The 72,089-nt window shown below is 34.8% G+C and overlaps 1 protein-coding gene across 1 annotated transcript; it reads left to right on the plus strand.

Moving 5' to 3' along the window:
- The first annotated feature begins 26,464 nt into the window (after positions 1–26,464).
- Positions 26,465–27,815, plus strand: LOC146993771 (uncharacterized). The gene is made up of 3 exons (XM_085826530.1): positions 26,465–26,583; positions 26,686–26,814; positions 26,951–27,815. The coding sequence occupies exons 1-3, from the start codon at positions 26,551–26,553 to the stop codon at positions 27,632–27,634; spliced, it is 846 nt and encodes a 281-aa protein (XP_085682656.1). The 5' UTR covers positions 26,465–26,550; the 3' UTR covers positions 27,635–27,815.
- The last annotated feature ends 44,274 nt before the right edge of the window (positions 27,816–72,089 follow it).

Consider the following 72,089-nt stretch of genomic DNA (forward strand, 5'->3'; position numbering starts at 1 on the left):
GAAGGTAACGTTTATCCAGTTCGAACTTCCGACACTATTGTTTTTGCCATTCAATCAACGTAAATTAATTTACCGATCAAACTGCGATATGGATCAATCGACAGCAAGTGCAAGCAGTTCGGTTAATTTTTATTCCTAATTTCAATTTAAATTTTTATAAGTATTTATGAACCGAATTTTCACTGTACACTAATTTAATTTTTTTTTTTGTAATAAAACTGATTTGTTTTTATTTTATAAATATATAATATGGCTTTCATTATTACTTTTTTGCACGGTTTTTGGGGAAAATATTTTTTTCATCTTGCACGATTTATTAAAGTTGTGGAATATATTCCCAAATTTACTATGTGACTCATATATTTTTTACACGATTTGTTTTGCACGGTTTTCTTAGGAACGTATCTACCGTGTAAAAAAAGCGTTGGGTGTATTTTAATTGCCGAACAAAAATGAAAGAACATAATTCTGTTTGAAGTCTTCTTCCATTTTTGTTTTCAGTTTTATTTTTTTGATTAACATAAATGGCTCGTATACAGCCTTTTATGTTCAATTCAGTATCTTTTCCTACATAATTTGATGAAAGCAAAATGTGGATTTTGTTGTTGAATTAATATAAAAACAAACAGGAAGAATTTCAAAATTATTTTAATATTCCTCTATATGCATGTGAATGTATAAGTCAGAAATGAAATTAAAATACAAGTACATTCACTTATATTATTTTATTTTATAATGTTATTCCCTTTATTATGCCTCTCGAAATTGTTTCAATAGCGTTTAAAACGGCTGATTTGAGAAGCACAAAAAGCGATATATGCATTTAATATGTTTGTAAGGTAATGATTATAAATACATTAATTATATATGATATATATATGATTATATAACATAATTTTATTGCTATTGATATTAAAACAGATGATGAAATATTATTTGGCTAAGCATAATATATTCGTCACATAATTATTATTTATACACATAAAGGTGCTCTAATAGGCAGACGATATAACCTTATCAACAGTATCGGGTGCTCCTGCCCTATACTCTGAACTTGCTAAGCCATCCTAAACCATTAACATAGAAATAGTCAATGGCTTAAATTTATTATGTCAGTCAAGGTAGTATAGGATATTTCCAAAAATCACTTCAATTAATGCAATGATTCCACGAAAGACTGCTAAAGACTGTGCGGTAAATACTGCTTTCAGTCTGCCCAATAGTATAACATGTTAGTTCCGCATATAACATGTTAGTTACTAATATGAATAAAACTATAGGATGTAAGCTCCAAAATGTGGAGATGAGGATTAAAAAGAGGATAGAAAATATCGTGTTACGGCAAGAATTGTTAACATATAAATTAGGAACATAGAATTCTAAACTATTATTATATGTATTGATTTTTATTGTAGGTGCAACAAATTAAAATAAGATTTGATTAAAAAATTACCTATAAAACACAATAATTATGTATTTTTGTGAAAACATTCCTGCTAATCTATTTGTCAATTAATCAACTCACATCTAGGTGGAAGAACGCAGGAGTGGGAACTTTGATCTAAACACTACATCAACTTAGAGAACTAAATAAGAAATTACATTTAATGTTATTAATACTTTGCGTCATAACACAAAAGGGAAAGGGACATCTTAAAACGTCAAGTGAGTGCTTCACACAAGTTCATTAAGAAATTGTATAACGGTTTATGACATCATAATTAACTATCCGTATCATGCGAGTACGTATAATTTACGTCAGAAATTTAAAGATTAATAAAAGATATTAAAATTCAATGTATCAATCTGATAATTAATAAGTCTTACAAATGACGCGCTGCATCTTCATACTTTCATAACTAATTCCTTTACATTACATCCCCTTATACAAGTAATGCATAATATTCGATGATTACCATTTACGAAATAAAGTATTTAGCTCTGATAACTTTAAAATGCGTCTATGATAGTTTATAACAAACTTCTAAAGGATGAGAATTTAGGTTACACACTGGAACAACTGGGAAATTTATAGTTTTATTCGCAATCAAAATATGCACTTCCGCTTGGGTTCTCTATTTTGGGTAATAGGCATAAAATTAAAGGCCACTGCATCTTGTGTGTGTGTGTATTTAATTATGGCAAAGCACACGATGGCTATCTGCCTATGGAGAGGGATGCCTTCGTGGAGAACTTTCTAAGGGAAACTTGCTCGTATACACGTTACACATGGGGAAAAGCCACGAAAACGCCCATGCAGCCAGCCCGTTCGCGGGATTCGAACCTCGGACCGAACTACCAGTGTTCAGCGACTTTACCGCTCGGCCGCTGGTGGGCCCACTGCATCTTGAAACTATCCAATATTAATGTGTATTATGAAAAACAAATTGTCGAATCTTTGTCTACCACTTTCTTCATGCAAGATTGTGATATAGAGATTTTCAATAAGCATTTATTGAGCTACTCGTCCCAATGAAAAGCACGCCTTTTAAAAAAACTACTTTGCTACTTTCAGGCAAAAGTGGTGGATTTGAAATATTTTGTAGATCACTTTTCACTGCTTTTAGTGTACACCTGCAACATTAAGTTTTAGAGTTTTGAAATATGTGCCATCAATATTTAGAACGTATGATTCTGGTATATGCTATTCTTCCTCCGTCTCATTAGTTGCGACATTTAAAGTGAAATTTTGTGTCAAATTTTGCTACATTTCAAGTAGGTGGAGTCATAAATAGCTTTCGATTCAATTCGTAGATCGACAGTAGTAAAATTATACTGTGTACTACAATGAATATAACACTGTAACTAGATTTTCATTCTCAGTTTTTACTTTCCACTGATGTAGCACTTATTGTGGGACATTTTTTTCGAAGCAAATTAACAGGGTTCGTGCGTTCTTAAAAGCCATGCCCCATTATGTAAGGACTTCACTGCCAGGATATTCGAAAGATCATGTTTATGTGATTAAGATAAAGCCTCGAAGGTTATCTGCCTAAAGAAAGTTATGCCCTCTTGAAGAACGTTCTAAGGGAAGTGGCTCGTATACACGGGACAGATCATTGAATTCACAATTCATTAGCTAAAGGATAGTTTTACGCGATTACTGATGGTAAAGGCTTTACAAAATAGGGCGCGCCTTAAGGGTTTAAGACACCCTGGATTTTATAAACTAATTTGGTACTTATTTAAAGAGGGACTGCTTGGGAAGTAAATAGTGTTGATTGATAACGTAGCACTGTGAAATTTCTGAAAAATGTTCAAACGAAATCATAAAATCTTCGGTATTAATAATCAGGACAAACGTATTCAAATGTAGAAACTAATTTGGGACAGAGGGAGCATGTGTATTTTCCTCTATTGTACTCGAAAGGTTTTGTTTCTTCATATGTTAGAAATGTTTATTGACCGACTAATGCTCATGGTACATAAAATGAGACTCTATAATCGCCTTAACCGTTTCGCAAAACTGCTATCATGGAATGCTTTTTTACATGTTTCTGCAACATCGCACATTGCACAAATAAACTATAGTGCTTAGAAATGTTTTCAAAATTGATAAACTCCGAAGATTTTCGTTCTTACCTCTTCTCTTTCATGGATACTCTTTATGATGAAACTCTCTATCGCTGATATTGTCTGAACAATTTTCCCCGTCTACACAATAGTCGCATTAATTTATTCGCATTCTATATTTTACAAGTAGAGAAAGCCGCATTTTTTTATAATTGTCATCTTTCAAGGGATCCTTTTGTTCCATTGTGACTAACTATCCATGCCTAAAATTGAGAGCTCTGCTTTAGATCACTGTTTAGATACCTTTGTTATAGATTTTGTGTTTAGTTAGCTAATTTTAGTAGAATTATAATTTAAATTATTTTATATCCCCGTGCAGTGGAACATGAGACAAAACTACGCCGGAAAAGTAAAAATGTAGGAACACGCGCGTTTAACAGTTAACAGATAGGTACAGGGAAGTACGTTCAACTCGAAAACGCTTAAGACGGAATATCGGTTAAGACGAAATAATATTACGGCGCATTCCTATAAATGTTAAACTGAGAAAAATAATTATTTTTCACACTGTCATGTAATAAAATCCTTATCAAGTACTTTTAATCTTCAGTTGTTCACTGATCACGGTACAAGAGATAAGTCTTTAGTTACTCTTAAAAGCCAGGTATTCAAAGCGAAAAGAGTTGCGAGGAATTACTTTTTATATCTTTCTACCCATTCCTCATGGTAAAATGTTTGTGCATACTGAATATCATCAGCATTTAGGCAATGAAATATTTAAAATGGATCAGACCGAACGTCTCTCTTCCCCCACTATGCGACGAACTGGAAAATTTTCACTTTTTACCATGCTGGCGCATCATAGCTATAAGACGAGAATATTCCATAGTTCAAAATTGAATTTAAAGCAATTTATTACTGTTTTAGTACGTTAGAGCCAAGTGTTGTGTCTTGAGATTTGCATTTAATTTATAACTGATTTATTACTCCTTTCAAAGTTCTATATAATAAGACGGCAAGATTAAGGGAAATAATTTTTCTAGAAATCTGAAACAATGTAAATAACTAAAAAATTTAGCCATTTATATTATAGAAAAGTTTTCTTTTTAATTGTTTGGTAGTGACAAGACAAATGCTTAATGCTGAAATACCCAAATTCCCCGCATTAATAACGAGGTAATTTAACACATTCTAAATACTACGAGGGCAATTTTTCCTCGAGGGCCTTGTCCCTTTTTAGCAAGAATTAGTATGGTGTTGCCTGGAGAACAACAAAGTCTGAAAATTTCACCGCGGGCTGCGTTTCACGAGCACTTCAATCTTTGAAATTGGGGAGTCGAAACGAATTGATAAAAACATTATCAAGCAGAAGATTATAATTTTGAATCACATGTATGCCCTAGGTCCGCAGTTGCAGATAAGACAGTGATGGAGATTTTTATCCATTAAATGCAAATTATCGTTGCGTTTTAATTGCTTTGGTCACATTTATTTGGCTTAAAGAGTGTATATTGGCAAGTAATTATACATCCAAATGACCCACAATAGAGCTAAAGTTACGTTCCGCTAAATGTACGCTACTCAGACAGGCAATGACGTACCTTTGACATGCCCTCTCTGACATAGATAGGAGTATAAATCCAGAAAAAGTGTCAACAGTTAAAGATTGGAGACGGCTGGAAAATGTCCATTAACAGAGAAGTTTCTTGGGACTATGCACGTAATATAGGAGATTTCTATAGGAGTTTCCTTCCATCGCAAGGAGCTCTCAGAATCTAACAGAAAGCAAGCAAATTTTGTTCTGGAAAATGAAAGTCAGGATGCATTTCACAAACTAAAGAAAGCATTATCTGTGTCAATCTTGACGCATCATCATCGCGACAAATCATTCTTCACACAGATGTGAGGAACGAGAGAATCGGAGCTATTTTTCTTAAGAAATAAACGGTCAAGAAAATGTCGTACAATACTGGAATAAATGCTGGTCTAAGCCGGAGAGGAATTGCCGCGTCAAAGGGAACGATTTGCTCGCCATAATTAAAGCCGTAGAATATTTCCATCATTATCTCAGCGGCTGAAAATTCCTGCTCCGGAACAGATCGTTCATCGTTGACCTGGTTCTTAAATTTCTAGAATCTGGAATCTAATATCCAGGTGGCAAGCAGCCGTGTGCATGTGGAGAGTCCAAGACTATGGCATAAATATCCGTCACCGGAATGGATCATCACATTGAATCACCGTCGCTTTGTCTGAAAACCTAAAACAACCCTGCCCAGAAAACTGCCGGTATTATTCCAGGATCGAAGCGAAATACGAGCTGCTTAATCCGGTTGTACGTCAAGTTACAAATTTAACATCGTGTGGTTCCGCTACCTTCAGCTTGAGAGACCGTCTACCGGAATTTTTAAAGATATGCTGTTTGTAAATATTTTTTCCCAAAGGGACATTAGCCGAAATACTCTCGAAAGTTGTATGTGTGCGTAAAGGAAAAAAAAACGTACATTTAGCGTAGTATAAAATCAGAAAAACTTTCACATTAAATTTTTTTTTTTTTTTTTTTTTTTTTTTTTTTTTTTTTTTTTTTTTTACTTTTGTTATAAATTTTTGGTGCTCAAAATATCAAGTGGAACGAAATGTTAGGAACTCCACTCAACTTCAATGTTTTAAATTATTATCTCTTGACGAGTCGATTTGAAGCAATAAAGTATGAATAATTAATTTGCTTCTTCATAGTTTTAAATTAAAATGTTTTAAAAAATTTCATTATTTTCTAAACTTTCAATTTACATTTTACTTCTTTCTAAAGATTACTAGTCCTAATGTTTAACTTTTAAATTCCTTTTAAAAACGTTTTCTCGGATACCGTATTCATTTATCTTTTATTTTTTTCTGATTTTCTAATTTTAAATTGCAGCTTATAAGACGTACGAACTATTAAAATTTAGTGAAAGAGTTTGGTGAATGCAAAACTGAAAAAAAATTATTCTTTGAGTTTTATGTCGAGAGCATTTTCAGGTAAGCTGAAAAATTTTAAATCGAAATTTATGAAACAAGCTTTGTTTCCGAGAAGTAATGAATTTCAATTCAAATATAGTCCAATCAAATACCAAGAAATATGGCTGACCACCAGCTGTTTCATTCCTTCCTGTGGTATAAATTATTGAAAATTATTAAAATGTAAGACACTTCAATGGCTCCGCAGTCATTTCTTAAATAAAACTGCGCTGTCTCTTTGAGGCAAAGCGGTGGTTATTAACATAATATACGATCACTGTTTGCCATTGTGTTCCCGATGTGTTTCGCAAGTTAGACTTGTAATGCGACTGAAGTTAATGTAAAATATCTACTCAGTTTGATCGGTGTGTAGAAGATAACGAACTATAGTGGGCATTTTCAAATGACATTGTAAAACATGGAATTGGAGTTATAATACAGAACCCCGCGAATAGTAAAGGTTTCATAATTAGGTTGTGCATTTTCCTATTTTAAATAATGAAGATCTTTCAACTATGTTTTTAGCACTGAAATAAATTTAGGACCTTATTAAAAGTGGTTATTATTTTAAGTAGCTTGCTGCTGTATATCGCCTATTGTCTTAAAAGTAGTCAATCTTTTATAAACTGTGGGATGAATATTGCACCCATTAAGATGTCTGAATCAAATATTGCATATTCAGAATTTCTTTATCCAACAATAAAATTATGTTGACCTCTGCCACGTCTGTTTAGAAGTCCATCATATCATCTACGCAATAAAGCCTTCACAGTTCAATGGAACGAACCATCACCAAAGCATTCCAGCTATTCCCAAATTATTTCGAAACGGATATTTTCTCACATACCTATTCACAAAAGGGTATTTTATCAAATATCCGTTTATTAAATTCAAGAACGGGTTCCGCTTCGAATTCAGAAAGAAGCATTGAAATTATATTATAGACATTTTATTTATGTTTGAAATGAAATAATTTCCATTATAATTAAATTCAATTATTCTATTTCTCGTCGACAGCTACAAACCACGATAAAATAATACCACACATGTCATAGAAACAATGAAATCTAACTTTCAATACATTTATTTTACATAACGACACTCTGGCGCTAGGTTTCTTTCTTACAGCGTAACATACGAATCGCAACTCCGAATGTGCAACAAAAATCAAATTTCTCACAGACTATAATTCAGCGCCGATTCTGGTGGCGCATTCGCTATTAGACAAGATTTCCTCTGTCGCCAAGTATTTCTCAGCTAATATAAAACAATAGTGATGATTTCAGAGTATTTCAGCGGGCTCATATATTTTCGTGTTTAGAATAAAGGGCTGAATTGCGATGCAATATAATTACCATTTCTCGACTTAATAATCTTACTCGGTTCAGAATAAACACTTCCTATCATCAACGAAAAAATGCTAAGATATTTTGTGGTTTTAGAAAATTATGTTTCTTATTACGGTTTCCTCTGAAAAGATTTTGATATTTATGATTAAATATTTCAAAATTCCTAATGCATTTAAGGAGAAATATTAAGCGGAATTAAAATTTCAGTTCACAAAGAGATGTAGACTGTGATCGTATTACAGAGGTGCTAAGCAAGACAATTACTACTTAAATATAAATTACTGAACGTTAAAGTACTACTATAAAATTACTAAAGTACTAAAGAAAATAAATGAGTACCTAATTAGGATTACTACTTAAAAGCGAATTTTAAAGCTTTTTTAATTACTTAATTATTTTTGAATTTTCAAGATCTTTATTGCTTAAATAAAAATCTCAAGCGAATAAAGGTTTTAGAAGTGTTCTTATTGCACGAAATAGATCAATCAAAATCAAGAATCATTCAATTACAAAGAAAATGATAATTTTGTATTTGGAGATTAAAATAAATATCCGCATGAGTTTCGAAGGCAGGTACATATAGCAACGGTTTAATCAATGCGTATAAGACTTTAGATTTTTGGCTTAAACCTAAAAATTTGTTCTTAGGTGCAAGTCGAGAATTTTAAAAAAAAAAAAAAAAAAAAAAAAAAAAAAAAAAAAAAAAAAAAACGTTTTCAGGTCACACATTTTGTTACCTCCGAGCGCTCGAAGGCAGCGGTTGTGTAGCAGAGGCTTCGTAAACAGCCTTCGAGTAGACAGTGTCGTGTCTAAGTTATATGCCGCTAAATTCACAAAGATGCGTTTATAACCATGTAAACTATCGGAACTGATTGGAGTTTATTAAGAATTTTTATAGCCTTGTACTTTGATTGGTTATTCTGTCACGCAGCTGTAGATGCACTATTTCCGCTCTTTACAGATTGCAGAACATACGTGAAAGTCCGAAAATGAAGCTTTTCCAGTTGAAATAGCCTTGTAAGATTAATAGAGAAATGAAGCTGTGAACTTTGGTGATCAGCAAGCCATGTCTCATGCCCGTGCAGAACAAACTCTTACCAAAAGAATTAAATATATTATTTGAATGAAATTATATAAATAGTGCTAAACATTAGTTGAAAATATTTTTCACACTGTGAACAACAAGTTTAATAAATGACAGACATTTTATTTTTTAGTTGATAAGGCAATAACTGGAGTCCTTGTTTTGTTACTGCATTTGGGAAAGGAACTGAATATATAACTAGCATACGAAAAAAAAAAAAAAAAAAAAAAAAAAAAAACTTGTTTCCATGCCTGTATATAAGAACTTCCCACACCACATGCTCCATAATATGCATAGCAGGTTCCTTGAAAGCGCTTGTTGAAATTTCTCCGGCAGGATCATAGAAAATGAATCAAATATCCAAATATATAATAGATTTTAAAATTATTCAATTGCTCGATACATAAAACATACGAAACAGATTGTATAACCACATGCTTTTGTGCTACATTATCTTAACTTAAAAAGATCTTAATTTAGTTCAAGATTTTAAGACAAACATATTCCGCCGGTATAGTGGTTAGGCATTCTGACTGCCGTAACGATGCGCCCGAGATCGAAGGCATGATTGTATCAGCCCATCCCTTCAAAGGAGACAACGGTTCCGTCCCTTGGAGTGGTCAATACTAAAGGCTATTAAATAAAGCTCCCGGCGATTAAAAAATACTCGTGTAAAATTAAATCAGGTTTCAAAATCAGGTTGTAATGTTACCTCATGCTATGAGCTATTACCTCAGATTAAAAATTATAAAGTTAATGTGAATTTCAGGTTGTGAGTCTTTTTAGTTTGGGCGTAGAGTGTAGGAATAGTTGACAGAACACTCCGATACTTTGCAAAGTCAGACCAACAATATAAAATTTTGGACGATAACAATTTATGACCCATGACGCTCGTTATGACGACCTATCTCGTAAAAAATTAATTATTTAATTAAAATATACGTGAAAGGTTTGATGTTTCAACGTTAGCTCAAAAGGGTTTGTTAAGCTTTTTTACGCTCTCGTTGAGCTCGCACTCTACCAGTCTATTGTTACGGTCACTCCTTGCTAACCCATATTTCCGGGGCCCTTTTAGCTATATTATTATAGCTAAAATGCTATTAAGCATTATTTTCTTTGTGCTTACGCCATATACAATTTAACTGCAAAATTAAAAAAAAACATAAAAGCAAAATTGCGGTATATGTTTACAAATCCTGATGCAGCGTTAAATGCTGGCATGCATTTTTCTACTTCAGGGCTATTAAATTACGGCAAAGTACACTAGGGCTATCTGCCTAAGGGGAGGGATGCCTTCGTGGAGGAATTCTAAATGAAACTGGCTCGTATAAACGTTACACATGGGGAAACCACGAAAACACCTATGCAGCCAGCCCGTTCGCAGGATTCGAACCTCGGACCGAACTACCAGTGTTCAGCGAATTGCCCACCGCCAGTTAGTTTGACAGGCCCACCAGTGCTCGGCCGCTGGTTTAATGCGTAACACATTTTAAACAGGTTTTTAACATTTGAAACTTTAGCAGAAAGCCTTTACTGACTTTTAAATACTTTAATTGTTAAAAACTTCCTTTAGACATGTAGTCCTGAATGAAATATTATTCAAAGCTTTAAAGCCTAAGTCAGTATTTTTCAAAAATTTTTAAATCTTCAAACTATTAATTGTTTTTCTCTTGAAGAATGTGCATTTTTGTATATATGTGTATTGTATATGTATTTTGTTCATATATAAGGATTTTAGAATTTCTTTAAAATTCTGTCAGTTTTCCATTAAGCGTTGAATCATCGCCACACACGCTGTAATCCAAACTTCCGAAGAACGTTCTCAAATGTCCTTGCAGTGAGCAACAGAAAAAACTATAATTTATTCCATAGCCACTGCTCTGCCTACAAACAGCAACGCAATTTATTAAAAAAAAAATCATCAAATCTTACTTATATTGTAAATCTTTCCAATTTAAATTATATATAGCAAAAGACTATACGAAGAAAGTAGTGAGTAATAAACAGTAAACGTTATTTTAAATGTCTATAGCATCATCAAATTAAAACTTGTTTCCATGTCAGATGTATTTCACGAAGAAATCTCAAACTTTTAGAAATTTCAATAACTAAATTCCCGAAGAATTTGGTAGTCCAATATGTATAAGCTGCATTCGTTTCTTTACATGCTAGGAAACGGTTATCGCAGATTTTTCTCACAGAGTTATCAAAGATAAAATGCAGTTCGAGAATATCATGCTTTTGTTTAGAAACCGAAACGAAGGATTTGTGAGATTTCCTGCTCGACCAAGTCTCAAATTTAATGTTCTTATATTAACCTCCATAAGTCTGACATTACTTATGCGACTCAACTACGTACGGAAAATCGATTTGATTGTGAAAAAAAATGATCTGCATTTAGTCAGATTTCTTTTTAGTTTATTGTTTTTAATCAACATGTCTGTAATCAATGTGTGCACTGATTTTTTCATGCCGGAAGTTGCCTCAGATTTCAGCCTTCATTATACAAGTTGCAATGAAAGTAAAACATAATCATTAAAATAAAATATTTTAACAACGATTGCAATGTCATGTGATATATGTATTCAAACATCGATCTTCAAATCTTTGAATAAGATATATATCACAGTTCGTTGATTTTCTCAGGCGTCACTCATGTTCCTTAAATGATAATCAAAGTAATATAAAAACTGAGCTCGAAACTATTGAATACCTAAAATTTCTCCAAATTCTTGCTATAAAAATTAATGTCATAATAATGCAAATTAACTGAAAAGCAGAGTAAGATTGCTTCGACGTCGTCTTATTTCAAAGAATTGGCTTATGGATTATTTTTTTCGTACTATAGATTTAAAATGGTAGAATCGGGAACATGGTTTCTACTGCCAGACATACTTACGATGGTGTGCCACAGGGCTCCGGTCTTTCTCCTCGTTTGTGCGATATATATATTTAGACCAATGATATTCCAAATGATTGATAGACGATGATTGCTCTTTATGACCAAGCATCTATAATTACAATAATCCTGCTTCTAGGACAGCATTACCTCAATCTTATGGGAAACTGGTTGACGCTCTGGAGGATCGCAGTCAGTATTAAAAAATCCAAAGCAATTATTTTTCGAAAAGGTCACTTGAACTTAACTCCACTATTTTAGAAAGAAACAAACTGAGTTGAAGAAATTAAAAGTCTAGGAGTTATCCTAGATAAAATTAAAAGTTTCGCAAAGACCTAAGGGAAACTGTTCAAAAATCAACATCACACTTGCAACAATCTGACTGTTTGTGGATATGCAAATTGTACTTCTGTCGTTCAACTGAAGAGTGGGGCAAACGCAAATTGGTTAAGGTTTTAAAGCCCATGTTTGGAGCTTCAAGGAATTAATGGAGCTCCAACGATGCAGAGCGTCTTAGTTGCGTTTCTGAAGCTAGAGTTTTGCCATATTCTGCGCTGATCCGCAGCCAACTTGATGAATGAAGGCCAATAGAGAGATTCGGTCAACATTATGAGTATGAAGTTAGTGGAGTGTTACATTGAGGTAAACGCCACTCATCTCACAGTCCACTAAACATGAAGAACGAGAGGTGCAATGATCATTAATTAAAAGAATGCATCACATGGCAATTCCTAAAAACACATCTTGTATAAATTTGTTCTTAGTCCTGCTTCTATGTTATGCTAGGCTAGTCTGGGGTCATTCTCTCAAAACCCACATTCGACAACTCCAAGTTTTGCAAAACAGAGCTCTTAGAGGAATTTTCAAACTCGCTAGTTCCTCCCGAAATGGTATATCCACAGAGACCATAAAAGAGACGCTATTCGGCTAAGTATGATTAAGTATATATTTGTTTACTGGTATAATACACAGCTTATCAAACGTTCACACTGAATGCAAAATCTGAAGTAAAAACGTGTGCTTGAATTTCATTCTTCGAAACTCAACTGCCGTTCCAGATTGAAATATCATACGATATGATAAACTCAACTGCATTATTGTCCACAAAAACTGAGCAATAGAATTCCGGCAAAGATAAAGATTAGTCGCATATTGGTTACATCTTGAAATTTCACACCACTAATGAGTACGTCCCTGGTACGTGCAAAATAGGATAAAAATATTGTTTTAAAGCTAAAAGTTGGAAACAGAAAGAAAGTGTATATAGCATTTTAACACATTAAGAAACTCCTATTTTGATAAAATAACGTGAGACTATGCATAAGAGGACAAATTGGCATCACCTTATGGGGTCATATCAATGCTAATGAGGAAAGAAGTGCTCAATTTCAAAAGTGTAGCCAGCGCTCGTATCACACATACGGTTTTCCTTTGCGGTCATGCAAGACCTTTTAAAGATCGATGATAGTTGCCGATTAGAAAGATTATTCCACAGAAATATAAATGAAAAATTGATAAACATTTCATTCCAGAAATATCAGCGACAATTACTATATACAGGCGCGCCACTAGGCTATGTGACTATTGGACAAGCGATAGGCATTTTGTCATGAGCCTCTCCTGTTGCGGGTTTCTGTGAGTCGCTTCCAAATCGCTTAATTTCTTCTTATGGGTAACTTCAAAGATTAAATAGTATGCTGTTTAAGACATATTTTGGATTTGTTAATAATAGATTTGTGTGAATGGATTTGTGGTATAAATAAAATACTTGATGTTTTCTAGCGTTACTTTATTTGTAGCTTGTAATATGTTGCGTATCTAGATAATGCATGAATTTAAAACGCTTACAACGCAAGTTTAGTCATAAATTTTTTAATACAATTTTATGACAAAAAATGTTAGGAAAGGGAGTACTAATGAATTTCATTTCTGTTTTTGCCTTGTTTCGTTAGGAAGCTATTTTGTCAAACATTATCCAAAGTTGTTTATATTCCACATAATTCATTTGGGGTTAATTGATTTAGCTATCTTTGCAGTGCTGCCTAATCTATAATTTAATGTTCGACAAAAATCAACGATATCTGATTTCCTCCAATAGACACCTTTAATATACAGGGTGTTTATAAAGTCCCGCTCCCAATTTGATGTTTAATAACTCATAAAATAATAAAGATAGATTAAAATTAATAACATAAATGATTAGATAGACTCAAAAAGTTTCATGAAGCTTTCCAGTGAACTGCTACGTGTGCCCCCTTCGTCGCACGGAGAATATCAAGTCGATATTCAATTTCACGCCGGGTACCGGCAAGCATGTCTGTATCCACAGAGGCTATTGTGGTTGTAATTCTGGCTTTTAGGTCATCAATGTTCAACACTCTCCTCCTGTAAATGTTGTACTTTACAAATCCTCAAAGGAAAAAGTGTGCACTTTGGTGTAAAATATAATTTTCCATATCAGAGTAACTTCAGTGCTTAATCTACAAGCACATAAAACACTAAGGTAATTTATATTTACAGCATTAAATTATGTATGTGTAATAACAAAATCAGTTTAAAATGCAGCCGCATCTTTGTAAAATAAATACAATCGTATCAGTTTATCCTCAATTTCTAAACTTATGTGCTCATAAACTAGGGTATTTTATGTCTATATATTGCCAAAGAGTATACCACAGTATTTCGTACGTATATTACACTATAATCAAGCTAAGGTTACCTAAGCTGAACTATTAGTGTACAATATTTATGTAAAATCTAGTGTAAAATAGAAAAATTTGTCTATTCTCAATAGCTGACCTATCCGCGCCTAATGCGCACCAGCGGTAAAGCGCCTAATGCGCACCAGCGGCACCGAGCGGTAAAGTCGCTGAACACTGGTAGTTCGGTCCGAGGTTCGAATCCCGCGAACGGGCTGGCTGCATGGGTGTTTTCGTGGTTTTTCCCATGTGTAACGTGTATACGAGCCAGTTTCCCTTAGAAAGTCCTCCACGAAGGCATCCCTCCCCTTAGGCAGATAGCCCTCGAGGCTTTGCCGTAATTAAATAACCTAACCTAATACGCACCAGGTTTAAAATGCGCATCAGAGGGGAATTTATATGTTTCAGGGTAAAATCCAAAAGAAATGTCTAAATAACAGTGTAAAATGTTTAAATGTATGTGTAAATGTATCAGTGCAAAATTAGCGACTATCGGGTACGTCAGTATAATAGAATTATTAATGTACAATATCAATGTAACAACATCTTTTATCTCATATGAAACTATTGTCTTATACCTTGCCCTGATATAGCCGTTTACAATAAAAAAATCCTATTAAACCACCGACGCCGAGCTCCTGGGCCTTGTACAGTTGCCAATTTCGGAAATCTTGCCTTGTACAGTTGCCAATTTCGGAAGATACACGAAAAGTACTCGTAAGACGCCCGTGTGTCCGGACTCGCTCTTTCCTGTCTTCTGTATAGTAATATTGTAAATACATTATATAAATACTGTGTTGTACTGCTTTAATTTGCTGCGGGCAGGCGCGCATTAGTTTGTCCACGCCTGCTTTAGGGGAGGGTTAATACTGAGAGGAAGAAAATCTCACATAATATTAATTTAGAGAAAAAAATTGCCTTCAACTATTTTGCAAAACATATTTCTTGAATTTTTCCAGAAACTAAGTTTGCTCCTGAAAATAGGCTAGGGCATCAAACTCTAGCTAAATCCTCTTTTATTTCTAAACCCTGCCTATTAGGATGGGATTTTAAATTGGAATAGGTTTTAAATGAAATATAATCCAATACGATGAATTATTATTACATGCCTAGCCACCGGTTTTTCCGCACCTTGTTGTGGTAAATAATCTTGCAAATTTTTGTTTGCAATTCCTGATTCTCTGTCCATTATTTTTAATAATACTGCGTTGTCTCCTTAAGGCGAAGCGGTGGTTTTGGTACTCATTTTAGATTAATACATGCCTTGAAGCTAAGTAGCCGATAAATGATGTTCGTTGTCCAATGTGTTTCTGGTATATCTGGTTGTAACGAAAGTTTTCCGCTGAATAAAGGTCTTAATAAAGTTAGAAAGAAAAACGAGGAAGGACTATCTTTAGTGCGAATACAAATCACCATCCAAATCTAAGATTTTCTGCCAACATCTAAGTACTTTTTCAAAGATTTCGACCGAGAAACTGTTGGACGTGAGTTCAAAAACAGATCCACCACATTTCGGAGGCCCTCTGTAGAATGGAAGAGACCATCAGCAAGATGTAGCCGCAGGTGTGAAAAAAGTTAAAATTCCGAAGGAGCGATCTCGCGACTGCATGGTGGGTGCAGCAAAAGTTCCCACTCGAGAACGTACGTAGTCCAGCCAGTGATTAATGGAAAAGAAGTTGCTTCCTGTTACAATGATATAATTCAACCCACTCGTTCAATTATTTTGTTACCGAAACTTCTCTATGCTATTAAAATTTATGCCCGTCAGCCTGTTTGTTTGTGGCATTTTCTCTTCCGGAACTGTGGAGAGTTGAATTTTATGAGAGGTATCCAGAATTCCAAAAACTCGTGGGAAGCCCTTTTAAAAATTCTCCTCCCCGTATGTCCTCATTTGTACAAGTGGCATTCCAGCGCTCGCTTTCAAATCGTAGAGTTTGTTAGTAAAAAAATTTCTACATTATATGAAATTAAAATAGCATTGCCAAATTTCAAAGGTTCACACTTTGAAGAAGAAAATATTTTAAATAGGCTATCTCAGAAAACTTAATGAACCAATAAGTTTTCAATATATATTCAAACATAATGTATAAGTCAGCGTAAACGAAGAAAATTTAAAAATAGTTATGAATATATCTAAAATTCGTGAATTTGCTTTCTAACCTCGAAAAAAACTGAATTCGAGCAAACACAGACATTCTCCTTAAATTTGGAAATACTCCGAAGCACTTTCTTCATAAAATTGCCTCGGAGACAATTTTCGAGATTTTTTCTTGATAAAATTGCTGTCTTATGTCTTACAATTATTCTATGGCTTAACATATTTAAAGAATGTATAGCTAGACCTTTACCTCAACCAACGCGATTTCAAAAATGCTACTGGTATAATTCTTTCTTGTATTTGTTATACCACAGCAGAAACTCTTTCATGTATTTCCCCAACGTCATCGTATACCGTGTCTATTCTGCCTCCAATACACTAACGTTTCTTTTCTATAATCGCAGAAATTTCTCTCTTCATTTCTTAATGATTTGCTGTAATCCTTTCCTGGCCCGAATTAATTTTCTTTGGCTGTTTTCATCATTTCTTGTCCCTCTTCCGTTTCCTATTTTCCAGCGTTTACCTCTTTTTAAGGGATTTTTTGTCCGCTTTCATTTCTTTTTTAAATGCAGCAAAGGCCAGCACCAACTCCGTAAGCTTTCCTCTTTGAACTCTGTGTCCTCTCCTCTTTAATTGCTCCTCCATCGCTCTTGTCACCACCCTTCAAACCGACGTCTTTCTTTTTTCTTTTTTTTTTTTATTACGTGCTCCGCCCTTTGGCACTACCCGGAACGGGAGGGATGCCCCATAGAGGTCTTTTTAAGGGAAACTGGCTCGTATCCACGTTACACATGCCCATGCAGCCACGTTATACATGCCTAGCAGAAAAACACGAAAATGCCCATGCAGCCAGCCCGTTCGCCGGAACTCGAACCCCGGATCCAACTACCAGTGTTCAGCGGCTTTTACCGCTCGGCTGCTGGTGAGCCTTAACCCAACTTCTGATACCAAAACTTGTTGCGTTCCTACAGGCTCGTAATGGATTGAATGCAAATAGAACTAATGATAGCTTGATCGAATTTCATTTTCTACAAGGAAAACTTTACAGTTTTGGAACATTCCACAAAAGTACTTGTAAATATCTTATCAGTATAACAGAACACAATGATGAAACTAGGTAAAACATTATAAGCAAGACAATATAAAAGGCATTCAAAGAGGAAAGCACATGGAGTTTTCTGAGTAATTCAAAGTCGGCTGGGAATTTATAACTACTAATACTATCATTCAATTAACTTGAGTTATCGCATGATACGCGATGATACCAGTTTTGCTCATCTCCTGCTGGTAATCGGCTCATGATTCTAAAACTTTCATAACATAGAAAATTTAAAAAATGATGATCTCTGCGGGCTTATATAGTTATACACCGGCCGCCGAGAAATCTCTCTAGTACCTTCCATTTCTCGAAATTACTGTAAGTTTTGGTTTGGTTTAGTTTATTTTATTACGGTTAAGGAGACGAGGCGTATCTGTCTAATGGGAGGCATGCCTTTGCGGAGGACACTTTAAATGAAATTGGCTCATATACATATTGCACACGGAGAAAGCCACGAAAAGGCCCAGTGTTCAGCGATTTTAGCGCTCATATTAGTAGAAGGCATATGAGGGCTGGATGCGGTTATATAGCGATCAATTACAGTTATTCCGTTACCAGTTATACAGCGACCGGATCAAAATGTGGTTAAAAGATCGCGAAGTTTTCCGACTTTGGAGAGCTCTCGCCAAATCTCGCAGCAAAAATTAGTTGCCAAAATCATCGTCAACCCGGTAATATCTCGACAATGTAGCGATGATTTAGCATATTTATTAAATTTATATGTAGCATTTTCTCTAATATAGAAAACACACTAAGACAAAATCGGATTTATACTGAGAGCACACCACAATGTTTTTCCATATTTGGATTCTACGACTCAAATGCCTAAATATTAAATTTTGTGAAATTTGGGGAGCAATTTACGTGGATATTTCGAAATTTATCTTGGCTCATTTTTTTCTGTTTGCGCCAAGAATAATTAACTTGACAAATTTCTTAATTTATAGCAACCTATTTTTCTTTCCGTTATTTTTCATTGTGCACGAACCTGAAAAAGGCCACTTTCCTAACAAAGTGCGTAAACCACATTTGACGTTATTATTGCTTGTAACGAATATGCCAAATTTTAAAATACGTATATCTTAGGTAAATTTGAATATAACGCAAATTCACGTATATCTTAGGTAATTTTGAATAAAAAACTCTAATTTTTTGCAGGTGGGCCTAGAAATATATCTAATTTAAGATGATAAAAATGTTACAGGTTATGATAAAAACGATTTTCGAAAAATTTATAAAAAATATTTAAAAATACAAATTTTAAAAGTAATTCATAAAAAAGGGGCGAATTATTCGGAATGAACCTAAATTTCGAAATGTGAAAGGAAGAATCAAATAAGTGTAATAAAAAGCAGATATTAATAAATACATACTAAATTCAATTAACTTAGAGGAGCTAAAATTTTGAGAACTAAGTTTTCAAAAACTACTTGTACGATTTCTACAAAACTTGGCAGTTTGGCATAATTTGAGTAGTAGTATCGAAATAAGGAAAAAAATTGGTATATCGTTTCAGAAAAAGTCCGATTTTTGTGTCAACATACCTGTATTAGAAAAATGCCAAATAGAAATCTAATACATATGCTAGGTCTCGCTTTCGAAACATGAAAAACGCAAATTGAAGTTCGTCAATCGGCCCAGTAGAACGGGAGATATAGAACTGCGCCATTTTTTGCGCAGTTTACATACAGTGTCTCAAAAAAGTGATGGGACACTTGTGCTTTACAAAAGGAAACTGCAATAAAATAAATTTAAAAAACATGTAAAATTTTTTGTGGGTGTGTTTCATACTTAAATTTAGTAACAATTATTAAATAACATACATTTTCTCAAAATATTAAAATATTAATTTAATAAAAATACAATTGTTTAGAACGGAGCAGAAAATGGCTCACTTAAGTGATTGGACACTACGTACTATGAAACAAAAATTGTCTGAAGTAAGCAATAAAAATATCTTTTGGGGTATTTATTTTTACTCAAAAGCAATTGCCAATAATTTATAAAATCGTTTGCAGTATTTCTCTCCAGTTTGTTTTGGAATTTTTGTGTTTTTTAGCTCTGTGCAGCCATGAATGCTAAACGAAAAGAAACTTTGTCTGGAATTCGAAAATTTATTATTAATTTGCATATTGAACATAAAAAATCTATTAGAGAAACTACTGAAACAGTTAACTTCAGTCATTCAACAGTTTTCAATATCATTAAACGATATAAAACGTATCATACGATTCAGGATAAAAGAAGACCTGGCGGACCATCAAAGCCATTGAATGGAATAAGGCGAATTATCGTTCGAAATACTTAAAAAGAATCCAATAATGAGTGCTCCTAAAGTTACTGCTGATTTACAAGCATTATATGGAGTAATTGTTAATTCTGAGACTATTAGAAGAGTAATTCGATCTACTGGATATCACGGTAGAGCATCAGGAAAAAATTCTTCGTAAGTGAAAAGAATAGAAAACTCACACTGGCTTTCGCAAAATCCAACATTAAGAATTCTGATTACTGGAATGAAGTTATATTTGCTGATGAGAGTAAATTTAATATATTTGGTTCTGACGGTAGAATCTTGGTGTGGAGAAAACCCAGGGAAGAATTTCGCAAACAGAACTTGGTGCCAACAGTAAAACATGGTGGAGGAGGAATTATGGTATGGGGGTGTATGTCGTCCGCTGGAGTTGGTAATCTTGTTTTTATTGAGTATATTGACATTTTAAATTAAAATTTGAAATCTTCAGCACGAAAATTGAACCTTCATAACGATTTTAAATTCTACCAGGACAATGACCTGAAGCACAGTGCTTTGAACGTTAGACTCTGGCTGCTGTATAACTGTCCTGAAATAATAAAAACACCCCCACAATCTCTACAATTAAATCTCATTGAGAATATTTGGCAAGATTTGGAATCAAGAATTCTCAAACAACAATCATTTCTTCAAAACAACAATTAAAATCGGTGCTTCAAGAAGAATGGGGTAAAATCACTCCAGAAATCACAAAAAAATTAGTCGAATCCATCCCAAGAAGATTAAATCATGTTTTAAAAGTAAAAGGAAATCCAAAAAAATATTAAAACCTTTTAAAAATTAAAAGTTTTGGATAAATATTTGATGGAAAAGTAAGTGTCCCATCACTTAAGTGAGCCATTTTCTGCTCCGTTCTAAACAATTGTGTTTTTATTAAATTAATATTTTAATATTTTGAGAAAATGTATGTTATGTAATAATTGTTACTAAATTTCAGTATGAAACACACCCACAAAAAATTTTACATGTTTTTTAAATTTATTTTATTGCAGTTTCCTTTTGTAAAGCGCAAGTGTCCCATCACTTTTTTGAGACACTGTATATGCAACCTAATTAATCTAATATTTTTTATGTCTAACTTTAACAATATATAACTTTTTGTACATAATCTTTTTCTGATATAGTTCTTTTTTCTTTTTTTACAACATCTATAAAAGGGCTCCAACATTCGTTCCAGGTGAAGCATTCTAAACTGCAGTTCTTTGTCCAGATGTTGACAGGTACAATGTTTCGACTATTTATAGAACTAATATTAGTTATTTACCTAAAAATTAGTCCATAATCAAACATGAATAAAGTTATGGGTTTGCTTGAGAGACGTTGCTTGAGAGCGTTTTTCAAATGCAATCCGGAGGCAGTTTCTCTTAGAAAGTTCTCCATAAGAACACGTTTACCTTACGCAGATACCTCTCGTCCGTTTTCCAGTTCTGAAGTAAATCAAGCGAAACGTAACGGAAACAATCCATAGAAATTAGCGATGTGCAATGTATTCCAAAACCACATTTTTGGGGTTTTGGACACAAACAAAATTTGGGGTAAAAAACAAAACATTTTTTTTTTTATTCAAAACTTTCTTCATGGATATGATTCGTTTTCTGAGTGCCACAGATCTTCTTTCAGAATACTGACTCGTTACATTCGAGTACCACGCATTTTCATCTGTTGCAATGCTCATGTATGTGACAAAATAACATTTTCTCCCCTATTTTCCACAGAAGAATTCTTAAAATGTATAATATGTATATTAACACTTCTTAAAACCAGAGGTATTTTTCCATATTTAGAAGGGATGGTTATAAATGCACCAGAAAGGTTTTATATTCCAGTCATTTAAGGCAATTTAACTAATTAAAGATATAAATATATTCCAGAGCCCGCAGCTCAAACTTAACTGTTTGCCATAGCACTTCTGTATTAGTCAGAAGTTTGACTTCCCTCCCATCGTCCCTTGTCACTTGTCAACTGGTAAACCCTTCAATGTCGAACTTCTCCAAAACCACATGTCAGGCAAACAATATTATTGGTATGGCTAGAATATAATTCGTCGAGGACAACATGCAGCAAATACATAACGCGTAATTTTCATAATTTTACCTTCGATGTTCTGTTTGAGGATTGTTGATGTCATGTAAAAGCAAACAAGTTTTGAGTGCATGAAATTATGTTATATCCCGAAATTTTATATTTGAAACTTTAAATTCTATCTTACTATGAAAAAGACAGACACTTGGTTATGAGAGCAATGGATTAAATGGCAATTTTTTTCGAATTTTCTATTTTGAAAGGGTGACTAAAGATTTTTGCCGAATATTATTTGAATTAGTAATGGCGTCTCTACAGTGAGTTTGCTAAATTAGCCAATTATCTGAATACTATTTTTAATGAGATTGCAGATGAAGCCTTTGCATCCTAATTAAGTTTCCCATTTTTTTACCTGTGACTAAAATCCTTTATCGCCCAGTTTTTTTTTTTACTTTAATTAAAAACATGTTTGCAATTTTTAATTTTTATGTTACATCAGAATGCGAATAAAATAACTTCATTAAGAAACTACTTTATTAATCTGCGGGTTCACTTTTGTCGAAGTCGGAATTACAAATTATTTAAAACACTGGTACTGAGACTAAAGGTCGCGACGACATGTGGAATTAAATTTACTTCCATTCGAAAAATTACAGTGGAATCGCAAAGTAAATAAAATTTCTGAATGATCTTAACTAGGGGTATGTAACTAATCGTTGACTCTCTGACCTTGTGGGCGGCCCAAGCGGCCCAGGAAAGAACGAAGATTGGATTGGATTGGATTATTTAATTATGGCAAAGCACAAGAGGGCTATCTGCCTAAAGGGAGGGATGCCTTCGTGGAGGACGTTCTAACGGAAACTGGGTGGTATACACGTTACACATGGGGAAAACCACGAAAACGCCCATGCAGTCAGCCCGTTTCCGGGATTCGAACCTCGGACCGAACTACCAGTGTTCAGCGTCTTTACCGCTCGGCCGCTGGTGGGCAGAAAGAACGAAGAAGCGTAAGAGAAATAACAAGAAAACGCTCTCGGTGACGTATGTTACGTTTGCGATGGGGATTCAAGCAAGATCATCTTAATGGGAGATCATCAAGATGGCCTTAATTCAAGGCTGGCCTGCAACATGGACGAAAAATCTATTTGACGCTCCGAACTGGATTGAAATAAAATGCGTGCTGAATGGTGAGATAAAGCCAGCCCAAATAAATTCATGCATTTAAAAAAATTTACATTTCAGATAATAATTCATAATAATGAACACATTAGACAAACTTAATCCTTAAATTTGTAAAAAAAGTAGGCAGCCTTACGTTTTCATCTGATACAAGAATATGAACATAAATTTCAAGAAATTTGGGAAAGAAATATTTTTTGGGCATTTTTGCGTGTCTACAGTCGATATAGTATTACCAAAAAGTTTTCAAAAGAATATACAAAGTTGCTACGTTACATTCAGCTCAAAGAAAACTGATGAAGTCTTTTAGTTGGAATTTTATAAATCATGCCTAACGAGAAATAAGTATGCCTCATAGTCATATGTTATTTATTGTCATCATTTTTGGAAGCTAGTATATTTGAAAAAAACGTATTTTATATATTAAAGCCTTCTAAAAGTGAAATGACAACCAGAGCATAGGACGAACATCTTGAGAACTCCATAAAAATTGCAAATATTTTAATCAAATCAGATATTCTCAAATTTAAAAGGAAAATTACATTAATTTTATTTCTTACAACGACAAACAAAATTTTCAATTGAATTTTACGTATACAATATAAAATAAAATGTCAAAATAATTACATTAAAAGAAATTAATAAAGTTTTAAAATTATTTTAATATAATTTTACGCTATTTTTTGTCAGCGCCCATTTTTAGAGTAAGGCAGTGACGTCTTGCCAGATAAGTCAAGTATTTTACTGATTCACTTAAATTTTCTATATATGTAATTTCTTATATATAGTACACATTTTGCAAATTTTAAATAACGCAGTCGACCCCGTAAATTTACCTTTTATAGAGGAATTAAAAAAATTCTTTCAGCAGTCAAACCTGGACAAATACGAGAATTTTCAATTAAACCTATGCTGATATGTGATTTTCTTATTTCGAAGGACATGAGTAGCTACTGACATTAGAAATTATTTGTATAGCCCAAACTATCTCTTCTTCCAGTGTGGCCCGGGGAACCTGAAACGTCGCACTTCTCTGAATGAAGGCGAGTGTTAGTTTATGAGAATTTCTGCCTCTTTAATTATTTGACAGATTAATATGCAGCTTTGTCTATTATTGGAGCACGTGAAAAATTGAGGATTATCTCCGTCTTGCTTCTAGTGGGGGGCCCACCATCAGGCAAGGAATGAAATTGCTGAATACTAAAAGTTTGATCAGCTCGGGAAAAAAAAAAAAAAATGAATCAGGCAGATTTTAGTGAAATTAAAAAAATCTAGAAATTTTCCTGAGGAAACTACACATTAAGTATATGGTTCTTGAGGAAATATATATGCTTTATTATTTGAAAATTTAGCAGAAAGGATTTATGGTTATTTAAAACTTTAATTGATAAATCCTTCTTCTGAAGATTTTTAAAAGCTCTCCTGAATGAAATATAATTCAGCTTTTTAAAGTGTTAATCGATTTTTTAAATATTTCAATATTTTTAATATTTTAAAATCCTGAAACTGCTAATTTCGTAATTTTGTTTTGCTTGAAGTACATGTGCATTTGCACTTTGAGAATGCATTCTTAGAGAATAATTTTTAGAAATTCTTTAAGAATCCCTCGATTTGATAGCAAGAGCAGAAATACTGTTGCACGCGTTCTAAGTCAGATATTTGAACTATCTTCCTGCGAGCTTTTGTGAAAATAGCGAACCGAAGAAACAATTTAAGAACAAAACAAAGCAGTAGATCTAATAGAAGTACATATTATTCCAAAGCCACCTCTCTGCCTCAAATAGGCAAAGCAGTTTCATTAAAGAAAACTATTTATTGCTAAACATTTCGCACCCACCTGTAATTTTAAAATACATAAATCGCAAGAGTATATAAGAAAACTAGTGAGTAACAATTTGCTTGCATTTTTACTATAATAATTTTAAACTGAAACTGTAAATGCATTTTTAAATAACGATTGCATCATCAAATAGAAACCTGTTTCAATGTCAGACGCATTTCATGAAGAGATATCAAATATTTTAATAATTGAAAAAAAAATTAATTAATATCCGAAGTATTTGAGACCCAACTACAACTTGTACATTCATTTGTTTAAAAGCTAGTAAAAGGTTATCACATATTTTCTTAAAAAGTAATCAGAGATAACTGCTGATACTGATTAAAAGCAATGAACGACAATATAATAAATTTTTTAGAAACAGAGGCGACATTATTTGTGAGATTTCCTGCCAGACCAATTCTCTGTTTTAATACTTTAATATTAATCGCTACAAGTCTGGCATAATTTACGTGACTCAAACAGACATGAAAAATGGAGTGAACTTGTGAAAAAGTTGATCTGCATTTTCTTACACGGTTTTCTTTCCTTAAATTTAATTCTTTTAAACAACATGCCTGCATTCAATGTGCGCACGAATTTAAGACTAGTAAAAGACTGCAACTTTAATCAACATTATACAATCTAACGAAAATTAAAATATTCTTGTGGAAATAAAGTATTTTAAAAACGACTATGATGATAAGTCATATAAATAATCAAACCGGTAGTTTTATACCTTTAAATAAGTTTTATAGCTCTGATTGTAATCAGTAGTAAGCGCAGGTACTCGTGCGGTCAAAGGATGCCGCCATGACGAAATAGAACAATGGGTGACGCAACGGGGGCATGGCCTCCGCCATCTTGGATTTCCCCGGAAGTGACGACACCAGCGCCATCTTGGATCACGTGACAACCGGAAGTGACGTCGCTGGATGGGGTGACGTAGACGGAATGACGTCATGCATCGTTTTGTTTTTGATTCTGTGACAACGATCTTTTCAAAGTTTTAATTTTTGTGGCAACGACACTATTTTTCAAAGTTTTTATTTTTTGTGGCATCGAATATATATTTTTAGGTTTTGTGGCAACGAACTCTTACACCACGTGTTTGGAATGACATCATCAGTTTAGGCGTGCTTTTACAAAATGGCATCGGGAGGATGACATCACCTATTCCTGTTTGGGCATGTTATTTTTCAAAATGGCGTCTGCCTTATTACATTTTTATGTGCTTCCGCTTAGGCGAACGAATACATTTTTCTGTGGACCAATCAGATTCTCTGAATAATGGACCAACCGCCTCTTAGCCAATCAGCATTCAGATGAAATAAAGAGTTCCTACCTGATATAGAGTTGTCACGAGAAACGTTCAGCATTTCTTTCCCTGCTCTCGCCTTGAGTGTACGCACATTTTTTGCTTGGACGATCCTTGTTATTTTCTTCATCGGACTTTTATCTGTTTCTTCTCCGCTTCGAATATGGATCAGCTAGGAAACAACAACGCTGCAGAGGTAAGTTACTTTTCGAAAACATACTATTTTTTAGAGTGTTAATCTTTTAAAAATTTATTTGTGAAAGTGCAATGTGGGCTTAATTTGCCTTTTATTTTTCAGATGGAAAATCTATTGGAGAAAGAATCCATGCCTTTGAATGATAAAGTGTTGAGCCATGATGTTCCAAGGGAATCAGATAGCTCTTGTGCCAAAAGAAAAGCAGTAGAAACATCCCATTTCGAGAAAAAAGTACGTATTTACGAAAAGCTTATAAACTTTTTTTTTTTTTTTTTTTTTTTTTTTTTTTTTTTTTTTTTATGTTACCTCATTTTTATGTATGTTCTTTTATTTGCCAACCGACTTACCATTTTTCTTTCCTTTTCAGCGCAAAGGACTCTTTACCGAAGAGGCTATTCCAAAGGAACTCACTCACATGGGAAACAATGTCTTTGTGGGACCCAGCATTTACAAGGGAAAAGTGACTGTGCACATCCGAGAGTATGCCAAATATGGTAAAGCTTACTATCCGACAAGACGAGGAGTAAACTTTGAGCCATGGTGTTTGAATGTTCTCGTAACCATCATGACAGTGGAGGAACCAGACCTGCTGACACTCAATCTGGAGTTACCCAAGAACTTTCTAGTTACATATAAAGATGACCACTTCACTTTGACTCAACTCTGCCCTGGAGGAGAGGAAAAATGTAGCCTCAGCATTACGACTACGCAGTGGGAAGAACTGCTAACAAACTTTAGCCGTATCAGTGACATTGTCACCAACCTCGTTTATCAAAACATGAACTTTTGTGAGGCTTATGAAAGCGTATCCGACGAACCTATTAGTGAGGAAACTCTTCAAGAATCCTTCGATCTTTCTATGGGAAAAGCATGCCTTCAAACTATTCTAAAAACATCGCTTGAAGAGCTCCTTCAGCAGCAAGGAGAACTAAAACATCCCAAGCTCATAGACTGTGAAGAACTCGCTGTTCATAAAACAGAAACTGTGAATTCACTTGCTGTGAGATTACATCCTATAGACATTGCCAGACAATTTTATGGAAATATTTAAGGTGAAGAACCCTATTTAATGTTATTGAAACCTGCTCACTATATCACCAAGGACTTTTTAAAATCTGTATGTTTAACTGATGTATTAAACGAAGTAAGAGAAACTTTTAACAAACTTAGAACAGTATGGTGCCTTTGGTACTGAATATTATGAATATTTGTAAAAATAGATGCTCAATAAAATGTTATTTTATTTTACAGTGGCCTCATTCTTTGATTCAGACAATCTTTAAATGAAAAAAAAAAGGTATAGTATTGTATTTGGTACATATAGTTTTTATTTAGTACGAACTTATCGATTAGAGAGAATATAAATATGGTTGTTCGTAAACATATATATCATTACTTGTTCAACCTTTAAGTTGTTATGTTCATTTTCTTTCTTGTTTATGTCATATTTATAAAATCTTTATATAGGCGAGTTATTATTTTCCTGTCAAACATATATAAATGAATATCAATGCACGTTTTGATCATAATAATTGTTGCAATGAACTCAGCTCTAGCGCAGACCTATCGGGATCCTCAGGTCCCCGCGAGTTTCGGGGGTGTTGCTGCTTTACATCGTGCTTTAAAAGGTCTTGTGAAAACAAAAGACATACAGAAATGGTTGCAAACCAAAGATTCTTATACTTTACACAAACCCGTGCGACGCAAATTTCCCAGAAACAGAGTCATCGTCGGAGGCTTAAACGAGCAATTTCAATCTGATTTAGTAGATATGCAATCGTTAGCCTCATTTAATAATGGGTACAAATATTTACTGACTTGTATAGATATCCTTTCTAAATATGCCTGGGCTATTCCTCTCAAAGATAAAACATCGGTGTCTATCAAATCTGCTTTCGAAAAGATATTTTCGCTAAACTGATGACGCCTAAACTGATGATGTCATTCCAAACACGTGGTGTAAGAGTTCGTTGCCACAAAACCTAAAAATATATATTCGATGCCCCATCCAGCTACGTCACTTCCGGTTGTCACGTGCTCCAAGATGGCGCTGGTGTCGTCACTTCCGGGAAAATCCAAGATGGCGGAGGCCACGCCCCCGTTGCGTCACCCATTGTTCTATTACGTCATGGCGGCATCCTTTGACCGCACGAGTACCTGCGCTTACTACTGAAATCTTATTCAAAGATTTGTAATCTCTGAATAAGGTGTATATTTCCAGGAGCGTTACTCGTGTTCATTTTAATGGTAATCAATGTAATGTGAAATTCGACTCAAATGCATTAAAATTTTAAAATTTCCACAAATCATTGTCATTATCATAATAATGCGAATTAACTGAACGGAAAATGTATTCGCTGGTGGTTAAAATTTCACCAACGGCCTCTAGATTAACACCACTAGCTTTTAGGCTTCGTGTGTTTTCGTCCTATTAAATGCTAAATTTTAAGGAAGTTTCAGTCTAATATGTTGTATTATCAGCTCGGAAATCACATTCTAATTTTTAACCTCAGATAGCAGAAAATGTAAGGGAACCTAACTGCAAACAATGTTCGCTTGTGTTGGGTAAACTTTTTATAGTTCCAAAACACATGTGAAACTTTAAAAACACAAAATAATGGGTTAAAATTCAAAATTAACCTAACCTTTTGAAATATTAGTCAAATTAACAACTACTACATGTAGTCACAAAGTGAGTTTGGTGAAAATCCAAATAAAAAATAATTAAGACATTCCTGTGGTATATAACCGAACGTATAACACAAATCAAAAACAATGACTGGTAATAAAAGTGTTATGAAACGGATGAGGTTGTTTTCGTTTGTACTTAAGGCTCAAATATAGGGTGGCCCAGAAGTCACTTTACATTTTGAAAATTAAATAACTTTTTTCTATTAATATATTTCTTTTTCTCTTTTCAGAATTAAAAAATATAATCCTTGGAAATTTTTGGCATTGATAAGTTTACAACAGAACAACGAGTGAAGATAATTGAATTTTAATTTTAATAATTGAATTTTTCTGCTGAGAAATATCGAGACATGCTAGCGAATTTTGTTCAACCTCAGTTAGTAAACATGGCAGGGTATTGGTGGCAACAAGATGGAGCAACTGCACATACTGCTAGAGCCACAATGCAGTTGTTAACTGCAATGTTTCAGGATCGGATAATCTCTCTTAAATCCGATTTTGAATGGCCTCCACGTTCTCCTGATTTGACAGCTCCGGACTTTTGGCTTTCTGGATATCTTAAAGACAAAGTGTATGCAAATAAGCCCCGAACTATTCAAGAACTTAAGGCAAACAACCTCAGATGTTAAGAAGTGTCATGGAGAATAGCTTAGAAAGAGCCCGACTTTGTGAAGACGAGAATGGAGGCTATTTAAGAGACATTATCTTTCGTCACTAAGTCACAACTAACTTACACACTCTAAGCTTTGTAATAAAAAAGAATTAATTAAATACACTCATTTAAGAAAAAGTTATTGAATTTTCAAAATGTAAAGTGACTTCTGGGCCACCCGAAAACGCAAAGTTTAACTGAAAGTTTAATATATTACAGCTGGATACTACACTTAACTCTTGCGCAACTTACCAGTAGCAGAGCAGCTATCTTTTTTGGCCCTCAAATGGAACTACCTTTTACTGAGTAAGTGGCGAACGCTTCATTACCGAACTAAATTCTAACGTTTGAGCTCTGCCGCACTTAGTTTAAATATTTTAAACTTTCCGATCTGAGGAAAAATCGTTGTGTGATAAAAGAATTGCCTATATCAAAATATAAGTGTTAGTAAAACATATAAATAGTTGTCGCAAATTTCCTAAATCCGAAATTCTTTCATCCGCTTCAAAAACTCAAAAATATTTTAAGTTTTTAATTGCAAGGTTTCAGCTGAAAATAAATGAATGTAAAAAATCTCAAGGACTTAAATGTCACGATATGCTTCGAAGAAATTTTTATCTACATGACAAGAATACCTTTAATTTGCTAAAAGTATGCTTAGTTTTTATTCTTCGACAAATGAACAGGCAACTCGCAGGCAATCGAAGTAAACTTTCTACTTAGACTCCAGTTCTTTGAAAAAGCAATGGATCGCACAATATAGACTAGACAAATGTCTAAGTACGTATAAAATTATGGAGTTCGTTTAACTATTCAACACAATTTCTGTTATCCAAAATTAAAATGGAGGTTGATCAGAGTTAAGGTAAGTAGAGTTTAATTTCTGGTAAAATTTTATCACATTTAAGGCTCAGACTGGAGTAAAAACACATTGAAATATATTTTCCCTGTAAATTTAGTTAACATAACTTATAAATATATTAAAATATGAATGATTAGTTGCCATGTGTAGCGGAAATTAAAAAATAAGTAAAAATATATCTGAAATTTATTAATTCACTGGGTAGCCGCTGACAAAATTCAGTTTGCGAAACGTTAGGAATTCTCCTGACATTTCAAATTGCTTCGGAGAAAATTTGGAAATTTTTTACCCATAAAAAATTTCCAAATTTTGTTAGATTATCCTCTAGTTCAACATATTTTAACGATTATATTAGAATTTCATGTAGCTAGAATTTAAAATAAAGGCATATCGGCCTCATATGGACATGGTCCAATAAGGGGGGCATAGGTTTCCACTTCAAAAACAGTGTTAACAGCGAAGAACAAACACAAAGGCTTCCGAGTGGTCGACTAAAGCAAGTATGAATGAGATCTAAAACAAGCGGAAGGGAAATATCAAAGACCCATCCCCCCGATGACGTACTTCACAACTGCGATCGGGATTTAAGACTGGCCTTTAACTCGAAAGATAGGCTCTTTCGAGTTAAAGGCCAGCCACCAGAAATGAGTTAAAAAATATGCATTCTGAATGGCCAGATAAACCAAGCCCAAATGAACTCATATAATTATTTACAAATCATCACGTTTGACAGACGTAAGACTAAAAATGGGAAAAAATACGCAGCCTTTCTTTTTGATTTTGTGCAAGAATATGAAAATAAATTTCAAGATTTTTGGGAAAGAAATCAATAATTTTGTATTTTTCCAGTCTACTTACAATCGATATTGGTATTTTCAACAAATCTTCGAATAGAATGGACAGATTTGTTATCTTAGATTCAGTTGAAGGAAAATTTATGTCAGATCTTTGTTGTATTTTATAAATCATGTCTAGGATGAAATAAATATGCCTCACTGCATTGCCAAGCGTTATTCTTCGAAATCACTATTTGGCAGTAGGTATGTGTGTGAGGAAATATTTTCAATAGGGAAGCAAACTAAGAGTAAAATTAAAAATAGAACATCGGATAAATGTCTTGAGAATTCTCTGATAATTTCAACCACTTCACTCGAATCAAACATTAAAGTATTAGTTTCTCAAATTTAAGGTCCAATAGTACCTTAACTTTATGATTTGTGTTAGTCACAACCAAAATTTACAATGAAATTGTATGCATAAAATGTCTAGTAATATGTGAAAATAATTCTCTTTCGCTATCACTATATTCAAAAATCATAAGTTAACAATGTTATTTAATCACTTAAACATGTTTATAATTTTTTCTCATCAGCTATCATCAGTATTACGCAGTGACGGCTCGCCGATTCCAAGCAAATGAAAGATTCACTTAAATTTCCTACATCTGCGATATAGTATATTCGCTTCCTTATATAAAGCACACGTTAAGCAAACTAGAAATAAAGCAGTCAAACGCGCACATTTCCCTCTCTTAGAGGAAAAGTTCAAAAATTTCTTTCGTCAGCCGACAAACCTGAGCAGACTGGAGAATTTTCAGTGAAACCTAGTAATAATCTGATTTGCTTATTTCGGAGCTCACGAATTGCCACTGATATTCGAAATTATTTGTGTAACCCGAAATAGATCAACTTTTTCCAGTGAGGTCCTTGGTGGGTAAATGCTTAGACTTCTCTGCTTAAAGCATCAAACAGAAAAGAATCTGTATGATGTAGCTGCTGAATACCTGAATTCAAGGGAGTGACCGAGTATGGTATCTGTCCATTTGATTATAATTTAGGGTAAATATGCAGTTTCATGTACTATTAGAGCAGGTGGGAAATTAAATATTATGTCTTTTGTGCTTATAGAAGCTATCCATCGTGGCAAGGATTCAAGATTGCGACTAATAATTTTGAACGGGAGTCCCCCGGGGAGAATCGTCGGACGGTCGCCTTCCGAACTTCCACTACATGTACTCTATAGAGAGGACTTTGGGTTCGCCCGAATATTTGCAATGCTCTCATGCCGCAGGTACAATATCCATTAACAAATTTTTAGATATTCTCCGGGATTCGAGCCTGGGCCCTTCGGTAAGGCAGTCAGGGTCGCAACCACTATCTCGGCTAGAATGTGTAATAATACTATAACAAAGATGAGGCTGTATCTCTTGTAGTTCAATTCCAAATATTTACAGACTTAAAGTTTAGTTTCAAAGTTAACTATATGATGCATCTGCAGTTAAGTGAAACTCTTACGTAGCTTAGCAGTAACACAGCCACTATCTAATGTCGGCCTTCAGATGCATTTTAATGAGGCAGTGGCGAATACTCCACTAGAAGATCTGAACAGCTGTAACAGCATAGACGCCAACGTTTAGAATGGTGCCGGAGTGGAATGATGTCGATGACAAACTGGCGAAACGTCGTATTCTCAGATGAGTCACGCTTCTGTTTATCTAGTGACAGTCGCCGCATACGTGTGTGGCGTCGACTTGGAGACAGATCTAATCCGACAGTAACTGTGGACCGCCCCACCGCGCGACAAATTGGTATAATGGTTTGGGGCGTTATTGCCTACCATTCCAAGTCACCTCTAGTTCGTATTCAGGGCACTATGACGGTCCAACGATACTTGGATAATGTATTGAGACCGGTGGCAATCCCCTAACTTCAGGGGCTACCTAATGCAATTTTTCAGCAGGATAACGCCCGACCACGCAGTGCTCGCATCTGCGAACATGCTCTGTAAGGTATACAGATGCTTCCCTGGCCATCGTACTCTCCTGACCTATCACCAATCGAACATGTGTGGGATGTGATTGGACGCCGTTTGCAGACTCTGCCCCTGCCTCGTTCAGAAGACGAACTGTGGCAAATGGTTGAATGGGAATGGAGAGCCATCCTTCAGGACACCATCCGCACTGTTATTGACTCTACGCCTAGACGTGTTTCTTCGTGCATCGCTGTCCACGGTGGTCCTACATGCTACTGAGCCGACGCCGTTCTCGCTCTGTATTCTGACTATCATTTTGAAATAAAGATCACTTATTGCTGCCTGGTGTCTCTGTCTGTTTTCCAAATTTTATCACTTTCTGACCACTCCTTCCTGGTGTTGCATTTTCAATCTCGAGCAGTGTATATAAAAATGAATGCAAATTATATAGGTTGGATTGTCAAATACGTCGAAAAATTAGTTCTTCGTATTCCAAAACATTTCTAATTTCTTTTGAAATACTTCTGACGTGCGAATCGATGGTGCCATGAATTTTCAAAACTACATTTAGAATATCAAGTTAAAATATTTATGATAGCAAGTGCAACCAATTGTTACTCACTAGTTTTCTCGTATACGCCTGGGCTTTATGAATTTTAAAACTGCAAAGACAGGCAATCGCACGTAGGCTTGTTTAAGAGTTCTTAAACACAAGTGTTCTGCGTACTTCACGCAGAGCGGTGGTATTCGAATAAATTGAAGCTTTGTTATCTTTTTTGCTTTATTTTTTTCATGCTGCTGTTCACTGCAAAATGATTTTTGGTTCATTTCTAAAATTGGTCTTAAAAGTATGTTTCGACGACTACGCACGTGACGTAAAATTCCCAGAATTTTAAAGAAATTCTAAATTCTTTATGTAAGGACGCATTCATTGATGTTTCATCCAGGAGCGCTTTTCTAAAGCCACACAAGAAGTGTTTATTAATTATAGCATTTAAATAACAGTTTAGGCTTGCTGCTAAACTTTCAAATATAAAAACGTGTTCTAAGCCTAACGTGTTAATTATCAATATATTTTTTCTAGCAAATTTTCTACATTTTTTTACCTTCCCGAATATCCGTTCTTTTCCATTTTGTGATTCGACGTGGATCAAACTAGAGTTCAGCAATTTTTGCCTCTGCTGTTGAATAGGTCTCCTATAAGTAAAAAAGTAGTAATATTTAATTTTCCACCTGCTCGAATAAAACACGAATCTGCATATTTACAATGGCAAAAAAATCAAAGAAACATACATACTCAGATACTGGCTTGAATCTAGGCTTCCAACAGTTATATCATGGAGGCTGAGTTTTCGTTGAAGCTTTAATCCAGAGGTGTCTAACCTTTTAGCTTCCTTGTGCCATACACTCAAGAAGACGAAATATTTTTGGCTACTCATATATTTTCCAACAATAGTGGCAACTCGTGAGCTTCCAAATAAGCGAATCGTATAATTCTGTAAGTTTCATTCAAAATTCTCGGATTAGCTGAAGTTTGATTTCTGAAAGAGTTTTCCTTATTTAACCTATATGAGAGGAATGTTTGAGTTTGACTACGTTATTTCAAATTTTCTCAAAGTTAATAAGTTTTATATATAAGAAGTGCATATACAGAAAACTTAAGTGAATCTGTGATATACTTGATTCAGATGATGAGTCGTCGCTGCTTAACTCTTAGGTGACTGATGACAAAAAATAACTTAAAAGTATATGTAAATAACTTACAAACTTTACTAATTTATGTTATTTTAATCGAGTGACAGCAACATAGAATTACTTTAAAGTTATATTTCACATTTTATACGTAAAATTTCATTATACATTTTCCTTCTAATTGCATTCGAGCATAAATTTTAGAAACTAATACACTGTAATCTGTTTCGATTAAAGAGGTTACAACACTCAGGGAGTTCTGAAGATGTTCAGGCTATAATTTACCTCACGTTGTATGTTATTTCAGATTACCTTCTTATTTATACATATGTTAGGATAAATTACTTCAGGATTTGGTCTTTGTTTCTCGGCGCACAAACTAACCATTTGCATAGTACCTTACTGGTCCTAGATTCCCTCCACTCAGGTTTTTTCTCCTTCTCGGACCTCGTGACTTATTGGTCACACAGTCTACCTTCCACCTTCGACCTTCCTGATGCTACGGTCCAGACTTATTAACGTCAGGTGCTCACTGAGCAAATTTCATCGAACCTGTAACATCGCGCAATAAGCTACTTGCCAGCACTTTCTTTTCACATTTAAAATATAAAATGGGACATTTTCCTACTGTAAAATATATTTTATTCGTTTGGGTGTATTTGGCTCAAATTACCAGTATTCGTTTATTTAATCACTCCGTTACTGGTAGCATGGAGATTAAGGAAACAGAAATCTTTTACAGTTGATATGAATTCGGACATATGGTTAATAAAGCTGTCTGCATTGTACGAAAAACTCAAGTGTTCTATAAATTTCTAATGTGTGAATTCTAATATGGCTAGTCAATAAAATTAATTTCAAACCTTATTCATATTACTGCGTTCTACGTGTTCGTGGATTTGGAGTAACTGATGATAACATTAACATAAGAATCAAAACACAATTTATTCGCAAATATTACACAGGACAGTTCAAAAGACACTTTTACAGTCGTGGAAAAACTGCGATAAACACGGTGAAACTATCAGCAACACAACCTTCAGGCAATAAAGGTGAAGGTACTTTAGTGCTTCACAGCAAAGCACTAAAGTACAGCTCCAGAATCGGCCGATTACTCTCAATCTAATCTCTGTGCTCAAGACACACTACACTCTCCGCGTACAGGCAGGCCGTATATAGCTTTAACCTACCTTCGAGAATATTCTCCAGAAAATTGCTATGAATACGTTGTAAAATGTTCTCAATTCGTCTATGATATGTCCCCAAATAGCGCCAAATAGACGCTCTGAGGCCAAATCTGTCACCCCGGCCTTTCCCTGCCACTTTCTGGCCACCGTAATCCTGCTTTGCGGGGAAGCTATCTCACCGCCGCTGGACTTTCGCAAAACGATTATAATCGTTACTACAATTATTGTAATATCTGAAATGCATAAATTTTCCCCTTTTTATTTGCAGCTTTCTTTTTTGTTTATATTTAAGTTCTGTAAAATTTTCCTTCTATCTAACCTGTTAATGAGAGCTCTTCGTCCGGCGACGAAAGTTATTACATTCTCGTTGTCATTTGTGCTTCAGGTTCAAAAGGCCCGAATAATGTTGGTGAAAGAAAAACGATTAGGATGTAGCTTATGTAACCCCCGAATAAATCTTAATAACCTAGATTGCAAGATTAAAAATTAATTATAACACGTGAAATAATAAATAAATAAAATTCAACACCAAAGCTAGGTTACGAACTGTGGTCTTTAAGCATGTGAGGTGGGATTGCGTAACTATGACTTTCTGAAAAATTTGCATCATTAATTCCAGTTTTAAGGAAACAGTCGTTTAGTTATGTGTTCCGCTATAGGGTCGATTTTTATATCATCATTTATCAGTTCGTTTTTCTCAGAATTTCCTTCTATACTACCTGAAGTTTGTGGAATTCTGTTTTGAGTGTGAGGGCCAGGTTGCAGAAGCGTACCATAGAGCCAGTTTTATAATGCATAGGTGTATCCTTCACGATTTTTTTAGAATCAGTACAGAAAACGTTCCAATGAGCATAGTTGACTGCCGATAGCACAACCTTCAGTATAATATGAAAATAATGCTCTAACTGAAATGTTAGCATAAATTATATAGGTATGTGACACCTTACGTATTGAGGAATAACAAAAAAAGAAAGAGAAGAAGCAAAAAAAAAAGGGGGGGCATTTAAAGTCACACTATAGATTACTAGAGATATTTTAATCACTATACGAGATAGATGGTGAGAAAAATTGTTATTTAATAAAACGAATAACACATACAAGATGTGTAATTCAATTATTAATTAAGAGAAACAAGCATACGCCGCTTGCTGAAAGCAGAACTGGACATATTTGTTCTTTGAGTTTTAATTTAATATACTCATTTTCAGATTGCATGAAAAATTTGAAAACGAATTTTTAGAAAGAAGCTTTGATTCGAAGAAATGCTGGATTTAAATTTAAATATACGCCAACACGAAATACTTAACGAGAATTATTGTCAAATTTAAGACGACCAGTTTTTTCTTCCCTTTCTGTAGCTTGGATTACGTAGCAAACAAAATATACGGAATGTACGAATACTTTCTGTAACATAAATGCGCTGCCTCTTTTGACGCAATGCCGCCCGGTCGTTTGAAAACATATATTAAATATTTATTGCTATGTTACCTAGAATTCATTTTGCTAGCACATGCGTTTCCGATGTATTTACGAACTACACTGGTGGACAAATATAAGACAGAAAACGTTTGACAAAATAGTGGATAAGAATAAATAAGGTATGGATGTAACTTATTGTATTGCAGTAATGTGCACAAAAAAATACAAATGCCATTCATTAGCATGAGTCATGACCAAGAGTCCAGTGTTGTTCAAACTTGAGGATGAAAGATGGAATGCGAATGCCATTCATTAGCATGAGTTCAAACTTGGCAGTGAAAATGTGGCTCGTATGGTGAGTTTTCGCCTCTGAGAGACAGACAGCATGCACAAAGAATAGCCATGCTGTTAACAGGAGATTTGAGGAGTCCCTGCGAATGTCGCACACACTCCTTCACTATAGCAGTTTTTAACTCGTGAATGGTTCTTGGTGGAGGTTAGCGTATTGCAGTAGTCCTCCCAGGAGCATCCAAAGCATGTTCGACAGGATTAAGATCAGGAGATTTGGCTGGCCAATAAATTCGGTGAACATTCTCGCTTTCCAGCTAGTCATCAATAGGTCAGCCCTATGTGTTCGTGCATTTTTGTCCATAAAAATGGACTCAGGGCCAACAGCTCCCCTAAACTTCATACGGTTCTATGATTTCTGCCTCTACCTCTGAGAATTCACGGAAACACATGGAGCGCTGTGCGGGTATCTTGCATGATTCCTACTCAGACAACCACTTCTCTACCACAATAATGGATGATACCACGCCCCAATTTCCCTTCGTATCAATAATTACCAAGAATCGACTTTTAGACTGAATATCGACTCATTCATGAAGAGAACATTTGCCCTCGAAGCTGTGCCCAATTTTGATGATCCAACAGTTGAAAACATTGTTAAAAGACCTAGAACAAACATTTCACCATAAATCACGCTGGTGGTAGTAAAAGTTTCTTAACAAAATCAATAGAAATTTGTACAGTAAAGCTACTAATTGTATCCATATCATGAAGTTTAGCTTGTTTCAATACGAAACTATACAAGATGATAAAGAAATACGTCCTTATGTTGTACATATCCTAAGAGGTTTAAATTTTCTAACGTTAACTCTACACATGCACTCCTGTATTTGTATGTATAGTTATTTTTCTGTCTCATTTTATATTCCAATCCATTAAGATTTTAGTTTGGTCTCTCAAACTTTTGAGAAAATGTTCTCTCTTCCACATTTGTCAAATTTTGTCTTTGAAGAATCTCAGTTGATGTATTTTTATCTGAAATGCCTGTTACGAATTCCCCGCGCCATTCGGCTAGTCGGCGCTGTGATGTTCCCCAGTAGCCAAGTGGCAGGCGGATACGTTGTATGTTCCAATAGTTAGTGCAATGCTGGATTCTAAAGGTGTAGTACGTGGAAGGCAGAGATGTTTAATAATGTATCTGTATCTTCATCTACTTCAATTTCTTACATATTCTTGTAAATAAATTTTATTATTTTCGAAAGCCTCTTTAATGCACCTTTAGACACACAGCACCATTAGATGCAAAAGTGCCTTCAGGGAAGAATTTTTGTTGCGCCGGACACACTGCGAAATTCGCAATATCATGGCATTAAGATACCGATACCGATGTTCCATATGTTGATTAATTCTGGATAGTAGTACAGTCCCCATAAATCTGCTAAGTGAGGACAGCAGACGTATCGAGCGTATGACTCTGGTGAGCTCTCGCACTTTTTGTGTTTTAGAATTAGTGTGATTTGAGCCAGTTTCCAACTTTCCGGGAAATGCTGCCATCTGAGTCATCAAATTGACAAAATTTGTGAAGAATAGTAGATTTTAACTGGAAATCTCTTGATCATTCTATTGCTTCTAGAGTCATAACCAGGACTCTTGTTGTTCTTCAGCTTTTTAATGTAGGAGCAAACCTCCAACGTCATGACTAGGATCGTGTTGTCAGTATGTGGGCTTGGCATACAATTGTTCTGAAAGTCGGTAATTACCTGTTCTGAAAGTCGGTAATTAATTGTTCTGTAATGGGGTCGTGAATGTTGTTAGTGCGAAACTGAGATTTTAAATGCTGTGGTAAAAGTAATCCTATTTAGCAGTTCCTTAGTGTCCATGATATTGCAGAATGTACGTGTTTGTAGCGTTTTATATATGGAACTATGTAATGTGAATCTGATTTTCTTGCGGAAGTCGATTGATGGGCACGGGGTCTAGGTATAATGTGAATTTTAGGTTTCGCTGAAAGCAAATTTAAAGAAATTTTCTCTTCTAAAAATCACATGAGTCATTTCTAACGTAGTGTTGTTGTGTAAATCAGTGTGTTATATCCACCCAGAAGCCACAAACATATTCAGTGCATTGATAAATAAGATCCAAGCCCATATTTTGCTGCGAAGTTTTTGTCGATAAGTCCAAGAAGTCGGTCCAACAAGTCTATTCCAGCCATTCCTTCATTATATAATTTTATAATGTAAGGTTGGAGAGCATGAGCCTTTTTTTTCAAGCTCGGACACATCTTTTTGCTTTTCTTAATGGTTCGTGAATGATAAAATTTGATACAATAGTTGCAACAGAATTGTCCCAATGGCACATATAAACTTCTCCATCGCATCGGTAATCAAATTCTCCATGTGGAAATTTCGACATCCCTTTTGCTGTTCTGCGTTAGCATCCCTTTTGCTCGTACTGTGCAAATTGTCTCAAAGCCTTTGTTAGACAAATCTGTCAGCAGACTGTGCGACGAAAAAAGGTCATCGAAAAATAATTTGTGTTTCTGTGGATTGTCAATAAAAGATAATTGTTCAGAGAAAAAGTTTGATTTAAGCCGTAAAGTTTCATTTTTCGGACTTTTCCAAAGACCTAATATAAACAATGAAGCAGATGTGGTAATTTCTAAGAAAAGAAACAAGGAGATTGGAGCTCAAAACAGGTATTTACAGCTGAAACAAATTACCTCCACCCCTTGGTGAGAGAGGTCATACCCCTTTCCAGGCGTCTGCACCCTACTTTCTACAGAAATTACCATTAGACTCACCATTAGTGCGTCTCAAAAAAGGGCATGCTTACGAGAACTGAATAGTACGAAATGTATTTAAAATCTATTAAAGAATAATAATATAAAGAATATTATTATTCTTTAATAGATTTTATAGGGATTATTAATATTTATATATCTATTTATTCTTTAATATATATTATTATATTTTTAATAGATTTTTATTTATAATCTATAGGGGCCGTATGACTAATTTTGTATATCGTTACATGCCAAGGTCCTCTTTTGGAACATTGCAATTTTATGCAGTCTTCAGGAAATCCATTTGACGGCCAAAATTAGATAGTGGCTGTGCTACTGGTAAGAAACGAATGGTGTTTGGTGTGTGTATTTAATTATGGCAAAGCACACTAGGGCTATCTGCCTAAGGGGAGGGATGCCTTTCGTGGAGGACTTTTTAAGGGAAACTGGCTCGTATACACGTTACACATGGGGAAAACCACGAAAACACCCATGCAGCCAGCCCGTTCGCGGGATTCGAACCTCGGACCGAACTACCAGTGTTCAGCGACTTTACCGCTCGGCCGCTGGTGGGCCAGAAACGAATGAGATTAATTCTAGTGTAGACCTATCGGATATTTAACTTTGAATTAAACTTTATAGATATTTGAAATTTAACTAGAAAACAAAATAACCTCATCTTTGGCACACTATATTATGGCCCCCACCCAACCTCGACAGTGGTTAGCAACCCTGACTACAATACCGAATGGCCGGGTTCGAATCCCGAAAAGTCATATATGTTTGTAAATGTATAGTCTATGTGTGGCATGCGGGCCCTCTAAATATCCGAAGAGTCAAAAGTCCTTTCAAGCGGTATTTGCAGGAAAAGGGGGTGGCTGAGATCTCGAAACTTTCCCCATAGGTGTACTTCAAAATCGGGGGCAGAACTCAAGATAGTAGTACTTTCACATGTATCGCGTCAAAGGTTCTTGCCAACGACAGGCGCAAACTTACTTATTTCCACCAAGGGGGGGGTATGATTTTGTGGCCTTGATCTGATACAGACAAGTGAGATTATTAACAACAACAATTATTTTTATTACAACGAGTCATTGTTTTAGATTTGTGCTACAGTTTTTGTTATAAAGCATAAGAATGGCTTAATCAACTTTTACTTGGATTTTTACCAAACTTGCTTTGTAATTAGAATTAAATAGTAATTAAGGGTACTATCTCTTCAACATGTGGACAAAATTTTAAATGTTATCCTATAGTTAATTGTTCACATATAGTTCAGCTTTGAAATAACGTTTACATAAATCAAGCGGACATAGTTGGCATATATATGTGATTTCCCAGCTAATGTTACAAAACAAAAGATTCGATGATCTGAAGGTGTGTGTGTGTGTGTGTGTATTTAATTATGGCAAAGCACACTAGGGCTATCTGCCTAAGGGGAGGGGATGCCTTCGTGGAGGACTTTCTATGGGAAACTGGCTCGTATACACCTTACACATGGGGAAAACCACGAAAACACCCATGCAGCCAGCCCGTTTGCGGGATTCGAACCTCGGACCGAACTACCAGTGTTCAGCGACTTTACCCGCTCGGCCGCTGGTGGGCCCGATGATCTGAAGAAATTAGCATTTCAAAGAATTAAAAAGAAAAGAACAATAATCTTATAAGCCAGTGGTTTAAAACAAGAAGCCGTCGAAGAAATCTTACGCTGCCAGCGAATGCAATTTTCTTGCAGTTTATTAGTATTATTATGACATTAATTATTATGGTAAGAATTAGGAGAACGTTTATGATTTTTAATGATTATGAACTCAGGTTTCGTTAATTTTATTACAATTAGTAAAATATGAGTAACGTTTCTGAAAGTCTGCAATTGGGATATAAATCTTATTAATAGATATGAAGGTTCCCATGTGATTACTTAAGTGACTTGACATTACAATAGTTAATAAAATATTTTATTTTCATCATTGTGCATTTGCAGCTTGTGCATTCCCTTTCTAAACAAATGCAGGATATTCTGACTCTCTGCTCTCTATAACTATAAGAAATTATCTGTGTTAAGTTCCGAAATTAGTTCTTTAGATTTAAAAAAAATTCAGAATTGCTTATGAAATGCAGTTGACATGGAACAAAGTTTCGATTCAGTGATGCAGTGGATTTTTAAATTTATATTTATAGTTATAGATTGCAATTATTATCAAAAACATTTAACTATTCGTTACTTACTAGATTTGTCGTATTCTCTTCTGCAGTATATATTTTTAAATTAAAAAGTGTTATGTATTTGAAGACTTTTAAGTTCAATTTTTTTAAATGATACTGCGTTTCCAATTTTAGGCAGGGCGGTGGTTTGGAATAAATTGCAGTTTTAATGTTTACTCTGTGTGGTTTTGCACTTAAATTTTTTTGCCCGTTTCTGATCACGACGAACGCTTTTAAGAACATCATTGGGAAATTTAATTTAGAGTTGTGCGTGACGATGATTCAACCCTTGATATACATTAAACATAATTTTAAAGAAATTCTAAAATCCTTAGAGTTGTATTCTCAAGAATATGTGTAAAGGCACATTCTTCAAGAAAAACAAATGTAACAGTCTGAATGTTTTTAAAGTTTTCGGCAAACAATTGATTTAGGCTATAGAAAGCTGAATTATACTTCATTAACGAGTGCTTTTCTAAAGCCTAACGGGATAGGTTTATCATTTAAACTATTTAAATAATAGCAAATTCTTTCGGCTAAAATTTCAAATGTTTAAACGTATTTTAAGGCTAACATGTTAAGTATTAATATAGTTCTGTCAGGAAATTTTCTAGAGCTATTTAACTTAAAGTCTTATTTTTTGTGATTTTACGTGGACCAGACTACCATCATTCAGCAATTTTACCCCTCAACTGCTCAAAATTAAATAGTAAAGAAAAGAAGCTCGTCTTTGTTACACTGTGTTTAGTGCAACAAGTTATGATTTTTATCGATAAATAATATTTTATGTTATAAACCACAAGAAAGGCTTAAATAACGTTTTCTTGGATAGTCACCAAATTTTTTTTGGTGACTATCCAAGTTTCAAATTTTGAAAAGAAATACTTCTTCAACTTGTTCAGATAATTTTGCAGTTTAGGTGCTAAGCGTAGTTACACATAGTTCAACTTTGTAAAACCGTTTACACAACTCAAGTGAACATATTTTGCAAATTATCTTCTCGCGTGGTTTGCGCTATTTCAGGTTAATAAAATGAATGTGATTATCAAGCTGAATATACAGCATAGTAGAGTCCAGGATCTATCAGACTGAAACTCTGTTAAGAATTAGCGCTTCATAATGCGAAAGAAAACACTAAGCCTCTAAACCAGTGATCTGAAACTAAAGGAAGCTCGAAGAAAACTTATGTTGCCATAGAACGTTTCCCATTCAATAAATTAGCATTAATCTGATAGTAATTAATTTGGCAACGATTTGTCGAAATTTTAATCTTTTTGCATTATTTTGATTACCACTAAAACGAACATGAGTAACGTATCTGAAAATCTATAAACGGTGATAGAAATCTTATAGAAAGATTTGAGGATGCAGATGCGATTAATTAAAGGACTTGTTTCGCAATAGTCATTACAATATTTTATTTTCGTATTTATGTTTTACATTTATTTAAGCTTGTAAAATGATGAGTGAAGCCTATGGAAAGTTCTGGCATTAAATCTGTGCGAACATTAATTACACACATGTTAATTAAAATAAACTAAATCAAAAAAGTATTATAACAAAATGTAGGTTAATGTTTTCACTGTGAGAATGAATATCTCGTACCTAGATGAGTCGTGTAAGTTAGGTCAGACTTGTAGAGACTAATATAAAAATATTAAAATTAAGATTTAGTCGCAGTAAACCTCACAAATACTTCTTTTTTAAACAAATGCATGATATTTTTCTTCATTGCTATCGATCAGTATTAGCATTTATCTCTGATAACGTTTTAAGAAAATCCATCATAACGCATTACTGAAATTCAAACAAATGCAGCTTATGCAGACTGGGCTGTCTCTTCAAATTTCAAGATATTAAATTTTGTTATGAAATAGCTCTGGCATTGAAACCAAGTTCAATTTAATAATTCCGTGGGTTTTTAAAATTATAATAACAGTTTGAGGTTGTACTTATTGAGAAAACATTTAACCAATACGTTAATATCCAATTTTCTCGCACAGGTTTGCACTATATTAAAAATTACAAAGCATAACATTATTTAGAAGCATTTTATTGTTTTTTAAAAATGAACCCGTGTTGCCCATTTTAGGCAGATCAGTTGGTTTGGATAATTTACAATTTCTTTAGTTATGTTTTCTTGTACTTAAATTGTTTTTTCAATTTTTATTTTCACTACAAAAGCTTTCAGGAACGTAAGTTACAAACTTTATCAATCTGGTAAACTCCTATAAATATCTAGGCATAACAGTGGATAAAAATCTTTCTTTTAAAGAACAATATACTTTACATCACTGACAAGGCAAATTCGGCTTTCATGACTCTCTACAATGTGACAGAAAGAAAAAGCAGTCAGCAGTTAAAAAGCAATCAGCATCACATTAAATTTCCTATCTTTATTTACGCAGTACCAGCTTGGGCTACAGCAAATAAAAGGGAGAGACAGAACATCAGTGTCGTACAAAATAACATTCTACTAGCAGCTGTAAACGCACTGTCGTGCATCCGAAGTTCTCATAAATTATCACCCCACGACAGGAAGTGTTGTAAAAGGACTAAGATTAATCCACCAGAATTCGTTACAATGGTAAGTACAAGTATCTATATATATATATATATATTTTTGTTTTATTGAAGATTCACTTATTTGTGCTTTATGTTTGTTCTGAGAGAGCAGGATTACATACTTTGCTTTTCCCAGGAAAAAGCAGGGCAGGACATTAATTTTTGAACTTTCGAAAATTATTACGAAACTAAATTGTCTAATTGCACTTTATTGTTGGTCTGCTGAGCTTTACCAGCTAAGATGAAGTGAGACATAAAGTGGTTGATATTTTGACACATAATGTGATTATACTGAGCTTCTGCTGTCTAGGTAGTACTTGCCAGTAACCTAAGATTTTCCAAATGTGAGCGTTGTGGTGAGAAGTCCGTTATTGAGTTCTCGAGCAGAGTGAACGTGTATATGAGTAAGGGGGACGTTTAATGTTGTATTGTAATAATTTTGTGGAAACATTTGTGTGGAGCCAAGTTTATAAAAGTATAAATAAACATTACACTGAGAGAACAGATCTAAATTATTATTAGATCTCAGCCAAAATTTCGTTATGTGAAACATCGAAATGGTAACTACAAGGAGTCTTTTACTCATTTGCGCAAGCATTTATCAAACACTTAATGAATCATCAATCAAAAATCATCACACATACTTTAAAGCATATTTCTGAATTAACTTTCCTGAAGCTTTGCCGGTCCTTCTGCTATTATAACGCTCTTTAGAATATTTTCGACTGGATAGTTGCTTATTCCCACAAACGGCCGAGGGATAAAATCGCTGAACACTGGTAGTTCCGTCATGGCTTCGTTTACAGGCGAATGGGCTGGCCGCATGAGCGTTTTTTATCGTAGGTGTGGCGCATAGACGAACAATGTTTCGTTGGAAAGTCCTGCACGAAAGCATCCCTTCCTTAGGCAAATAGCCCTTTTGGATGAGTACTTTACCATACTCATCCAAAAAACAAACAAACCGACAGAATTTCAAGTGCCTCCATAGTACAAAGAGGATTTTAGAGAGCACTTAACGAACATAGACGCCTTCTTCAGGATTCGAACACGAATCTAAAGCTATGGCAAGCGGCTTCCATATTTGCATACCAGAAAACGCCTCGAAAGAAAACATTTTAAAATTCTTTTGACATCCCAAAGAGAAATAAATTTATAGATTATCATTGGCGTTAAGTTATTATCATAATCAGAAGATGACACACGGATTAAAATTTTCCATTTGTTTCTAAATTTCAATTCTACTTCGTGAATTATATAATTCTTTTACAAATGTTTACTTGATCAATAGTAAATGTTGAATACTGAAATGTTTCCGTTCCGTTCATTTTACTTAACATCAGTTTTATAGACTAAAGTGGTCTTGGTTTGTCCATTGTATGAGAATGCGTATGTGTTATATAGTAGATCCATGCGACTCCATTAAGAGTGCTTAAAGTGTAGAAGATGTTTCTCTATAAAATCGGGTTAGTGAAAGACTGTCTGAAAATAATAATTAGCTCAGCCTTGCAAATATAAAGCTATCAAAGTGTTTTAGAAAATTATCGAAGAGTTTTATTAAGTTTGCTATTGAACTTGCTACTGATACTTGGCTTTGGGAACTTATGGAATAATTTAATCGAAAAAGAGTCAAGTTTTCAGGTAAAATATTCGTATGCGTTTCACGAATAATTAACAAATGAGCTTTATGGGCTTTGATGCAAGTTTTCCCTTTTGTACACCATTCTTTACAGCATTAACTCTAGGAACTTTCGGATCGCATGGTTTGCTTTTGCTAATTTGACTGCCAAAGCTATAATAAGAACACAAATTTTAACCCTCTGAGGGTTACGGGTTTAGCCTTGAAATTTCAAAGTTCCTCAAAATGTCATAAATAAGTGATATTTTCTTGATTTTAATTAAAGAATGACTCCTTCATTTTGTACCTTGATTCCTTTCCTTCCAATATACATCCAAACTGAAATCAGATACATTAAAAGTTAGCAGAAATTTTCATGTATAATGCATGTGGAAGGCAACCTTCTGTACGGAATTTTCCGGCCTTAAAGCTGAGAGGGTTAAATAATCTAATGATTTTAAAAAGTCCTTTAATAGAATAATTATAGAACCTTTATTTGTTATTTCTGAGGTGGTTGCTAATCAATAGACGTTTAAGCCCCAAACTTTGATACAGATATTTTTTATCCAGGGTTTCTAGTACAAAACGTAGCACTTCCCTGCAACATAGGATACTTGGACAGAACGCATGATGTTGAGATTAACCCGAGCTAGTACCTAACTGAGAACTATGGAATTAAAAATAAACAACACTATATGGCATCAAAACGTCAAGACTCGGCTAGTCTGTGAGTTGGCGCCCTATGTTGGTAAGCTCCAAATCAATCGATCAATCCGTTTAAGTATTGTTTAATTATGAAGTCAGATTGGTGTCTAGTTATCTACCTTGTACTAGTTTAGCATTTTCCAAGCGACTTGTCCAATTTTTCTGACAGTGTATATAAATGATAAAAAGCATCGATAAAAATTATATTTTGATTAGAAATAAAATCTCATTTCAAAGCTTTGTTGGAGACATTGCACAAACCTACGCAGTGTACGTGGATATATTTAGGATGATAAATTATTCAATTTTTAATATTCCTAGTATTTTCCAGCTTTAGCGATTATTTTGGAGTATTCTCGCTATTACATCAAATCTTCAAAGATTTGATGATACAGATTTAATTATTTATGTGACTTGACATTACAATAGTTGTTAGAATATTTCATTCTCTTAATTATATTTTACATTTAAAGCAGTTTGCATGAAGATGATTGAAGTCTGTGGGAACTTCCGTCATTAAATCAGTCTGCACATCGATTACAGACTTGTTGTTTAAAAAATAAGTTTAAAAGGAACAGCCATAGAACAAAATGCAGATGAATTTTTTTAACAATCCAAGTCAACGATTATGTCAGTCTTGTAGAGAATAATATAAAAGTAATAAACTGAGACTTAGTCATGCAGGAAATCTCGCAAATACTTAGCCTCTGTTTCTGAACAAATGCATGATATTCTCGTCCGTTGCTATTCATCCTTCTATACATGTATTGAAGGGAAGTCTCTGTAATCTTGCGATGTACCGAACTCAGTAATATATTTGCCACAAGGGCGCATAACATAATAATTTCCAGACCGGTGGCAAACGGGATCTAAAATGGGGGAAAAAAGGCTGACTATGCGTCAAGCAGCCATCAGCATTTATCACTGATGATGACTAACTATAAGAGTAAACCTCTCATACACTTTACTAACTTTTAAAGAAATGGATACAGCGTATAACGATTGCTCTGTCAATTACTTCGGGAATTTAGACCTTCAATTAAAAATAAATTCAAATTTCTGAAATGAATATGAAATGCACGTGTCATGGAAACAGTTTTCGATTCGATGACGCCACTGATTTTCAAAATTCTCTCTCTCTTCTTTCAGCCCGATCCTATTCACTCTTTGATTTAGCGCGGAAGTTGGCTGTCCCTATATGGGCACGACAAGCATTAACGGCAGGAATAACGCAACTCTGAAGCAGACAGCTGATGTAGAATTTAAACTAGTAAAGCGGCTTTACTTGGGCAGAACACGCTGTCACTAAACTTTCTAGAACTTTTCTTTAAATACTTTTTCTTTCTACCCCATTAAATACGCGTCAGCTAAAATTTACATTCTGTCAGAAAAACGGAAAAGGGGAACACACAGGGAAGATGCGTAACATAAAACTGCTTAATTAAAATATATAAAAGTTTACAGTTTTCACTTAGCCTATTTAATCCTATTTCGCTAACACTATCAGATGTAACCATATTTACATCCGCCATATTTAAAAGGGTATCTTCATTTATATAGTAAATTGATTCCTGTGATTTCATAGAAAACATTAACTTTTGATTTATGATTGTTTTCAGTTCAGTTTGTTTCTAGAGAATCAGATAATTTCGATTTAGAAACAGTGATTTATATTCAGTATATATTATATTGCATTAAACATGCCACCTCACCTGTAAAAACACATTTCAGGAAAATCAAATTTCTTTCAACTGCGGTTATATCTTCCCAGTTGATCCTCCTTGATTTATTTCACGCTGTTACATGCAGTAAAACCAGTTGTTACACTTTCATTAAATGTTTTAAAAGACATTATCTTTCGTTCTATTTCAAAATTGCATCGTTGCTTTGCTACATGCCTTCATCTCATACTGTTATTAATATAAAATAGCGGCAACATAATTTAGACGAATTCAAAAAAAATAAAATTCTCAACCTGGCTAGGCCGTACTCATAAATACAAGAACATTTCTAACGAAACGTTTAAATATCATCGCGCACGTGAATTTTAATTGTAGCCAAAGAACGAAGAATGTTTTTATTAGAAGAGAGCGACAGTGAAATGGAAAAATAGCGAGCTAGAAAGATAAAGAAACAGAAGCCGCATTTTGGAATTATGATCATCTTCTGCTTAGATAGCATTTTTGGAAACTTTGGGACTTTCAGAGCCAAACAACGGTTGGAGGATTTTAGTGAATATTTAGTGTTTCAATTTTCATTGTTTACCAAAGTCATTATTTCAGTTATGAACTCATTAAATTTTTTTTTCTTTGCACGCAAAGGGAAATGTACATAAAGTTCTCTACGCAGTTTTTATCTCTTACTACATTGTTCATCATTGACAGGAGAGGAACGATGTTTGAGGATACCTTCTGGATGCCATATTTACCCTGTTGCACTTTCAACCCGTCCATTATAGCATGAAAACTCCCTTGAACAGTCTGCAATAACTCCAGTATTAAGGTCTCCGTTCAAATATTGGGTCGTTTAATACAGGTTCCCGAGTACGTGCTGCAGCCACTTCACCTTTCCTAATGATTTTCGCTTTATCACTGATGCTAGCAATTATCACAGGAAAACTGTCCTCAATAAGTCGACGAGTGCCTAGGAGACTAGTTTGGGACTAGGATTTCGTTGTTTAATATTCGTCAGTAACTACAAAAAACTCGTATGCACTCCGCCCATTCGCCTGGAATCGAACTCAGGGCGGAACAACCTACCGCTCAGCCACTACTGCGCGCAAACTATATTATTGAGACGAGAATTTTCTAGAAAGGATGACAATAGGAGAGGTTTCAACATACTCCTCGAAATAGCAAAGTGCCTGTTTGCTGAGGAAAGGCCCTTTTGAAAGTTTTCAAAACGTGACAAATATAAAGCGCAGAAAAGAATCTCTGTTTGATATGGAATCTGCTGCGAACAATGTATTACAAGCACTGAATTATTTTTACAGTTACAGGGAAAGTTCTTAAGATAATTAAAATAACAGCTTTATTATAGCATGAGTTAAAATACTTATTTATGTCATCATTTCATCCATTTCATTTCACTTCATTTCAGCTGCAAAAACTCTCGAAAAGTAAGTTTAAAAAGCGAAATCAGATGGAAATATTATGCAGGAAATCTCACAAATACGTAAATTCTATTTTTGAACAAAATCATGATATGCTCGTTCATTGCTATCTATCAGTATTGGCATATATCTCTGATAGGTTTTACGAAAATATGTTATAATTTACTAACTTGTAAACAAATGAATGCAGCTTATACGGGCAGCAAATACTTCTCAAATTCAGTTGCTCAAATTTCAACAGGATATACATTTTGACATGAAAAAATGTTTCGAGTCGACGATGTCACGAATTTTTTTAAATTATATTCACAACTTAAGAGTATACTTTTTAAAAATAGTTATAACCAATTTGTTACTCACTATTTTTTTCTTATACCCTTGCGCTACATGTGTTTTAAAATTAGAAAGCACTTTTATTTTTTCTTTAGTATGTCTTTGTGGTTTCTTAAATATATCTGCGTTATCTATCTAAGGCAGAGCGGTGGATTCAGACTAAACTGTAGTTTCCTTGTTTCATTGCGGCCCACCAGCGGCCGAGCGGTAAAGTCGCTGAACACTGGTAGTTCGGTCCGAGGTTCGAATCCCGCGAACGGGCTGGCTGCATGGGTGTTTTCGTGGTTTTCCCCATGTGTAACGTGTATACGAGCCAGTTTCCCTTAGGAAGTCCTCCACGAAAGGCATCCCTCCTCTTAGGCAGATAGCCCTGGTGTGCTTTGCCATAATTAAATACACCACACACCACCTTGTTTCATTGCGCCGACCAGCAGCTCAGTGGTGAATTCACTGATAGTTGGTAGTTCAGTCTGAAGCTTAAATTCCGCGAAAGGGCTGGCGGCATGGGCGCCTTCGTGGTTTTACCCATATGTAACGTGTATATCAGCTAGGTTTCCTTAGAAAGTTCTCCACGAAGGTATTCTTCCCCTTATATAGTCTTTGGGGTTTTGCAGTATAACGAATCAAACAACCTTATTCTACTCTTTGGTTTTGTACTTAAATTGTTTTTTCCCGTTTGCCATTCACTACAAAAGCATTCGTAAACATAATGGATTTAGAGTTTTTCAAATGTCCAATCGATGTTGTTTGGACGATTCTTTTAGGTTGCGGGCGATCGGATAGATGGAAATGGGAATGTCACAAGTTGATGCTGCTAGATGTCTCTATGTTTCCCGTAGTGCGGTCCGACGACTACGGAATCAACTTTGAATCCGAGGATTCTGTGCTTAGATAAGTGATAAGTGATAAGTGACGGAGGACGTGGGCACTGTCCCTTTACCTTAATGGTCAATCAGTACAGCACCACGTCCGCCATTATCCAGAGCCGCCAATGGGGTTCGCTGCCGTCCAACTGCCCGGGTTGATATCTGAGAAAAATATAAATACATGGCCATACAGGGGCTATTTTAACATGCTACTTTTACAATACGTTACGAGACTAATGATTCAATTATAATACATTTAAAAACTAATTTTGCAGCATGCACTATATATTACGATACTGATTTATACAATTCATACATTACCAATTATACATTAGAGTACGAATTATGCAATTTCAATACATTATAATACTAATTATGCAGTACACACATAGACTTTACAGTGTATGTTACGATGAATAATAGAAACATTACCAATTATACAATTATTATACATTACAATACTAAGTACATTACCAATTATACAATTATTATACATCACAATACTAATTACATTACCAGTTATACAATTATTATACATTACATTACTAATTACATTACCAATTATACAATTATTATACCTTACAATACTAATTATGCACTGTTACTGCTAGTAATTCTGATAAATATTACACATAGTTATGCAGTAATTCACAAATGTATTCTCAAGCATGTAAGTACATATTCAGCAATTTTGAACAGTTTGGCACTGATCAAGCCTAAGGCAGAAGGTATGTGCATGACTTTTATTATTATATTCACGCAAATAGGCAATTGATTGATAGTGTATTCACTTGCAGGTGTCTTTTCAAGCACATAATTACATGAATATAGTCAGTGTTACTAAGCTATTTGACAAAAATCGGTGCCTCACGCAGATAGTTTGTCCATGATTTTTGTTATTTTTTTCACAAGATATTTTTGTTTAATTATAAATTTACAATAGGCTTGTCTATTAAGCTCTGGTAAATGAACGTGATGCTGCTCTGTGAGTGGGCAGTCTGTGAGATAATGATCCGGGCTGCCTATATTACCACAAACACAATTATCTGTTTCTGTAATTCTGAATCTTTCAAAGTACTGTGGAAACGGGCCATGCCCTGAGACAAATCGGACTAACAGTGAATTCCCTATATTGTGTTCAAGATGCACCTTTGGAATAAAATAAGCTGTCCTTCGTCCTGTATTGCTGATATTCCATTCATTTTGCCATGTGTCAGTTGCTTTCTGCCTGAGTGTTTTTTTGAAGTGTGACATTGGCCAGAGTACATGATACTGCCTTATATTGTGTTCTGTAGGATTTTCAGCCGCTTGCTTTGCTAAAGTATCAGCAAATTCATTCCATGCATGACCTGCGTGCGCTTTGACCCATTTGAGGAAATATTGGCTATTGTAGTTTTCTCTTAGTATCTTTTGTATTGCAGTTACAATGGGAGAAGAGTGATCGGGATTATTGATCGCATGTATCGAGGATAAACTGTCAGTAAATATGATAGCTCTATTATGACGCTGTTCTACTAGGTAAGTTAATGCTTCTTTTATAGCCAACATTTCGCTCTGGAAGACAGTATTATTTTCATGCAAGTGCCCTTGCCAATGTATTTGTATTTCATCGCGAGTCTTACCCTTTACTATGAATGCTACAACATCTGCATACGCATGTATGCTTGCATATTCAGGCCAGGATGTCGCTATGGTACCATTGAAGGTAACATTCCACAAATGTGGCCCCGCACAGGATCCCTGAGGACAGCCCATAGTTTGTTGGTTTTCCAATATTCCACTATTATGGACAATGATGAGACGTCTGTCAGAGAGATAGTGTGAAAGCACCTTAAAGATGTTGCTGGGGCAGTTAACTGATCTTAACGCTTCCTTTATTGCTGGCCACCATAGCATATCAAAAACGCTTTTTATGTCAATGCTGACTAGAGCCGTGTGATAGCCATGGTTACGGTTGTCATAGATGGCCTTTTGTATATCATTTAATGCATGTAACGTAGAGAATCCTGTGCGGAATCCATACTGGCGTGGATGCAGATAATTTCCAGAGTGTAGATGATGGCGAAGACGATTCATGATCAATTTTTCAAAAATTTTCTCCAGGGATGGTAGCAAGCATATAGAGCGATAGGCTGAAGGGTCTTGAAGGTTGTGGTTCTTTTTAAGGAATAATACAACTTGTCCAACTTTGAAGGCCTGTGGAAATGTGCCTGTATGTAACAGTTTATTAAATAATTTAACAAAGAATGGCAGGCAAGCGCCCACTGCTATTTTCATTATTGCATAATTAATTCCATCAGGGCCTGGGGGCCTTCTTTTTTGGTAATTGTCTTAGGACTTGTTTTACCTCCATAATGGTAAAGTGGACGTCGGATGGTGTTGGAGGTGTACTGTTGTTAATTCTCATTTGTGTGTGACTAGCTGTATCATCTTCCAGAGAGTCTTGGTATATAACCGAGTTTAAAATACTCTGAAAAGTAGCAGCTGTATGTTGGTTGGAAAGATCAGGAGATGTAATTAGCTGAAATTGAGTAGGTTTAAAGAGTTTTTCTGTAGCTATCTTATGTGGTATGCCATAGACATCAGTAGACTCGGTACAGAATGTTCTCTAAGACTGCAGTCTCGATTGCACAATTAGCTTTTTATAGGCCGCTCTTTCTCTCTGAAAAACCACAAGTGTATTTGTTTGAATATTGTTCCTTCTTTCTTGCTTGAGGCGACGACGAAGAGCTCTGCATTTCTTTTTTTGAATTTGCAAATCCTGCGTCCACCAACTGATGTTTTGTATTTTCTTAGCGGTGCGTGTTGGCAACTGTTCATCACAGACATTCTTTAAAATTATCATTAAGTCATTTGTTAAATCTTCCATTTTTGCCGAATCATGTGCTTGATCCAGTGAAGATTCAAGTAAGGTAATTTTCTCCTTTATGGTCCTTGTAAATGCACGTATTTTATTGTTTGGCAGGTTATAGTGGCGAATGATCATGGTTGTAGTTGGGCTATTAATGTCAAAAGTAATGTATTTGTGATCCGAAAGACTTTCAGTTTCTTCCACTTGCCAGTTTTGAATGTTTTGTGCTATGGAGAATGATTTTATTGTTTGGCAGGTTATAGTGGCGAATGATCATGGTTGTAGTTGGGCTATTAATGTCAAAAGTAATGTATTTGTGATCCGAAAGTCTTTCAGTTTCTTCCACTTGCCAGTTTTGAATGTTTTGTGCTATGGAGAATGATGAAACAGTCAAATCCGACCAGCCCAGTGCATGTATGCGATCAAATGTTGGTGGCGCATCAGCAGTATTGTGTAAAACCAGATTGTTGGCAGCAATAAAGTCTTCCATAAGTTGACCTCTGGAGTCCGTCTGTGCATAACCCCATCCTGTATTATGGGCATTGTAATCTCCTGCCAGGAAGATGTTTGAAGTCTTGAATCTTTGCAAAAGATATTGGGAGTGTTGCAGCGAGGTACTGATATCTGCGGATGGCGGAGAATACTGTGAAACTAATACTGTAGTAAAGTTTTGCAACTCTAATAGTATGGAAACACTATCTCGTTGAGTGGAAATGATGGTAGGTGCCCAGGCCGGATTACAACAAACTATTATCGCACGTGGTGGAGAAGATGGATCAATATTTTGATAAACTGTCCACTTTAATGGGAAGCCTATCGCTTTCCCACTTCGTGTGTAAGGTTCCTGTATAAGCAGAAGATCAGCTCCTAAGTTGGTAGCAAAGGAAACTAAGTGCGTAGTGGCAGATCGAGCATGTTGTAGGTTGATTTGTATACATTTTAAAGGCTGTTCTCTTTGTAAATGCGCGACATTTATGTGCTGTTGGGATTCTGGACTATTGCTTTCTGTTGTTAGGTGGCTTGGGATGTTACACTCTGGGATGGGGTTAGTATTCTGTAATAAGTCTAAATTTAAATGCTGTTCGTTGGTAGCAGGGAAAGTTTGAATCGTAGGCTGGGTGTTGATAATCGAAGTTAGTACCAAATCGTTTATTTGAGTCGCCGCAGTTAATACAGGCTGGCATTTCTGCTTTGCAGTCCTTAACATTGTGTAGTCTTGCGCAGTAGGCGCAGAATGTTTTCTTACTTTGGCACTTATCTTGGAGATGACCGAATTGTTGACACTTAAAGCATCTTTTAATTCCAAGGAATTCTGTAATTGTATGTGCTTGCCAGTTCGTGTAGATTTTTCGAAGTTTGAGTGCTGCTCCAGTGGGAGTACACTTGATGACCCATTGCACTCTGTTGAGGCGTCGTTCTTTGAGCCGGAAAAGCGGTTTGTAAAGATTTGCGAAGACTCCTGCAGTAGCACTAAGCTCGGCAATGAGTTCTTCAGGCCTGATCTGCTCAGAGACATTGTGTATGGCGCATCTGGGGCGTCGCTTTTCTCTTCGTTTGACATCAGCTTGTACATCTGCTTTTTGTATATGCTCCAGTAATTTATTTATGTCGTCTTGCGTGTTACAGAAAACTTGTATACCTCCTTGTCGAGCCTGCTGTATTTTACTGACAGTAACAGGAATTTTACTCAGAGGAATCTTCTCCTGAAGTTCATAATAAACACCCAGGAGACGTAACTCTCCTGGGATAATAAACACCCAGGAGAGTTACGTCTCCTGGGTGTTTATTATACTTAGGCTGAATTATCAGACTTGGCTTACTAGAATTACGTAATACTTCCGCAAAAGTCTGTGGTTGAAAAGGTGGGGGGAGCGAAGGCACTCTTGGTTGCTCGTTGCAACTCTGTTGATCGTGAGCCGGATGTTGTTGTGAATGCGTATGGGCAATCTCACAACACAGGAGGGTTGATGTGTTAACTCCTATTTCAACTTTATCAGCCTTGATTATATTATCAGGGCCTGCGAGAGATAATTTTTGTAGAGCTGCAAGTGATCCCAGCAGCTGCTCCCTTAGATCTGTTGGGAGGAGGTATTTGTTTCCACGATATGTGGTTGAAACTCTTCTTATGTTCTCACAAAGTATGCCCACCTTTTCTTCGTACGCGACATGTGAATCAAGAAGCACTGAGGGGTCTAATTCACTCTTTTGTAATGCTATGTCACTGTCAGCTGAAAGTACTGTAAGTTGTGACGTGATATGTTGAGAATGAATTTAATGATGATGCGTAAAGCACTAGAATTAACAGTGCCACTTGCCAGTTAGAACGATGTTAGAGAGAACTGCTTATCAGTAGATTATAACTATAGGAAGTAGATCAATACAGAGACCAACTCGTTGTGTACTGATTCTCAGTTAGATAGCAGTAGACAGTACTGTCAGACAGGTCAATGCTAAGTACTGATAAAAATGAAAGTTCAGGTTACAGTTAAAAATTATGCTAAATCTCTTTAAGATATAATAACAGATCTAGAGAACACTGGTTCTGTTGAGTACAAAGCGCACTGTGAACTGTAGAAGGAAGTTGAATGCGCTAACATTAAATTACAAATAATACAATCATACAGTGTTACTGCTCTGTTTAGTAGTGACAGAATGTCTCTATTATCAGAGGGATGTGACAGAATTTAGTATGTGTTAAGGATAACAGCAACTTAATAACTTACTGAATATCAGATAGGATCAGCTAGATAAAACAGTTAGATACACTAATTCTGTAACATGAAATTTCATAATGCACAGTAAATAAAAAAGGTACGACACAGCAATTTAAATATCTAGTCAGTGCCTATTATCATAATTATAATATCAATAGCAATTATCACAATTACGATCAATTAGTCGTTATCACAAATAAAATATCTAATCAGTCCTTGTAAACAATAAATGAATGGTTCTACAGTATGTCTAATTTACCCATCAAGCAGAGACTGCACGGTAATTGGGTTGTTGCACTTATATAATTATGTACAATCAACACAGTGAGTAATTAAGTTGCAAAAAATATCCCAATTAGCACTTCATATTAACAGTCAGCGCGGAAAGTCTAATTAGCAATTTGGTGTAAACATCAAATTAACATAGCAATCACTTAATTAGCACAGGAATTTGACATTTAAGTTAATTAAACACAGTTAAGGCATCCCATGACATTCAATTTGAACAATAAACAACCAGTCAACACCCTTTTAGCCGGGTAGTTAGAGATTGGTACTTAAATAAAGTAATTAATTAACACAATTTGCTGCTTGTCTGGATAATCTAGTAAATTTAATTAGGAAGACCAATCAATTTCCTTTCAACACGGTGGTTAGAGGCAAACACAATAATTAAGACATCCAATTAACAGTAATGGTATATATCAGTAAATCTAATTAAGATAACCAATCACTGTCCGAATATCGCGGCGATAGGAATAAGGCGCAGTTGTGAATTGAATTAAATAGCACTTTAAGAGAAATCCAATTAACAGTGTAATTATTCAAACAACTCAGTTAAGGGTAATTTAGTATATCAGAACCAATTGACACATATGGTAATTCGGTAAGAAGTGACAAGAGAGTGCCGATCAAGTAATGGATTAATTAATAACAAAATGCCTACCTTGGCTGCAGTATTTCATTTGTTCTTGATAAAGGCATTAATCCAGATAATTCAAAGGGAAACACACACTTTAACACTATTAAACTGTGAAGATTGAAATCATTAGTGAGGAACACTAATTAGAACTGGTAGAATTTATTGAAGAACGTTAATCTGAAATCACTAGTGAGGGACGCTATTTATCACTGGTAGAAACTATTGAAGAACACTAATTGAAATCACTAATGAAGAACTCCAATTGTAATCACTAATGAAGAACTCCAATTGAAATCACTAATGAAGAACTCCATTTGATAAACACTAATTAACACTATTTGAAACTATTGAAGAGCACTGATTGAAGTCACTGTTGAAGAACACTAATTTGTGTACTCATGACACGGGCTTGTAGTAATTAGGAAATTTGGTTAGATGACACAGCTCCAGGTCTAGTGGCGGTATTAGCTGAGAAAAAGACAAGTCCTTAAATTAGCGCAAAAATTCGTAACTCAGGATCTAATGGGCGGAATTTCTTCAAATTTAGAAACTCATGCTTCGCTAAGGTTGAGAGGAACTAAAACGTCGGTACTATAGTTCTAACATGTCTATTTTCAGAGAAAACACTGTTAAAACAATTCCCCAGTCTCTGTTATGGGCCTTTTGTTAACGGCTGCTAACTACTTCTTTGCGAATGCTGGGGGGGGAAAGACGAACGTGAGCTCGTTTGAAAGGTCAGAGGTCAAGTTAACGTATTTTCACCACGTGCAAATTCAATTAATCTGCACTAATCAGCACTTCTAATTAACTTAGGACGATGAACTTAGTCTCTAATTACTACTTGCGTTATTCCAAGAATCGAGGACTTGGTACTGGTGACGGCTTCACTAGAAGGCTTAGAAGATGTAGAAATCACACATCGTAGCGCGTAAACTTAGTTAAAATTTTAAAATTCGATAATTAATTAACCAATGGTCCGATCATCAACCAATGGCCACGATCCGATCATCGAATTTTATATCGATGTGCTCCTGAAGACGTCTGCTACTCATTGCAACTGCTTTTGGCTTGATGCGTTGCGTACTTCCGCCAATACTGAGGTAAAGAACGGAACGACGTGGGAGCAACCTTCACACGCGGGTGGTTCCAGACTAACCCTTCTGTGCTTAGAAGACATGTTCCAGGCACACTAAGATTTACACGTTCAGAGACCTTTATTTACCTTCTTCAACCCGAAGGAGGAGCAATTTCACTGGGCCTCAACTCATGTCAGATCAATAAGTGGCTACAGGAACAAGAATCTCATCTACTACAGTACGCAGACGCTTGCACAATGCACATCTGTATGCCAGACGACCAGGGTTTTGTGTGCGCTTGACCCAAGGACTCTTTTCATTTCACAGAAGAGTCGAAGTTCATATTGGAGAGTGACTCAGGTCGTCAGTTGAGCCGGAGGAAACAACGCACCCGATATAACCAGTCTCACATGGTGGACAGACACACTTACAGAGATCATGGAATGATGATTTTACCTGGGATATCTCTAGATGATCACATTGACCTGCACATGTTCCATGGATGAACATTGACTGTGTGAGTTCTCTAAGACAACAACCAAGGAATCTTCGTATTCATACCAGTTCGTATATACAACATGCATGGGGAAAACCACTGAAATCCCCGTGTTTTTCCTCTAATTTCATTAGAGATATTTTCGCATTCAATTAATTCAATTCTTGGAAGGCAAAAATACATGAAAACCTCAAAATACCTTCATTAAAAATTGAAAAATATAGAAAAGTATAAAACACTACATTCAGTTAAAATACTTGGAAAAAGATTTTTTCTAATTAAAATCAAAATTTCTAGGCAAAAACAAGCAATTCGGCCAGCGACGAGAAAACGCAGAAACTGACTTAATTCACTATCCTGCTAAGTTTCAAATGTAAACAAATATTGCTGCTATGGTAAACAAATTAGGCTTAGCCGCTATTAAACAACTTTTAAATTGTCGATAATTCTAAAAGTATTGCATACTGATTAACTAAAGGAATAAATACCTTATCCAGACGATAAGAACAACATAACTCAATCAACTTTAAAGTAAAAAAGGCAGAATTTACCAATACATAAAGATAAAAAAAACTGAGCTCACGGAGCCGAGTATTGAAGATAATTGTTCATAATATACATACTGCCATACAATGAAGACAAGCCTAGCATAGGACAAATATGCTTCCCTGCATGACCATGCATTGAAGCATATTTATCTCTCGGTAGGCATGATTTATAAAATTCCTACAAAATGAGGCTTCCAAAAAGGCATTTTTTAACATTTTGTGTGTTACCTTTATTTATTAAATACCACAATGCACATCTAAATGTATCTTCCCACTTAAACCATAAAATTCAGTTCGAAAGCAATATCGCAAAATAATTTTAAAATGAGTATATCTTTAGAATATTGGACTCACAGTCCCACGCGCTGGTGATAAAAACATTTTTTTTTGTACAACGTTGCCATTGCTCGTTTTGAAACCATTGATTTTGTTAATCAAAAATCATTAACGTGTTACAAAACAATAAATGGATAATAAAACAAACTCCAAATTAGGGCTTCCAGACGCCCATATTCGGTGTACGATTACGTTATCACAATGCGAGAAACATACATACATTTATGCAGATTCTTCATTATTTAATTTCTTTAAATATAACACAGGGAGACAATGTTTGGTGGCAGCTATCTGAAAAGTGAGTCGCCGTTTATAGTGAATCGACGCAAAATGATTATATATATAATTATTAATTTGGTTACAAATATATACAGATAACACTTTATCTCATTGCATATATTTCTATAATACTGTATTACAGTTTTTTAATTGGGAAATTAAACAATGGGATTTAATCACGACAGCTTGTTTAACAATTTGAAACCTAACAAGAAATGTATTGCCAGAGGGTGATACTTTCTAGCATCTGCTTAAAATTTATCTGCAATGCGCTAAACCAAATTTAAGCAAAACCATAATTTTCAGAAAGAGGAACACTATTATAAGTAAAAATATTACATAAAAAGCAAGGAAAACGAACAAGGTGCTTGCAAATTAGGAATTTAACACAGAGCTCAAAAGTTGCATACTTGCTCTCTCCTTAAATCTAGCTTATATAATTTAGTGGAGAAATAATAATATACGAATATTGCGTTGACCACTTCTTTATAATAATTTGGATGATATCTGTATTTCTCAGAATATAATACATCAATATAAAAATATAATAAGTTTTACAAAATATGAAATCGATAATAAAACAAACTCCAACGTTTTGGTTGGCAGTGTATTATACAAGCAAACACATATTAACTTAATTATACGTAGTTGCAGAAAGTCTGTGGGAGAGAACAATTTTCTTACGATGCATGGTTTATACATTATGGCTGCAAATAATGAGTTTGTCTAATCTTTCAACCTCTACCTTTAAGGCGAATATATACCAACTGGCAAGATCCTTTGTGTAACATAATAGGCGTAAAAATTGATTATGGCAAAGCACGCGTGGAGACTGTCTGCCTTCTTGGAAGAATGTTTAAGGGAAACTACTTAGTATATTCCCTAAAAGAGGACATATCAGCCCGTGCCATCCGCCCGTCTGTCTAGAATCGAGCTCAATGTTCAGTATCATTATTGCTCGGTGTTCAGCATCATTATTGCTCATTAAGCAGTGTTCAGCATCATTATTGTTCGGCTGCTCATAAGTCAGTGCAGCTGGATAACACATCAGCAAGAGAGATTAAAGGGCCGATTTCTATACCTTGATGCAGATGTATTTCTATTGCACATAGCAGTACTTCCTTGTAACCTGACATACTTCTACACTGAAATACTTCTACACTAGGTCTTGCGCAGAGCAATTTCCTAATTAAATACCAAAGAATCAAGGATTATAAATTTCGAAGCACCTGCTACATTAAGGATCGTTTCACTCCACATCAGAAAGGTGAACAGAAAGGGGAAAATAAAGAAGAGCTAAAAATGGAAAATTGATTGTGAATTACTTTGTTGTTGGTCTGATGTGCTTTACCACCTCAAATGAAGTCAGAGATAACCGATACTTTGACACGTATGTGATTATACTGAGTTTCTAATGTTTAAGTAGTACTTGCCAGTAACCTCAGATTATTCAACTGTGGGCGTTGTAGTGTGAAGTCCCTTAGTGAGTTCTCGAGCCGAGGGAACTTGAATCCGAGTAAAGAGAAGGGAATGCTTAATGTTGTATTGTAATTTTTTGTGGAAGCATTGGTGTATAACACAGTTTATAAAGGTATAAACAAAACAATTACATTCAGAGAGCAAATCTAAATTATTACTAGATTTCACCAAAATATTTTCATATGAAAACTCCAAATGGTAACTATAAGGAGTATTTTATTCATTAGTGCAAGCATTTTATTTACTTGTATACTAATGAGGTTCTGATGAAATATCTCCATACCTTTTATTATTTAATTATTGGCACTTGTTGCAAACGTAAATAATCAAGCATCTGAATCAAAAACCCATCTTACATCGTCACACACATTCTAAATCAGATTTCTCAATTACCTTCCTGAAAACGTTTGCGGTGAAAAGGAAACTGAAGAAACAAATCAAGCACACACTGAAGCATTAGATAGAAGAAATAGATATTTTATTCCAAAAAGTCACCCCTCTGCCTCAAAGGAGCAAAGCAGTTTGATTAAAATAAATTGCCAAATTGTTAAACATTGTTGATTTTTGAAATTTTCAAATACATGAAGTGCAAAAGTATATGAGAAAACTAGTGAGTAACACATTGGTCATAATATTTTTAATCTAAAACTGTGAATATAATTTTACATATCGAAGGCGTCATCGAATGAAAACCTGTTTCAATCTCAGACGCATTTCATTAAGAAACATAAAGTATTTTTAAAATTTTAAGAACACAGCTTCCGAAGTATTTGACAGCCCCGCCTGTATAAGCTCAATTCATTTGTTTAAAAGTTAGTAAACGGTTTTTGACACCACCTCTGAGTACATCAAAAGGACCAATGAGAAATTCTTTACAAAAGCCAACCAATTCGACTTCGTTAACTATGCATAAGTTTTTAATTACAAGATACATCACGAAGACAAAATATTAGACCTCTTCCTGAACACACTGTTATCGATGGCGACCATAATTTTGCTTCGTAAGCACCTCGGTCGGTGGTTGACTATACTTTTTCAAATATCTGATTTCAACTTTGATGATTTTGAAATTGTATGGAATTAATTTCTACATTTGTAACTCTATTGTTTAGATTTCCCTTTTTTTATCGTATAGTATCGTGATATAGTATGTATTCTTATGTGATTTTTTTTTTTTTTTTTTGTGTGTGTGTGTGTGTGTGTGTGTGTATAGTATCTTGACTGTTTTTCGTATTTGTACTACTTGATCATCGCATAACTTTTGGTTTTTCTTTCCAACTCTCGTCTGGTTTTCAGGTACTTGTATGATTCACTCTTTGGCTTTTGGTCCTTTTAGAGCCAAACTCCTTTTTTCTTTCCCTTGTCTCCGATTTCTCCTCCGATATTCACTCCAACTCCAGTGTTCCTTACGTCATGTCGGGCATCACTTCATGAACCGGCAAAGTTGCATCTTGCAATAGCTCGGAAATAATATAGAGTGAAAGTGATAAACGAGAATAGCACACATTTTATTCGAAAGATAGATGAAGTACTTGCCTCCGTTTTAACATTTTAATACTGATCTCCACAACTGACATAACTCTGACATACCTAATGTGACTCAAATAGGTACGGAACATTCACTCACACAGTGCAAAAAATAATCTGCATTTTCTTGTAAGGTTTATTCCCTTAAATGTTATTTTTTAAAGAACATTTTTGTAATCGGTCGCGGAGACATTCACTTAGCTGACAAGACACTTAACCGACACAAGTTAGCCGACAGGCCATTTAGCCGACGAGGACACTTATCGCACAGAACATTTTGCCGACACGGACAGTTAACCGACAAGACATTAAGCCGACAATGAGTCTCGCTTTTCCAAATTCTTTCAGATTTGTAATACTTTCACATTCCACTACTACTTTCTTAACACGTCATGCTACATTCATTCCTGTATAAAGTCGTTTCGCTCTTCCTACTGATGAAATTTTCTTTCCCTGTCAGGAAGTAGTGATTCGCCCTAATCCTCGCTATAATGGAACTACTTTTTTTTGTAATGCTATTTACCATGGAGGTAGGAAGTAAGATGGAGTGTCTCTAATCTGTTTCCCCCATACACTGCTTTGATGCACTGGCGATCCCGTCTCGGTGACCAAAACATTGGGGCATTTGCCATTAAGTTCAATGGGTTTTTGACACGATCGGATGTAAAAATTTTGTAATTAAGTCTCAAATATACATATAAATGCATATATTTTCTTTTCCTACAATATTTCAGATTCCAAAGGATATGAAAAGAATACATTTTAAACAACATTTCATTCCGAACGGAATTAAATGCTACACGTTTCACTGAACAGTTTGCTCAGAACGATTTAATTTGAATGAAATATTTTCACAAGTTTTCGTTAATTACATTAGAAAAAAATTAAAATAATTCGATTTTATTCGGTTAAGGATGACAAAAATTAAGGTTAATGTTCATTGTATTATTAATATTAAAATTGTGCATTATTTCTTTTCTATTTATATAGCTTCTTTCTAAAATACTTCTCAAATCTGACATGATGTTTTAGCTTCTGAGGCCTCAGTTAAACTGAAACATCTTAGTCAGTTTATAATTAATGCTCTATTCCGGCCATTTCAAATTAAAGCACCGTTTATTTTAATAGCGAAATATTAAACAGCACTTAACTTTCTCTGAATATTTCTGAAAGGGAATATTTTTTTTAAATATTTTTAAAACTTGTAACTGAGTTATTACAAAATGTAAGGGGAATAATTCTTTTAATTATGCTTATCAGATTTTTTAGTCCTAAATTTCAACAATACATATTGCAAAAGTCTTCTTTATCACTTTCTTAAGTACACATCTCCTAGAATTTGCTTTACGATACCTTTTAACAGATAGATTTCCGGTACGAACAATTCTTGTTTAAATAGTTTTATAACATGTTTGTCAACAGGATTTCAATTTATGTTTACAATTCTGCGCTAATGTAATTATATATTTAGATAATATCTGTAATTATTATAAATTTACATACATTTAATAATTAGATTTCTTCACAGTAACTTTCACAGTTGTTTATGAATGAATAACTCCTTCATTTCAAATATATTTATAAATAATTTAATAAATATTTAACGTATTTTGTTAAAAGCAGATACATGCTTTTTGCAAGCACATGCATAAACACCTATACATATTTCATATTTTTTCATTCCCGGCAAGTGAAAATATTTAATTTCTGTGTATTCACTATATTTTTCGAGTAAAGTAATTTACACTAATTTTTAAAAGTACATGTTACAGTAACATGCGGATATGAAAAAAAATTATTTTATTTTAAACATTTTGGCGTTTGGAACATAAAATAAAGGTAGCGAATACACTATCAAGGGTATAAATACACTATCAAAGTACACTATCAAAGATGTATACAATTTTAAAGTTACGGTGAGGTATTTTTCATTTTTTAAGTATAACGTTTTTTTGCTAAAATCTATATTTTTGTAGGTCAACAGCTTAGAATTTTATGAAACAAATTAATAATCAAAATCGCTATTGTTAGTTATCGAAAAATAACCAAGATGTGATTTTTGCGTAAGTAAATGTCACTAAACTGTACAAATTGCTATTATCCATCACACTAGGAATGTTTCTTTTATGCGGATGTGTCTCGTTTTTTTGATTTGTATGGAACTGTCGTGTGTCGAAATACTATCAGAGTGCTGTCAAGCGAGCTTCTGAATGTAAACAAAAAACATCCCATCTGGTGACCGAAGCTTCGGAGCAGTGCTTCACTTCTAATGCCGGTTTGGTCACTCCATCCTTTCTTACCTCCATGGGGTACACCCGTTCAGAATTAAGAGCCGAACTGGGCAATGTCGTAAAGTCATCCGTATTATGTCAGAGATTCTTGCCAAAGACAAGCGCAATCTTGAATCCTTGCCACGATGAATTTCGTGGGATTGACCTGATTCTGACAAGCGAAATTTGCAACTACAACAACTATTTTATTACAACAAGTCATCGTTTCAGATTTGTGTTACATTTTCGATTATAATTAACAAGAATGCCTCAATCAACACTTATATAGATTTTTACGAAACTTTCTTTTTGATAACTTTTAAATAGTTTTTAAGGGCACTATTTCTTCACTCTGATAGATTTTTAAGAAACATCTGTTATAAATCTTTACTAACTTTTAAACAAATGAATATAGCATATATAGGTTGGAGTGTCAAATAATTCTGAAATTTAGAGCTTCAGATTTTGAAAAAAAATCACATTTCTTCATAAAATGCATCTGACATAGGAATACGTTTCGTTCGATAATGTCATGGATTTTTTAAATTATATTTACGGTTTGAGCTTATATTTATTATGAAAAAAAATCTTATAACCAATTTGTTACTCATTAGGTTGGGTTAATTAATAACGGTAAAGCCTCGAGGGCTATCTTCCTAAAGGGAGGAGTGCCTTCGTGGAGATTTTCTAAGGGACACTGGCTCGTATACACATTACACATGGGGAAAACCACGAAAACATCCACGCAGCCAGCCCGTTCGCGGGATGCGAACCTCGGACCGAACTAACAGTGTTCAGCGACTTTACCGCTTGGCCGCTGGTAGGCTCTTTTACTCATCAGTTTTTCCTTACATTATCGCACTACATAAATTTTAAAAACTTGAGATGGACCAATTATGTTTCACCCAAATTTTTAGTAAGAAACCTCAGGAATTTACGAACCCAAGAAAGACCTTCGAAGTGACATACAGTAGCAAAAGCCGTTGAGGCTAAAGGCTACTTCTACAACTGGTGATCTGTAGATATTCACGAAAATGCCCTGTGTTTCGAGTGGTGTTAAATCAAACTGCTTTGCGTATTTTAGTCAGAGCGGCGGCTTTCGCTTAAATTGAATTTCTGCTGTTTTCTCTTATCATGGTCCTGTTCATCGAAAAACTTTTAGGAATTTAATTAGGAAGTTCGATTTAAAATGTGTGTTCAGAATTCAACATTTGAAATAAAATCAAAATAATTTTGAATAAATTATATAATCCTTATCTAGGGATACATTCATTGATGTTTAATTCAGCGTCGCCTTTCTATAGCCCCGAAGGAAAGTTTAAACAATTAAAATATTTAAATAACAGTTTAGGCTTCCTACTAAACTTTCAAATCTTAAGACGCATTGTAAGTCTAACGTGGTAAGTTTTAATATATATTTGTTAGCAAAGTTTCGTACATTTTATCACGAAATTCTATCCTATTTCTTTGTGTGATTCGACCTGAGTCAAAAAATCAGTGTTCGGCTATTTTCAACCTCTGCTGCTGGTGCGTTCGCGTTTATAAGCAAAAAAGACCAAATATTTAATTTTGTACCTACTCTAATAATACAAGAAACTGCATATTTACCCACGCAAGTAATCAAACGGACAGAAACCAGACTCGGACTCCTTTGATACAGACTTGATACCCTTGATACCCTTGAACCAGTCTCCCTTGAATACAAACATTCAGCAGCTACAGCGTACAGTTTTTCTGTTTGATGATTTAAACAAAGAAGTTCAAGCATTTAGCCGCCAAGGACCGCGCTGGAAAATATATTTCGGATTACACAAATAATTTCGAATATCAGTGGTAACTCGTGGCTCCAAAATAAGCAAATCAGATAATTACGTAGGTTTCATTGAAAATTCTACGGTCTGCTCAGATTTGACAGCTGAATGAAATTTTTGAACTCGAATGCGTACTGCCAAATAGTGATGACAAAGAATTACGATGCAGTGAGGCATATTTATCTCTCCCTAGGCATGGTTTATAAAATCCAGCAAAGAGACGTCATCAATACTGCCTTCAACTGTATATCAGATAGTATATCTACGCATTCTATTCGAAGATTTGTTGAAAAAAACCTATATCGATTGTAAGTAGAGTCAAGAGATATACAAATCTTGATTTCGTTTCCGCAAATCTTAAAATTACTTTTTGTATTCTTCTACTAAATAAAAAAAAAAAAAAAAAAAAAGGCTGAGTATTTCTTCCTATTTTTAGTGTTACGTTTATCAAACGTTTTGATATGTAAATAACTATATGCGTTTGTTTGGGCTTCTTTATCTGGGCGTTGAGAATGCATACTTTTTATTCCATTTCGGATCGCCAAAGAGACCGTCTTTCAAGTTAAAGGCCAGCAAAAATCCCGAGCGCAATCCCGCGTCTGGGATGGGTCTTGATATTTCCCTTCGTCTTCGCTTAGGCAATGGCTTAGGTGTCATTCATACTTGCTTTGGTCTGCAAATTGGAAGCCCTTGTTTTGATTCTTCGATGTTAACGGTGTTTTTGAAGTGGGAACATATGCACCTCTTATTGGACCATGTCCATATCAGGCGGAAATGGCTTTATTATAAATTCTAGCTGGATCAAATTCTAATATAATCTTTAAAATATGTTGTGCTAGAGGATAATGTAACAAATAGAACAATTTTATCGGAAAAAATTTCCAAATTCGTTCCGAAGCAATTTGAAATGCCAGGAGAATACCTAAGATTTCGCGAATTGAATTGTTTTAGCGGCTACCGAGTGAAATAACAAATTTCAGATATATTTTTACTTATTTTTTAATTTCCGTTACAGATGGACCCTAATGATTCATTTTTAAATATATTTATAAGTTATATTAACTACATTTACGGGGATTCTCTATTTCAAGGTCTTTCTACTCCTGTCTGAGACTTAAATGTGATCAAGCATTACCTTAACTTTGAATCACAGAAATTCAACTCTACTAACTCTGATTAAGCTTTAATTTTGGATCAAAAAATTGTGTTGACTAGTTAAACGAACTCCATAATTTTATACTTAGATATTTGTCTAAGTCCATTTTGTGCGACCTATAGCTTTTTCAAAGAACCGGAGTCTAAGTTGAACGTTTACTTTGATTGCCTGCGAGTAAGGCGGATCTGTCTATCTGTTGACGAATAAAAGCTAAGCATTCTTTTAGAAAATTAAATGGCGTAAATTTTGTTATGTAAATTAGAATCTCTTCGAAGCACTGATTTAAGACTTTTTAAACAACAAAAAAAATTCGTTTATTTCCATTTGAAACCTTGCGTTGAAAGATTAAAACTAAAACCTATAATATGTTAATCTTTTAGTTAAGCTTTTCTTTTAAATGTACTCGTATTTGAAACTTAAATACAAGCGTAAACAACCTCAGCCCTTGACTTACTTCTTTTATTACTAGTCATCGTTTATGATTTGTATTAATTTTCGTTTATAAACCACAGGAATGGCTTAATTTCCATAGTGATTTTACTGCTTAGATTGATATTGTGTCTTTGCAAATGTATGAATTCTGGGAGAACACCAGCATCGACACCGACCAGTCTCCACGCCTACCCGGTCTTCAATTTTTGGAAGCAAAGCCCTTCAATCTGTTCTCTCCCCGTCAGGTACTTATCTCTTTTGGAGAATATTCTTTACGGTTGTATTACAAGTCAAGCCCTAGTGGGGCTCTTTCAATAACTGACAAGAGGAGGGATCACTGTCACCTGCTGCAGGCCAGTATACAGTGGCTTAATGTTTTTTTAATTGTATTTTCTCCAAACTTACATTGTGATTACATTTAGCAGTTGTTAATTTGACTATTATTTCAAAAGGTTAGGATAATTTAAATTTTAACCCGTTATGCTGTGTGTTCACAGTTTCACAGGTTTTTATTTATTTATTTATTTATTTATTTATTTTTCCCCTTTTTAAAAAGGTTACCCAACTCAAGCGAACATTGCTTGTAATTAGACTCCCTTAAATTTTCTGCTATCTGAGGCTAAAAATAGAATGTTATTTCCGAGCCGATCATACAACATACTAATATTGTCTTAAAAATTAGCATTTCATAGGACGAAAAGACACGAAGACTAAAAGCTACTGGTCTTAATCTAGAGGCCCTTGGTGAAATTTTCACGACCAGCCAACAAATTTTCCGTTCGCATTATTATGATATTAAATATTATGACAATGATTTGAAGAAATTTTAAGATTTTAATACTTTTCAGACCTCTTCCACGTTTCTTTGATTACCATTAAAAATGAACATGAGGAATGCATCTGAAAATTACCTTATTCAATCTGCGTAACCTTATTCAAAGATATAAAGATATGAGGCTACAGGTTTGATTATTTATATGACTTATCATTATAGTCGTTTTTAGAGTACTTTATTTTCACAATTATATTTTATTTTTCTTTAGCTTGTATAATGAAGATTGAAGTTTCAGTGTTTTTCCAGTATTCAGTTGGTTCTCACATTGATTACAGACATGTTGTTTAAAAAAATAAAATTTAAGGAAAAAAAAAAACCTTGTAAGGAAATGCAGATTAATTTATTTACACTGTGGCTCATTTTCACATGCCTATTTGAGTCACGTAAACTATGTCAGACTTGTAGCGATTACTATCAAAATACTAAAACTGAGACTGGGTCAGGCAGGAAATCTCACAAATACTTCGCCTCTGTTTCAAAGAAGTGTATTATATTGTCGTTCATTGCTTTTGATCAATATCAGCATTTATCTCTGATAACTTTTCATAAAAATCTGTAATAAAACTTTACTAGCTTTTAAACAAGCGTGTACGTTCCGTTGTTTAAAAATAGTGGACTGTAAATTGACTTGATATTACTTCAGTATAGAACCCAAGAAACCTCAGAGTCATAACGTTGACCGAAACTTCTTTATTGGCTTTCAAACAGTAAGTTGGTTGAGGAACGGCGAAGACGACACTGCAAACTCCGACTTCGGTAGCGGCTTACCACACAAACTCAGAAGAACCTCTGCTTAGTTGAAACTCCAGTAATTCACAGCAACCTCAAAGCTCTAAACGCGAGCTTTAAAAACCTAAGAAATTTGCGTCTGCGCCGCTCCTCGGTACAAAGAAAGAAATACAATTTGCATAACATCGAACATACCCCCAGCCTTGACGTCCCAAGGGGGTTAAAACAATAAATTTAATCTGTTGAACTGAATAAACCTGAAAATAAAAATTAAAGTCTCTAAATCAGGAATTAAATGGCAAAGCACATAGCTTTGCTAT

Source organism: Stegodyphus dumicola, chromosome 11, assembly GCF_044657685.1.
Source record: "Stegodyphus dumicola isolate Sdum_Otavi_A_Nest chromosome 11, ASM4465768v1".
NCBI classification, from domain to species: Eukaryota; Metazoa; Arthropoda; class Arachnida; order Araneae; family Eresidae; genus Stegodyphus; species Stegodyphus dumicola.

Excerpts from the sequence above, each read along its gene's own strand:
- LOC146993771 (XM_085826530.1), top strand. The coding sequence starts at position 26,551 with ATGGATCAGCTAGGAAACAACAACGCTGCAGAG. Across the intron at positions 26,584-26,685 it reads GAAACAACAACGCTGCAGAG|ATGGAAAATCTATTGGAGAA; the intron begins GTAAGTTACTTT and ends TTTATTTTTCAG. Across the intron at positions 26,815-26,950 it reads CATCCCATTTCGAGAAAAAA|CGCAAAGGACTCTTTACCGA; the intron begins GTACGTATTTAC and ends TTTCCTTTTCAG.